At 44.2% G+C, this 70,036-nt stretch overlaps 4 protein-coding genes across 11 annotated transcripts in view; 1 reads left to right on the forward strand and 3 right to left on the reverse strand.

Annotated features, from left to right (window-relative positions):
- Positions 1–2,091: 2,091 nt before the first annotated feature.
- On the reverse strand, positions 2,092–17,465 carry LOC124880565. 4 transcript variants are annotated; one of them, XM_047385809.1, is made up of 9 exons: positions 17,251–17,465; positions 11,047–11,537; positions 8,901–9,117; positions 6,186–6,515; positions 6,005–6,109; positions 5,413–5,745; positions 4,088–4,414; positions 3,038–3,370; positions 2,092–2,349 (listed from the first exon to the last, which is right to left on the reverse strand). In XM_047385809.1, the coding sequence occupies exons 4-9, from the start codon at positions 6,487–6,489 to the stop codon at positions 2,255–2,257; spliced, it is 1,497 nt and encodes a 498-aa protein (XP_047241765.1). In that variant the 5' UTR covers positions 6,490–6,515; positions 8,901–9,117; positions 11,047–11,537; positions 17,251–17,465; the 3' UTR covers positions 2,092–2,254. The 4 variants fall into 4 exon arrangements, with proteins under 4 accessions (XP_047241765.1, XP_047241763.1, XP_047241762.1 ...); XM_047385807.1 differs by lacking the exon at positions 8,901–9,117; XM_047385806.1 differs by lacking the exons at positions 8,901–9,117; positions 11,047–11,537; positions 17,251–17,465 and adding an exon at positions 7,784–8,870.
- Positions 17,466–21,516: 4,051 nt separating this feature from the next.
- Positions 21,517–39,675, forward strand: LOC124880589 (zinc finger protein 239-like). The gene is made up of 2 exons (XM_047385857.1): positions 21,517–21,799; positions 38,648–39,675. Exons 1-2 carry the CDS (start codon positions 21,749–21,751, stop codon positions 39,518–39,520), a joined length of 924 nt encoding a protein of 307 aa, XP_047241813.1. The 5' UTR covers positions 21,517–21,748; the 3' UTR covers positions 39,521–39,675.
- A 2,785-nt stretch (positions 39,676–42,460) lies between these two features.
- LOC124880574 (neural cell adhesion molecule 1-like) lies at positions 42,461–53,272 on the reverse strand. Of its 5 annotated transcripts, XM_047385825.1 has the most exons (11): positions 52,584–53,272; positions 52,462–52,498; positions 52,207–52,387; positions 52,063–52,098; positions 48,714–48,828; positions 48,359–48,504; positions 45,907–46,149; positions 45,396–45,674; positions 43,959–44,204; positions 42,807–42,938; positions 42,461–42,690 (listed from the first exon to the last, which is right to left on the reverse strand). In XM_047385825.1, exons 3-11 carry the CDS (start codon positions 52,283–52,285, stop codon positions 42,578–42,580), a joined length of 1,389 nt encoding a protein of 462 aa, XP_047241781.1. In that variant the 5' UTR covers positions 52,286–52,387; positions 52,462–52,498; positions 52,584–53,272; the 3' UTR covers positions 42,461–42,577. The 5 variants fall into 5 exon arrangements, with proteins under 5 accessions (XP_047241781.1, XP_047241782.1, XP_047241780.1 ...); XM_047385826.1 differs by lacking the exon at positions 52,462–52,498 and having other exon boundaries at positions 52,207–52,290; XM_047385824.1 differs by lacking the exon at positions 52,462–52,498 and having other exon boundaries at positions 52,207–52,401.
- A 7,863-nt stretch (positions 53,273–61,135) lies between these two features.
- LOC124880571 (sodium/hydrogen exchanger 9B2) overlaps positions 61,136–70,036 on the reverse strand; it is a 12,436-nt gene continuing 3,535 nt past the window's right edge. The window contains exons 2-12 of the mRNA XM_047385820.1: positions 67,451–67,621; positions 67,201–67,343; positions 66,991–67,118; positions 66,834–66,915; positions 65,617–65,710; positions 65,436–65,542; positions 65,212–65,361; positions 63,454–63,562; positions 63,158–63,294; positions 62,223–62,397; positions 61,136–62,005 (exon numbers count right to left, since the gene is read on the reverse strand). Coding sequence (XP_047241776.1) covers positions 61,920–62,005; positions 62,223–62,397; positions 63,158–63,294; positions 63,454–63,562; positions 65,212–65,361; positions 65,436–65,542; positions 65,617–65,710; positions 66,834–66,915; positions 66,991–67,118; positions 67,201–67,343; positions 67,451–67,621 — 1,382 coding nt within the window. The 3' untranslated portion in view covers positions 61,136–61,919. The remainder of the gene's footprint in view (positions 62,006–62,222; positions 62,398–63,157; positions 63,295–63,453; positions 63,563–65,211; positions 65,362–65,435; positions 65,543–65,616; positions 65,711–66,833; positions 66,916–66,990; positions 67,119–67,200; positions 67,344–67,450; positions 67,622–70,036) is intronic.

Below are 70,036 nucleotides of genomic sequence, written 5' to 3' on the forward strand. Positions count from 1 at the left end.
CCATCTGTCCTTCCTGTCTGCTCAGAGCGTCCATCTGTCCTTCTGTCTGCTCAGAGCGTCCACCTGTCCTTCTGTCTGCTCAGAGCGTCCATCTGTCCTTCTGTCTGCTCAGAGCGTCCATCTGTCCTTCTGTCTGCTCAGAGCGTCCACCTGTCCTTCTGTCTGCTCAGAGCGTCCACCTGTCCTTCTGTCTGCTCAGAGCGTCCACCTGTCCTTCTGTCTGCTCAGAGCGTCCATCTGTCCTTCTGTCTGCTCAGAGCGTCCACCTGTCCTTCTGTCTGCTCAGAGCGTCCACCTGTCCTTCTGTCTGCTCAGAGCGTCCATCTGTCCTTCTGTCTGCTCAGAGCGTCCATCTGTCCTTCTGTCTGCTCAGAGCGTCCACCTGTCCTTCTGTCTGCTCAGAGCGTCCACCTGTCCTTCTGTCTGCTCAGAGCGTCCACCTGTCCTTCTGTCTGCTCAGAGCGTCCATCTGTCCTTCTGTCTGCTCAGAGCGTCCACCTGTCCTTCTGTCTGCTCAGAGCGTCCACCTGTCCTTCTGTCTGCTCAGAGCGTCCACCTGTCCTTCTGTCTGCTCAGAGCGTCCACCTGTCCTTCTGTCTGCTCAGAGCGTCCACCTGTCCTTCTGTCTGCTCAGAGCGTCCACCTGTCCTTCTGTCTGCTCAGAGCGTCCACCTGTCCTTCTGTCTGCTCAGAGCGTCCACCTGTCCTTCTGTCTGCTCAGAGCGTCCACCTGTCCTTCTGTCTGCTCAGAGCGTCCATCTGTCCTTCTGTCTGCTCAGAGCGTCCATCTGTCCTTCTGTCTGCTCAGAGTGTCCACCTGTCCTTCTGTCTGCTCAGAGCGTCCACCTGTCCTTCTGTCTGCTCAGAGCGTCCACCTGTCCTTCTGTCTGCTCAGAGCGTCCATCTGTCCTTCTGTCTGCTCAGAGCGTCCACCTGTCCTTCTGTCTGCTCAGAGCGTCCACCTGTCCTTCTGTCTGCTCAGAGCGTCCATCTGTCCTTCTGTCTGCTCAGAGCGTCCATCTGTCCTTCTGTCTGCTCAGAGCGTCCACCTGTCCTTCTGTCTGCTCAGAGCGTCCACCTGTCCTTCTGTCTGCTCAGAGCGTCCACCTGTCCTTCTGTCTGCTCAGAGCGTCCATCTGTCCTTCTGTCTGCTCAGAGCGTCCATCTGTCCTTCTGTCTGCTCAAAGCGTCCACCTGTCCTTCTGTCTGCTCAGAGCGTCCATCTGTCCTTCTGTCTGCTCAGAGCGTCCACCTGTCCTTCTGTCTGCTCAGAGCGTCCACCTGTCCTTCTGTCTGCTCAGAGCGTCCATCTGTCCTTCTGTCTGCTCAGAGCGTCCATCTGTCCTTCTGTCTGCTCAGAGCGTCCACCTGTCCTTCTGTCTGCTCAGAGCGTCCACCTGTCCTTCTGTCTGCTCAGAGCGTCCACCTGTCCTTCTGTCTGCTCAGAGCGTCCATCTGTCCTTCTGTCTGCTCAGAGCGTCCACCTGTCCTTCTGTCTGCTCAGAGCGTCCACCTGTCCTTCTGTCTGCTCAGAGCGTCCATCTGTCCTTCTGTCTGCTCAGAGCGTCCATCTGTCCTTCTGTCTGCTCAGAGCGTCCACCTGTCCTTCTGTCTGCTCAGAGCGTCCACCTGTCCTTCTGTCTGCTCAGAGCGTCCACCTGTCCTTCTGTCTGCTCAGAGCGTCCATCTGTCCTTCTGTCTGCTCAGAGCGTCCACCTGTCCTTCTGTCTGCTCAGAGCGTCCACCTGTCCTTCTGTCTGCTCAGAGCGTCCACCTGTCCTTCTGTCTGCTCAGAGCGTCCATCTGTCCTTCTGTCTGCTCAGAGCGTCCATCTGTCCTTCTGTCTGCTCAGAGCGTCCATCTGTCCTTCTGTCTGCTCAGAGCGTCCATCTGTCCTTCTGTCTGCTCAGAGCGTCCATCTGTCCTTCTGTCTGCTCAAAGCGTCCACCTGTCCTTCTGTCTGCTCAGAGCGTCCATCTGTCCTTCTGTCTGCTCAGAGCGTCCATCTGTCCTTCATCATGTGTCTTATTAAAGTCTAAACTACAACAAATTATACATTAACTTCATTATTTTACACATCTTTCCGTCTCATTTCTGGTTTCCCTGCTGGGGGACATGTGTTGCTCACTGCTTCTAAGACTAGCAATGATCGCCATGTGACATCACTCTGACATCACTGATCAGTCATCAGGACTGACCAATACCCAGCCTGCAGACAGGAGCAGGAAGCAGAGCCTGATGAACTCTTCATCCATCATTCATCTGACAGGTCAGCCATGAGTGGAGTCAGATCAATGGAGCAGTTTCTGTCCCTGATGTCTTCCGGTTCATCCTGAAGCTGGACTCTTCCTGCAGAGAAGATGGAGAACCTTCAGACTAACAGCTACGTTCTCTGATTCAGAGAACGCTGACTGGATGGTTGTTTTTATTCATCCTGACGTCATGAAACGTTGCTCTGATCAGTGATAAGCAGAAGGTTCAGTCTGTTAGACTGGAACTGAGTTTTGAAGTTGGAGTTGCCTTCAGGTTCACCTCTGACCCTCAGACCATCGTACAGGAACATAAATAACATCACAGATTGTCTCTAATAAAGATTATTAAAGATTCTTCAGTCTAACATCAACCTAGAAATGTTTTAACCCTCCAAAGACCAAAGCATTTGCTGCTCGCCCTCCTGGACTCATTTTTATTCGGTTAATGTAGAAAGAACAAAACCAGAACAGAAGGTTTTTCTACGACATCTTCAACTTTCAGTCTGACAGTTATTCTGATTTACTGTGTTTATGGCTGAAAACAGTTTAAAAGCAGAAAGAAGCTAAATCCTGTCAAAATGTGACTCATCTGGTTTTCTGATGACAAAATATTCAGAGAATATATATTTCAGGCATAAAAACGCCCAGTTTAACTGACAATAACCAACAGGAGACAATAATACAGACGGCCTGATGAAATTAACAATATGCTAACAGGTTCTGTTGAATAACATCACCAGAACCGGTTCTGGTTGACCATGAACTGAATCAACACTGTAACAAACCTTTGACCTGGAGAAGAACGGTCGTCCACATCAGTAGCTTCCCTTGCCTCCAGACTCCACATCTGTATCTCCTAGGGCCTCCATCAGCGGGTCGGTTCAGAGTCAGACTGAGGTCTCCACTTCTCAGCGGGTCTTCACTCATCTTTGTCTTGGTTCTGTAGAGCTGCTCCAGTTCTTTACGTTGTTCAGAACCAGTTTCATATACATGAACCTTCAACACTGGTCCAGGCTCATAGCGCCACCACACGACCTTGGCGCCCCTAAGAAGTTCCGGTGGTGCTTTGAACGGCAGCAGGACAGACTCCGCCCCCTCCTCCACCTCCACCTGACAGTCTGAAAGAACGACAAAGAGGAAGATGAGCTGTAGAGATTTTCATCACTGGGTCAGTTCATGACCGTCGCTGCTTTCCTTCCACTGGACGTTGATGGTAAGGTTGGGAGTCCGGATGCCTCTGGAGCTCCTCCCTTTGGAAGTCAAATCAATCACTGCTTGTAAAATAGAAACTTTAGGAAATGTATTCATTATTTTATGAATTTTTATCTCTTATTTCTGGTATCCCTCCTGGGTTCTAGTGGGAGGAGCCACTGGGACAGACCCAGACTACGCTGGAGGGACCGTATATCGTTTCTGGCCGGATCTGCCTTGGATCCACCAGAACGAGCTGGAGAGTTCCCATGTCCCAATCTCGGATACGCTGGAAACAAACGATGGATGAGAAGACTTCACATGTTCAGCTGTCAGACTGCAGGTGTCTGAATCCCATCCTCGCTCCCCGAAGTTTTCCTCTTTGACATCAAGCACAAAAACAACTGAGCTGATTTACAGTTTGTCTTTGGGGGCATGTTCGGGATTCCTGCACCTTACCTGAGAATGAGCTGAGCAACATGACTACCTTTAAAAGTTCTCCTAGTTCTTCTTGTTTGTTGGGATATTTAATACAGATATGATGTTTAATATTAAATGATGAAAAACATTTGACTTTGTACTTTTAGTTTTGTTGATCAGAACCAATCATCTGGCTGGAAAGACATCAGATTTAAACCACCAACCTCTGACTTGAAGCTGAACTTGTTTCTTCATTAGGAGGTCTCCCTCCCTGCTGGAGATGCTGCAGGTGTAGATGTTACTGTCTCCATATGTGAGATGTTTCAGAGTCAGACTGAGGTCTCCAGTTTGTAGGAGGTCTTTGTTCATCTCTGTTCTGTTTCTGTAGAACTTGTCCTGATGTTCAAAGTGATCAGAACCCCCCTGAAACATGTGGACCATGCAGTTATCACTGTCCTTCCACTGAACTGTAGAAGACTGAAGCAGCTGAACTGTGGTTTCACAGGGGAGCAGGACAGCATCTGCCCCTGAATCCACCTCCACCTGTTGGACTGAGAGGACAACAGAGACCAAATGAAGCTTTCAGGTGATCCAAAAAACTGCAGGAAAGTTATGGTGAGAATCAGGAGGAGAGATCTTCTATCTCCAGTTTAACTGCTCTTTGGTTACTCCGTCTGAAAGACAGAAATCTACACACATCATTTATCTTCAGCTACTAGAAATCCCCTTTTTCCTTCAAGATTTTAGATCACATATTTTTATAAGAGCAGGTTGGTGTCAGGTTTACTGCTGGGGCTGCAGCAGCAGTCATGTCAGCCATGATGTTGGCTGAGAGCCTGTCAGTGGGCGGGAACCAGTCCAGGGCAATGGGTGGAGGAGGCTGAAGTCCAAGGCAATCCCATTTATTGGAGCAATAATGATCATGTAGCCTAAAGCCCAGATGGTGGCACCCAGTAAACCAGTACAGAAATGGGAAACAATGTCAGACTTGTAAGGGCTGACACGCTTGGCCCAGTGGTCCCAATGAGTCTCAGAATCTTGGAGAGGATGGATGGTAGTATGGGACCAGACCGTCATACTGACCAACGCCTGGACCCAGAATTAAAATGGTTTTGTCTCTGGGACACTGTGTCTACCACAGGCCTCAGCCTGATAACACCTTACAGTGGTGGTGGGCTCAGCATGCAGGCTGGTTCCTGTCACTGCAGCTGCTGCAGATGTTGATCTGTCCTGGGACCAGTGAGTAGGTCCAATGGTCCCACTGATCAGAGTATGTCCACAGGGTGACTGGTTTACGGTGGGTTTTTATGGGTTAGACCAGTCCAACTGGGGACTGGTGTAATTTAATACCATGACAACCTGAGGCATGGAGGTAGAAGAGGGTCTCTACACAGAGAAGAAGAGAGGAGACCATGACAGTACCCCAGCTTCACAGGCAGCTTCTTTAGAGGACAACATGGTCCAGATGAAACTCCAACATTTCACTTTCAGCTTCTAAGGAGCCTCTGAGTTCTATCAATCACAACCAATCAGCTGATTGGAAACTGACCTTTGACCTGGAGTTCAACTTGTTTCTTCATCAGAACATGTCTCCTCCTGCTGAAGACGCTGCAGGTGTAGGTGTCTGTGTCTGCACGCATGGGATGTTTCAGAGTCAGACTGAGGTCTCCAGAATCCAGCAAGTCTTCATTCATCTTGGTTCTGTTTCGGTAGAACCGGCTCTGTTTCTCAGGCTTGTTACAGCGGTTCTGATACACGTGGACCTTGTTGCTACAACTGTCTGTCCACTCCACTTTAGCATCTTTGGGCAGGTGAACTGTGGTCCTACATGGTAGCAGGACAAACTCCACCCCTGAGTCCTCCTCAAGCTTGACTTTATAACCTGAGAGAAGAAGAAAAAGGAGAAGAAGAAGAAGATCGGTCCGACAGGAACCAACAGCAGCTAAACCATAAAAACATCTCCATGACCTCAGCATGACCTGGAACTGATAATCTGTACTGAAACAAAGTCATGGTGGCTGTTTGAAGAAGGTCTTCTGGAAAAACCAGAAGATAAAGTTACCTGAGTCCAAACCAGTCGTCAGCACCACAGACTGCAGTTATACTGTTGGGTTATGGGTGGTTCTGGTTAACAGACTCACCTGTCATGAAATTGTGCCGAAAATGATAGAAGATGCCCCCAGAAATAACCAGAACCAGAAAGACCAGAACGCCCAGGAAGATCTTGGCCCACATTGGAAATAGTTCTGTGGAGAAGCATGAAGAACATCTTGATCCATGATGTGTCACCTGTTACAGCAGCAGGTGTTTAGTGGTACTGACCTTTCACCTGCAGTTTAACACCTCTCAGTGTCAGTCCGTCTCTGCTGCAGGTGTAGGTTCCGGTGTCAGTCAGCTGCAGGTGGGTCAGATTCAAGCTCAGGTCTCCGGTTTCCAGAGCATCAGTCTTCATGGAGGTTCTGCTTCTGTAAAGCTGGTTCTGCTCTGTCAGTTCATCTCCCTCTGGTCCACGCTTGTGGACAGTTGAAGGACTGAGGTCCGAGCGGCTCCACACCACTGTGGCGCTGTTCTGATCCAAAGAGTGAAACTTACAGGGCAGCAGAACGAACTGGTCCCCCTCAAACATCTGTAGAGCGGAGACCTGCAGGGACACTGTGAGGACAGAGATCGGACCTCAGGACAGAGCAGAACCAGCAGAATGTTTCTGAATGACCCATCATGTTTAACGAGTTCATCAACGCCACATGTTCCAGTTAACGACCTCAATGAGTAATAATTATATAACTGATCAGAAAGTTTGGATTTTAGGACTTTCTGCATCTAAAGGAAGGTTCTGTCCGAAGGTTCTGGCTGACTCTGTCCCCCTGGCTGAATGTTGATCATTCTCAGCAATGGTTCCGTCTCTCTGGGTCATCTATAGTTCAAGATGTTCTGTGTTCCTGCAGCGCATAGATGATGTTTAACCTGTTAGCAGGAGGGGAACCGTCTCAGGGTCCAATACATTGTACCGTCACTGTGGTCCAGAACATTCTAAGTATTACTAATAATCATCATATTAAAAATAAAATCTTGTTTTTGAGTTTTCAGGCAGTTATTTGGTTCTGTTGACGGAACCAGAGACTCTATCAGCTGTTTGGTTCTGTCTAGAAATATTAATTATAAGAGGATCTGCCATTAGTGACAAAAATCAACCAATCATATCATCCCTCTGAGTGGGCGGAGTTTGTCATCAGAACATTATGAGGTGGTGAACTTTGACCTGCTGTTGGACCTTCTCTTTGCAGCTGATCTTCTACAGAACCTGCTAGGCTCTCCAGCTGTGATGGAGAAGAACCACATGCGATCCATCTCGTTTTTCATGTTACTGTTTAGACACTCAGTGCATCTGATTGTTACTCTGGAGACATCAGAACCACGTTAGATTCCCTTTCAGATCTCCTGAGGTCCACATCTACAGAACCTCTGACTGGATCCACATCCTGTGTTTTTCAGTTCCCCTTGTCAACTCATGGCAGCATGTTTGGGTTCTTATCTGACTGAAACACCATTCATGGAGTATTGTGGACCAATGAGAACACAGGGAAGAAAAAGAGGCGGGGATAAAGTCATTTTCAAAGAGCCCAGAACATAAAGCTGGTTCTGTTTCGACCCAGTTATTTTAAGCCATAAAATATCTAAAAAGGCTCATTAATGAGGTTTCCAGAGGACCAATCTGATCTGAACACATGAAGCAGAGTCAGAACTTCAGCCCAAACAGAACCACAAACCCACCAGAAGAATCTACTGATGGTAAAACGTGCTTCTAAGGATCTCCAGAACCTCTCCTGGTTGAGTCGAGCAGCTTCCAGAGAGAAAGCAGAAAGAAATGCAGAGAGACTGAAGTGAGGATGATGAGAGCAGAGAGAGGAAGCTGATCTTACTGTGAAGGAGGATCCAGAACACCAGCACCATCTTCATCTTCCTGTCAGAGACCAACATGGAGGTTCTGTAGAACTCCTTTAAAGCCCTGGAGGACATCAGCTCCCAGCAGCTGATCATCTCCAGCCTCTCTGACAACACCTCACTGTCTCTTCCTGTACAGGAACCAGACGCTCTCACAGACACACCCAGCATGGAGGTGTGGTTCTGAACACATCTCTCAGATCACTCCTACCAGCCTCTGCTCACTGGATCTGGTAGCAGAACTTCTTCTAACATGAGGCCCAGAACCTCTGGGCTCATTTCACCTGGGATCAGCTGCTGTGGAATGGAGACTGAGAATGTTTGGTAGCTTCAGATGCTGTTAAACCGGTTCTGTTGGATCTAGAGAGGAGAGCCTACAACAGAACCAGTTTGTGACGTGTCAGCCTTTAAATCCCGCCCCCTTTCTTACAGGTAAGTCAGATTGGCTTTAGTCTGTTCTCTGATTGGATGAATGTTTTTACCGTGTATTTCAGGTCAAAGGTTCTTCCTGCTGGAACGAGAGAAACAAGATCCGTTTCTTTTAAACCAGGAAAACAAACAGAAAGCTGCACTAAACATTTACATAGCTGGAAGATGTTACCCGCCCGGCGCCAACCAGAATACGGACCCCTTCAGCTTTACATCCACTCTCAGTATTTCTTCAAATGATTTTTATTTTCCTTTAAATCACTGTAATAATGTTAAATGCAGCCTGATGAATAATAAGAGGACTGTTGTTAGGTCCAGGTGAAACGGTTCTGTCAGATTAGCTGGAGAACCTCTGGGTGGATCTTTCTGGAGGACATCAGCTGCTTCTATGTCAACGTCAGAGGAGGAAAATGTCCAACAAAGGGTCCTAAATCTTTCAGTAACAGAACCAACAGAACTGTTACCAGAACATCTGATAAAAGTGCTGAGTTACAGAACAAACAGCCTGTAAGAACTGCTGGAGGTCCAGTTTCTGCAGCCTAATGGAAACCTGAATGCTGAAGCAGCTCCAGCTGCTCCAGGTCATCAGAGACCTCGGCAGAGGCTGCAGAAAGAGCCGTGGCGAGTTGATCTATAATAGATATAATTCATATAAATATTAATCACCAGCAGGCGCAGCACTCAGCGTAGACTCATGAACGACCCGAGTCCTGGACAGACCCGGCCCACTTGGCTTCCTCACTGCTGAATATGTGACTGCATCACATCTGGTCTTCACAGTACATCCAGAGCCAGCTGCTGTCAACTACGTCTGCATTTAGATCTACCTGCAGATGGAAGACTTCCTGCTGGATGTAGTGAAGCAGCAGTCATGAATGCAGGCCTGGAAACCCAGAAATATATGAAGAAATAATGCTTGAAGTCTCAAAATGTGATACGGACTAAATTACTGCAATTCTGAATAAAATGGACCTTTTTCTGGACATGTCTAAACACTGACTGCAGCTTCAGCTGTTGCTTTTTACAGATGGATAATTCCTCCGATCAGTGGATCATTTTCGTCTTTTTGGTCCTGCCGCGGCGTTTCAGACAAACCAAAAGGAGCAGAATGTTGCCTACATGTGCCAGGGCGAGTTTGCTCTACAAAACTGATATCTCAAGACAGGATCGTGATTGCGTGATTAACTTTATTAAATCCTGATTCATTCTGGCTTTAAAGCAGACAGGAATCAGTGGATTATTTTTCATCTGTGACCAACAGACGAAGAATCAAGAGGTTCTGAGGCTAAAAACTAAATTTAAACCATCGCATTTTATTAAGTATCCTTCAGATTTCTGCAGGTAAAGATCCACTATTTATGACACATTCCTCATTACAAGAAGCCATCCAGCAGCTCTAATGAAGCTCATCTTCATCACTGATAATGAGCTGCTTCACTTCAGCAAACAAAGACCTTCTGGTTACAGTCAGCTTGGAGATACAGATGTGATGGATGATCTCCTCTCAGCCATGTTAACCTCTACCAAGAAAAGAAACATGTTCATGTAGAACCTCTGAATTCAGCAGGTTCTGCTTCTGGCTGAGCATTAAAAACACAAGTCCTCACATTTCAACGTGTTCCTTCTGCAGAAGACCTTCAGCTGAGGGTATTTTTCTGTTATTTTTGGTCCAAACAAACAAAGAAGAAAGAAAAAGAAATCTTTATAAAGATGATGTAAAACATTTTAAAACTTAAAGATCCAACATGACCTAACTAACCTGAACCTCATGGTGAAGAAGAGGCTTGTTTCTCCTCATCAAGTCCTCCATGGTTCTCTTTGTTTTAAAACAGAGCAGGTCAGCAGCGCTCTCTGGTGGTCACACCTCAGAACTGCACTGATTGCTCCTTTATTTAAATGGATTTACCAGCTGATCCTTTGACTTTAGAATAATGAATGCACATAATTAAGATTGGATAAAATATTTTTATGATTGAGAAATGAATGTGTTTAAAAAATAAATTAACTGAAACTAATTGATTAGCAGAGAAAGATCTTCAGCCGGTCTTTCTGATGGCAACAACTCAGACTGAGAGCAAAGTTTGGGATCGATCAAGTCAAAAACATAAAAATACAGACCAGACATGGGACAAGAGAAGAAGTTCTGAGAGGCCTTCAGGAACCCTGGAGAACCTGGCCACTAAACAATCAGAGCAGTACCAGAACCACAGGAAGAAAAAAAAGAAACCGAATGAAGGAGAACTTATGAGGAACATCTAAACATCTAATCAGGCAAGGACTCGACCAGGAAGGGATGACTCAGCAGAAAACGGTCTGATGCAACAAGAAGTTCTATTTGTAAACAGAAACCGGACTTCAGCGATATCACCAGGATCCGGGTCACATTATTAAAGACATGAAAGTAAAACAAGAACATTAGTGAAGAAAATGAAAAAGATTCATTTTCCAAATTAATTATGTCACTAAAGTCTTCAGATACCATCTGTCTTTAACCGACTGATGGAACAAAGATCTAAAGATGTTCTGTGGACATCACTGGACCCAGCTGAGTGGTTCTGATCAGGGATCACAGTTTGATAACTGGGTCCAGTAGCTGCTGCTGCTGCATCACACTGTGGAGGAAACATGGTTGGTGCCGACATCTTCACCGTGTTCCTAAAATGATCGATGCGCTTCAGGGCATCGATCCACTTGTGGCTGCGTTTGTGATTGGTTCGGATCAGCGCCGTGGGGAACATCTCCCCACATTTATCACACTGGTACCCTGAGTGAACACGCCGGCGCTCTAGTTTAAAGGCTGCACCACACTCACCACATCGGTGTGACTGAGCAGATGGAACTTCAGAGAAGAGCTGGATGTGAAACGTTCTCCACACTGGGAACACCAGAACGGTTTCTCTCCGGTGTGCTGCTTCAGACCGCCTAGAAGGTTGAATCCTTTCCCACACACATCACACCTGTCTCTCTTGTATGCAGCCGTCAAGGAGCCCGACTCGCTGAAATACTTCCCACACTCGTCACACTTGCAGGGTCTTTCTCCTGTGTGGACCTTGTGGTGTTTCTTCAGCGTGCTGGACAGGGAGAAGGAAGCTCCACACAGCCGTAGGGTTTCTCTCCAGCGTGAATTCGCTGATGGAGTTTCAGAGAGGTCAGCACTTCGAAGGAGGCACCACAGTCGCCGCAGGTGTGGGGTCTTTCTTCACTGTGAACGATCTGGTGGACCTTCAGCCTCTGAGCTGATGGGAAGGTTTTACCACAGAGTGGACAGCAATGATGCGTCGGTCTAACTTTCTCTTTACGTTTCTGCAGAAAAAACGTGGAAATTTTTATCAACATTTTCAAAAATATCAGGAACAGCATTGAGGAGAAAATGCTGCATATTTAACACAGAAAAGCACTAAATGCTAAGAGGACCATGAGGATGAAGATCCACTGGTTAGAGTTTCAAGGTTTCAGCTTTAGCAGCAGTGGTTTGTAATATGGCAAAATCACAGCTCACATAATAGTGGAATATGGCCAAACATTTATGTATTTATGATGAACTCTTGGTATTAGGTGTTACATGTTCCTACTCAGTCATTTGATCATGTTCTGTTTAAACTGAATTAAGGGTTCTGGAATCAAAGAGAAGTTCCAACCGGACCAAACCTGCATCACCGAACAGCTGCGACCCAGGAGCCGCAGGAGCTGGAGCGGTTATTGTCCTTTGGGTTTCTGTGAGCCATATTGTTCTGTTCTAAAAAGGGACAGGAACCATACATCTGGTACTTGCCTCTCTGTGCTGGTGTACCGTACCTGTATAGAACCCGTACAGAACCTGTATAGAACCTTATAGAACCCTAAAGAGACTTACAGTGCTTTCATACTAAACCTTTGGAGTGTGCTTTTTACTGTTACAGAGTCCGGTTTCTGGAGCAGATCGTTTCGGTGTGAACCCATCCCAGACCCTGAAACGGACCAGAGTACCGTACCCGGCACAATTACAACTGCCGGTCCTGTGCTTTTCTTCCCTACTGGATCAGCGCAAAACCGGAGCAACCCTGCCCCCGTAACAATCTGCTGCAGGTTCATGGCGTTGGTTGGCCCGCTCTAAAAATCTCTGTTAAAGCAAACTGGGCCAACTGACGGTGTGAATATTCTCTTTCACTCTGGACCGGACCAGCAGTCTGAGTGCGGCCGTAAACCGAAAGCATTACAAGCTGAAGAATAGGACTTTAAGGGTGGAAGGCCTCCTTACCATGACCCCAATCTTTAGCTCCCTTCACAGATGATGAAATTCAGGTCCGGACTTTGGCTGGGCCGTTCCAAAACATTAATATTACTCCCAGTTGGAATAAACATGTTGGTCACATTTAGAGATTACAACTAAATCTGCCCGGGGTATGAATAATTATGGCCTTATAGGGTGGATGATGAAATGAATTGAACTCGTTCGTTCGTTCGTCGTCTTCCGCTTATCCAGGACCGGGTCGCGGGGGCAGCAGACTCAGCAGAGACGCCCAGACGTCCCTCTTTCCAGACACCTCCTCCAGTTCCTCCAGGGGGAGCCCAAGGCGTTCCCAGGCCAGCCGAGAGACATAGTCCCTCCAGCGTGTCCTGGGCCGTCCCCTGGGCCTCCTCCTGGTGGGACGTGCCTGGAACACCTCCCGAGGAAGGCGTCCAGGAGGCATCCGGTATAGATGCCCGAGCCACCTCAACTGGCTCCTCTCGATGTGGAGGAGCAGCAGCTCTACTCCGAGCTCCTCCCGGATGGCCAAGCTCCTCACCCTATCTCTAAGGGAGTGCCCGGCCACCCTACGGAGGAAGCTCATTTCAGCCGCTTTTATCCGGGATCTTGTTCTTTCGGTCATGACCTAAAGTTCATGGCCATAGGTGAGGGTAGGAACGTAGACCGACCAGTAAATTGAGAGCTTTGCTTTTCGGCTCAGCTCTCTCTTCACCACAATGGACCGGCACAGCGCCCCCATTACTGTGGCAGCCGCACCGATCCGTCTGTCGATCTCCCGCTCCATTCTTCCCTCACTCGTGAACAAGACCCCGAGATACTTAAACTCCTCCACTTGAGGCAGGAACTCCCCTCCAACCTGAAGAGGACAAGCCACCCTTTTCCGGTCGAGTACCATGGCCTCGGACTTGGAGGAGCTGATCCTCATCCCAGCCGCTTCACACTCGGCTGCGAACCGCCACAGCGCATGCTGTAGGTCTTGGCTAGAGGGGGCCAGCAGGACCACGTCATCCGCAAAAAGAAGAGACGAAATCCACTGGTCCCCAAACCAGATCCCCTCCGGCCCTTGGCTGCACCTAGAAATCCTGTCCATAAAAGTTATGAACAGGACCGGCGACAAAGGGCAGCCCTGCCGGAGTCCAACATGCACTGGGAACAGGTCCGACTTAGTGCCGGCAATGCGGACCAAACTCCTGCTCCGCTCGTACAGGGACCGGATGGCCCCTAATAAAGGGCCCCCGATTCCATACTCCTGGAGCACACCCCACAGGGCATCACGAGGGACACAGTCGAATGCCTTCTCCAGGTCCACAAAACACATGTGAACCGGTTGGGCAAACTCCCACGAACCCTCGAGCACCCTGTAGAGGGTATAGAGCTGGTCCAGTGTTCCACGGCTGGGACGAAAACCACACTGTTCCTCCTGAAGCCGAGGTTCGACTATCGGTCGGACTCTCCTCTCCAATACCCTGGCGTAGGCCTTACCAGGGAGGCTGAGGAGTGTGATCCCCCTGTAGTTGGAACACACCCTCCGGTCCCCCTTCTTATAAAGGGGGACCACCACCCCAGTCTGCCAGTCCAGAGGCACTGTCCCCGACCGCCACGCAATGTTGAAGAGGCGTGTCAACCATGACAGCCCTACAACATCCAGAGACTTGAGGTACTCAGGGCGGATCTCATCCACCCCCGAAGCCTTGCCACCGCGGAGCTTTTTAACCACCTCGGTGACTTCTGCCTGGGTGATGAAAGAGTCCAACCCCGAGTCCCCAGCCTCTGTTTCCACCACGGAATGCGTGATGGCAGGATTGAGGAGATCCTCGAAGTACTCCTTCCACCGCCCGATAATGTCCTCAGTCGAGGTCAGCAGTCTCCCGCCCCCACTGTAAACAGTGTTGGCAAAGCACTGCTTCCCCCTCCTGAGGCGTCGGACGGTTTGCCAGAATCGCTTCGAGGCCAACCGATAGTCCTTCTCCATGGCCTCACCGAACTCTTCCCAGGCCCGAGTTTTTGCCTCTGCCACAGCCCGGGCCGCAGCAAGCTTGGCCTCACGGTACCCGTCAGCCGCCTCAGGAGTCCCACAAGCCAACCACAGCCGATAGGACTCCTTCTTCAGCTTAACAGCATCCCTTACTGCCGGTGTCCACCACCGGGTTCTGGGATTGCCGCCACGACAGGCACCGCAGACCTTACGGCCGCAGCATCGACAATAGATGCGGAGAACATGGTCCACTCGGACTCTATGTCTCCAACATCCCCCGGGATCTGGTCAAAGCTCTCCCGGAGGTGGGAGTTGAATACATCCCTGGCCGAAGGCTCCGCCAGGCGTTCCCAGCAGACCCTCACTATGCGCTTGGGCCTGCCAAGTCTGACCGGCTTTCTCCTCCTCCAGCGGATCCAACTCACCACCAGGTGATGATCAGTGGACAGCTCAGCCCCTCTCTTCACCCGAGTGTCCAAAACATGCGGCCGAAGGTCTGATGATACGACAACAAAGTCGATCATCGACCTCCTGCCTAGGGTGTCCTGGTGCCAAGTGCATTGATGGACACCCTTATGTTTGAACTTGGTGTTCGTTATGGACAATCCGTGACTAGCACAGAAGTCCAATAACAAAACACCACTCGGATTCAGATCGGGGAGGCCGTTCCTCCCAATCACGCCTCTCCAGGTGTCACTGTCGTTCCCCACGTGGGCGTTGAAGTCCCCCAGCAGAATAATGGAGTCCCCGGGAGGGGCACTATCCAGCACCCCCGACAGGGACGCCAAGAAGGCCGGGTACAATGCACTACCACTCGGAACGTAGGCTGAAATTATAGATACGGGGAGGGATACGACCCTCTCATCCACTGGGGTAAACCCCAACACGAGACGGCTGAGCTGGGGGGCAACAAGCAAACCCACACCAGCCCGCCGCCTCTCCCCGTGGGCCACTCCAGAGTAGAAGAAAGTCCAATCCCTCTCAAGGAGATGGGTTCCAGAGCCCACGCTGTGCGTGGAGGCGAGCCCGACTATTTCTAGTCGATATCTCTCGACCTCCCGCACAAGCTCAGGCTCCTTCCCCCCCAGCGAGGTGACATTCCACGTCCCTAGAGCCAGCCTAAGCATCCGGGGACCGGGCCGCTGAGGTCTCCACCTTCGTCCGCCACCCAATCCTCTTTGCACCGGTCCCTCACGGTTCCCCCTGCAGGTGGTGGTCCCACTGGGGGTGAATTGAACTCATTTTCATTAAAACTCTGGAACATTTCTCCTCCAGAACAGAACAGAACAGAACAGAACAGAACAGAACAGAATAGAATCCAGGAATAGCTTCTAAAGGCAGAGATCCTATCAATAACAGGATGCCTTACAGGACATATTTCTACACAGCGATGATGAAACTGATTTCTGTCTGGAATGAATTCTGATGTTACGCGGCTTTATGACGATATGAATGTGTTGCACATTTAGATTAATATTAGAGTGACCTGAAAAATGTCACATGACTTATTGCACATAAAGAGTCTGATGGGAGAGGATGAAGGACCTCCAGAAACCCTCAGACCTGCACTGTGGGAGCTGCAGCAAAGGAGCTGCTCACAGATCCAACTACCACAAAGTCAGAGAGGAGCAGCCAAAAACTCAGAGGCCATCAACCCCCCTGACACCCAGTGGGGCATGGAGAACTTCACATAAGCACCCCTATACCCCCCACAGCTGTCAGTGGGCTGGGTCCCCACCATGTGGTCCTCGGCTTCTCCCAGCCGTGCATTTGAAGCAGTCCCTAAGAGCCAAACTAGCCTCCTCAGGCAGCTTCTTCTTCTCACACCGCCTATTTGGCGCTTGTTTAATAACCACGGGTATGTGGTCAGGACACGGGTCAGCTGGGTCAGAGAGGCCGAGCATCCTTAATGTTTGCATACAGCAGGTCCAGCATTTTATTGTCCCTGGTGGGAGGTTTCACAAACTGGATGAAGGTGGTAAGAGTGGAGGCCAGAGGAGCATGACTGAAGTTGCTGGAGATGAGGAGGAGCACCCTGGGGGTGCAGTGTGAACCATAATGCTAAATTTACTTTCTTCAGCCCAGTCCTTTTAGTCTTTAGCCCAGGCGAGATGCTTCTGACGCCGTCTCTTGTTCAGGACAGCTTGACACAAGGAATGTGACGGCTGAAACCATGTCTTCCATACGTCTTTACGTGGTGGTTCTGGAAGAACCGACTCCAGCTACAATTCACCCTTTGTGAATCTCCCGGTTTTGTTTCACTATCCTGTCCAGGGTGCGGTTCTCCTTATTGCTTGAACACTTTTTCTACCACATCTTCTCCTTCCCTTCACCTCTGTTAATGTGCTTGGACTCAGAGCTCTGTGAACAGCCAGCCTCTTTAGCAATGACCTTTGGTGTCTTGACCTCCTGGGTCAAGGTGTCAATGGTCGTCTTCTGGACAACTGTTAGGTCAGCCGTCTTCTCCATGATTGTGTAGCTTCAGAACCCGACTGAGACCATTTAAAGGCCTTTGCAGGTGTTCAGAGTTAATTAGCTGATTAGAGTGTGGCACCGGGTGTCTTCAACATTAAACCTTTTCACAATATTCTAATTTTCTGAGATACTGAATTTGAGGTTTTTATTAGTTGTCAGTTATAATCATCAAAATTAAAAAAATTATATATCAGTCTGTGTGTAATAAATGAATTAATAATATACAAGTTTCACTTTTTGAATGAAATTACTGAAATAAATCCATTTTTCATGATATTCTAATTTTATGACCAGCACCTGTTGACTGGATCTTTTGCGGAAGTCTAGAAATCACTGACCTGCAGCTGTGTGGTAACAGAGGAGACTCCTGAGTCCTGATCCAGGTCCTGGTCCCGGTCCTGTTCCTCTATCCTGGCCCTGCTGTAATCCGAATCATGGTTCTGATCATGCAATGCTCCTGATCCTGGTTCTGGTTCTTTTCTCGCTGATTACAGGTTTGCACGCAGGGAGCATGCGCACAAACGTCCCGGACAGGTTGCTTTCACCGTATGTTGGAAAAACAAGCATTCTGAATCATTTCCGGCTTTAGAAACCCAAACAGGAAGTGATGAAGACAACAACATCAGCAATAAAACCGAAAGGTCAGAACAGAATCAGTAAGAAAGATCATTTTTCACTGAAAAAAACAGTTACTGGGTTTGTTGAAATTACAGACTTACAACAGTCATTGAATGCAGCATTTTTTCAAGAAAACTTTATTGAATATATGGGCATACAAAGTGGATTAAAAGCATAAATCAGAGCCACATTGGATTGAAATGACATAATTAAGTTATAAATGTTGATAAATTAGGTTTTTATTCACTTTATAAAGTTAAGTCCTTATAAGGACTTCCTACCAGGTTTTATTAACTTTATAAAGTTAAGTCCTTATAAGGACTTCCTAGCAGGTTTTTATTAACTTTATAAAGTTAAGTCCTTATAAGGAGTTCCTAGCAGGTTTTATTAATCCTTCCATTAAACCAGGTTTAGTTCTGAAACAGCTCGTTTGTCCCTTTAGAAAATCCCCATTAAGGTTAAACTGCTTCAGTGAACAAAGCATCTGAGAAGCTGCTCTGAAGTCCACCTGGAGCAGCTTGGTCCTCCTGATCAGAACCAAGTCAAGATAAACTGATGACGGTCAGTTCAGGTGACTTTCTTCATGCATGCTAATTTGCATGAAACAGAACCAGAGACATTGGATCCGAGGAACCAATTTCTGCAGTCAGCTCCTCCACAGCAGCTGACCGTCCACAACAGGAGGCACCGCGGGTCTCGGTTGCAAGACATGAGCCCAGCCGGGTGCTCAGCAGTATCCCTCATGGTGTGGATGATGTCTACCTGGGCAGCAGCACCAGGTAGACATCATGGACTCATGGAACACATCAGAAGATCCAAAGAACCGACTGAATGGAGTCAAAAGTTAGGGTGTTCAGGAGAGGTTTGGTTCTGGATTTCTGCACACTTTCATGCAACGTTGATTTTATACATCCTGACTTATGTGTGAAACATTGCACCAGAAGGTTTCAGGGTTCTGGTCCAGAACATCCCATGTGAGCAGGAGCGGAGCTAGACGTTTATCACTGGGGGGACAGGAGGGGGGGCAAGGCTACCTCAGGGGTCCACCAACTAAGATAATTAATTTGTTTCTCTGTTACCTCTATCTACAGTATAGACCAAACGTTTGGACACCTTCTCGTTCAAAGAGTTGTCTTAATTTTCATGACTATGAATATTGTAGCTTCACACTGAAGCCATCAAAACTATGAATTAACACATGTGGAATTATATACTGAACAAAAAAGTGTGAAACAACTGAAAATATGTCTTATATTCTAGGTTCTTCAAAGTAGCCACCTTTTGCTTTGATTACTGCTCCACACACTCTTGGTATTCTGTTGATGAGCTTCAAGAGGTAGTCACCTGAAATGGTTTTCACTTCACAGGTGTTCCCTGTCAGGTTTAATAAGTGGAATTTCAAGCCTTATAAATGAGGTTGGGACCATCAGTTGTGTTGTGCAAGAGGTGGATATAGTACACAGCTGATAGTCCTACTGAATAGAGGTCAGTCAGTCCGAACAATTGGGAAAACTTTGAAAGTGTCCCCAAGTGCAGTCGCAAAAACCATCAAGTGCTACAAAGAAACTGGCTCACATGAGGACTGCCCCAGGAAAGAAAGACCAAGAGTCACCTCTGCTGCGGACGATAAGTTCATCCGAGTCACCAACCTCAGAAATCGCAGGTTAACAGCAGCTCAGATTAGAGAACAGGTCAATGCCACACAGAGTTCTAGCAGCAGACACATCTCTAGAACAACTGTTAAGAGGAGACTGTGTGAATCAGGCCTTCATGGTAAAATAGCTGCTAGGAAACCACTGCTGAGGACAAGCAACAAGAAGAGACTTGTTTGGGCTAAAGAACACAAGGAATGGACATTAGACCAGTGGAAATCTGTGCTTTGGTCTGATGAGTCCAAGTTTGAGATCTTTGGTTCCAACCACCGTGTTTTTGTGTGGCGCAGAAGAGGTGAACGGATGGACTCTACATGCCTGGTTCCCATCGTGAAGCATGGAGGAGGAGGTGTGATGGTGTGGGGGTGCTTTGCTGGTGACACTGTTGGGGATTTATTCAAAATTGAAGGCATACTGAACCAGCATGGCTACCACATCATCTTGCAGCGGCATGCTATTTCATCCGGTTTGTGTTTAGATGGACCATCATTTATTTTTCAACAGGACAATGACCCCAAACACACCTTCAGGCTGTGTAAGGAGAGACCAAGAAGGAGAGTGATGGGGTGCTGCGCCAGATGACCTGGCCTCCACAGTCACCGGACATGAACCCAACCGAGATGGTTTGGGGTGAGCTGGACCGCAGAGTGAAGGTAAAAGGGCCAACAAGTGCTAAGCATCTCTGGGAACTCCTTCAAGACCGTTGGAAAACCATTTCAGGTGACTACCTCTTGAAGCTCATCAACAGAATACCAAGAGTGTGTGGAGCAGTAATCAAAGCAAAAGGTGGCTACTTTGAAGAACCTAGAATATAAGACATATTTTCAGTTGTTTCACACTTCTTTGTTCAGTATATAATTCCACATGTGTTAATTTATAGTTTTGATGCCTTCAGTGTGAAGCTACAATATTCATAGTCATGAAAATAAAGAAAACTCTTTGAATGAGAAGGTGTGTCCAAACTTTTGTTCTGTACTGTAAGTACATACTAAGTACACAGGAGAAGAGATTTGAGTACACAATTTACAGTTTATTAACAAGGTCACCCGTTCCTGTACATTTCTGGTGATAACTTAGAAATGGAAAGATCTAAAGATCTCCAACTGGTTCCACCAGAAAGTACTGGTTCTGCTGAACAGAACCATATGTGTCTCATCCTCCTAGGACCTAAACTCCCCCATACACCCCCCTCACCATCCTCAACAACACCGTAGCAGCTGTGGACCACTTCAGGTTCTTAGGAACCACCATCTCTGAGGACCTGAGATGGTCTTCACACATAGACACTGTTCGAAAGAAGGTCCAGCAGAGACTGTAGTTCCTGAGGCAACTCAAGAAGTTCAACCTTCCACAGGAGCTGCTGGTCATCTTCTCCACTGCCATCATTCAATCTGTCCTGTCTTCATCCATCTCAGTGTGGTTTGGATCATCCACAAAACAGGACAGGTCCAGACTGCAACGAATAATCAGGACTGCAGAGAGAATAATCAGAGCTGACCTTCCCTCCATCCAGGACTTATACAGGTCAAGGGTCAGGAAAAGAGCTGCTAAAATCTCTGCAGACCCCACACATCCTGCACATAAACTGTTCAGAGCTTTACCTTCAGGTGGCGCTACAGAGCACTGTTCACTAAAACCAGCCGCCACAGAGACAGTTTCTTCCTCCAGGATGTTTCTCTGTTGAACATTTAATAGAGAACAGAACAACAGCGTACAGATGTTACAAATGCACCTTTTTATTATATATGTCTATATATAAAGACATAAAGATATATGCATAAATATATTTAAAATATATTTAAAAACCCAGAGAGCAAAGTGTACTGGAGTCAAATTCCTTGTTTGATTCTGATTCTGTAGACGTTAGTTTGATGCTGAACTACCAGAAAAGATCTCTGTGAAAACAGGAAACCGCCGTTAAACCAACTTTGTTTAACAGGTTGGACATTCTTCTTCTACGCTGTGATAATCATCTCCTCCTCACAGGTCTAGTCTTCTTCACGTGACCTTTCTTCTTCTTGGGGTTATTGGTGGTTGGCAAAAACCTGTAGGTGCGCATTGGCGCCACCAGCTGGCCCTTCCACTCGTTACACCGTGAACGTGGAGGGAGTTACTTCCTACTGCAGAGGAATGACCTGGTGTCGTGACCTGTGAATCATCTGGGGGTGGGGTGTCCATGGCCCTCCAGCACCCCCTCTAGCTCCGCCTCTATGACCCTGCAGCAGACCGTGTGTAGTTCATGGAACCACAGAAAAAATCGGAGCTCAGAAACAGCCAAACGTGGGCAAAAACCAAGTAGCGCGGGAAATCTGGGACTTCTCATTCTAAGTAGCGACAACAAACACTGAACGACGTTTACGGAACATTTTCATATCTGAATTTGAATGTTTCTGGGTTTTTTTTTTAATTGTTTCATAGATCCCGTTTCGGCGGGAAACAGGAACTTCCGCCCAATAGTTGTTCTCCTGACGTGCCTTGAACGCAGCACGAGGAGGCGGAATTTCTCAGATAAAACCCAGAGATCTTCGAGCTGCTGGCTTTAACCAGAACCAGGACCAGGACCGGGATGGAGGATCAGAACCCAGCAGGCTCTTCCACTGCTCCCACGGAGCTGCAGGTCAGAGTTCTTAGACTTTCAGGTTCTGGACGGTAGGACCAGCAGAGTTTCCTGTTTGGTTTATTTCCTGTTGATTGAAGCAGAACCTCTGCAGCTTGATACCAGAACATCTGAAGCAGCTGCAGAGACACGTGTTCCTGCAGCTGCTCCACACGAAGCTCTCCTGGCTGGTTCCTTCAGACTCGGTTCTGGATCAAGCAGAACAGCACAGAGTTATTGTTTAGTTTTATTTCTGATAAAAACAAGAATGAAACTCGGTTTAGCTGCTTTTTAAAAGTATAAAACTTAAACCAGAACCATCCTTTAATAAACAGAATAGTCTATTTTACTCAGAGGTTCTGAGATGAGGACGGGTTCTGATCAGGTTCCAGCCAACTGACACCTTTTGTCAACTGGACTCAGCCAACTGTTGCTGACCATTTGCTTCTTGAACAGCACCAGAGGGTTCTGACCTCCTCCTCCTTAGTTTGAAGTATGGAAAGAGGTTGAGGAGCAAAGGAGCACTGAAGAAACAACCTAGAATAAGGTCCAGATTTCCTGACTGACTGGTGATGAGGGCTTCACCAGATCATCTGTAACCAGGTGATAAACTGTTCCAGAACCGAGATGAAAGCTTGTGAGATCATGCTAGGTGTGCAGCTCTGAACCCAAAGAGTTCAGCTTTTTTAAATGAGGAGCCTCTGTTTGCCTTGAGCTTGACCTTTGAGTCTTATTTAGGTGACCTCAAACATGAGGTTCACCAAGAAAAGCAGCTCCTGGATAGAATGAAAAGTGGATCAGACACACCATCTACTTTACTCGGTTTTCTTGTGTTTCTTGAACCTTACAAAGACGTTTTCCATGAGATATTCAAACTTTCCAAGATTGTAGTTGTTGCTCCAGTCAGCACTGCTTCCTCTGAGAGAAGCTGATAAAACTCACCTCAGGACAACAATGGCTGATGACAGGTGAAGCCATCTTGGAGCTCAGTGTTGAGTCAAGGAGGCCACAGGCCCTCAACATGGACGACTTTATGAAACGTTTTGCCACTTCTCACCACAACCGACGGATTATGCTTTTCTAATCCAGCATAAGGAAGTTCGTGTCTGTGGTCATGACTGAGGTCTTCACCATGTTTTATTTAGACCACTGATGGTTTGGCAGCCAGACAGAACCTCTGGTCATAGTTAAAAGCTGCACTGTGTTCCTATCAGAATGTTTGCTGTAAAATTTCTGCCTTTTGTTGATTAATTGTGTGACTCTTTGAGTACGGCTTCATTTTTATTCATATCACGATGGTGTCCTTGTTCTAAAGTTGATGCCAAGTTGGGTTTTATATTTGGTTTATTTTTAATGTTACAATCAGAATCAGCTTTATTGCCAAGTTCGTTCAGACAAACAAGGAAGTTGACTCCGGTACACTTTGCTCTCTGGGTTTTTAAATGTATTTTAAATATATTTATTTCTTTGTTTTCATGCGCTGAAAGAGCCTGTTTACATCTTCCTCGTAGATCTTTAGTGCAGGTAGAGGATCTGAAGGTAGGGGGTTGGTAGCTTTATGGGAGGAATTTGTTCCTGAATGGGATGTGGAGGAGATGATTTGAGGTATGAACGGCTTCTTGTCATGTCTGCAGTAGAAGACTTTCAGACCATAAGAACCTTCCTCCTCATCACTTCAGACAAGCTTCATCACTTGTCTGAACTTGTCCCTCTGGTTTCTGCATGCTGCTCTGCTCTCTGCTGCCCCTCTCTGTCAGGTTCGGTATTACAGCTCAGTGGCTCTCAGCACTGACCTCTAGCTGCTGGGAGGAGATGTTTCTTCATTTGTCCCAGAAACGGTCCAGCTCTGCAGATCTGAATCTCCTCAGGGTTTGTTGAGATGTTTGGTGACCTGCAGGTGTCACAGCTGTCCAGGGAGGACCTGGAGGTGTTACAGCGCATCTCAAAGAACCGGCTGGAAAACCTCCTTCACACATGATGAATGAGACCAGACCCAGATGTCACAGGAAGTGAGACCGTGCTGCTTATGTTCTGCATCAGGTCCAAAACAAAGAGCAGAGGTTCAGCTGCTGCTTCATCTTCTATCCACTCATCACATGACTTTCTCAGTCATCTTTGTTTTTCTTCGTCCTTCAGGGTAAAATGATTATAAATGTTCTTTAATCCACAGTCAGATGTTTCCACAAAGGTTTAGTTTTTATAAATAATCATCGGTTGGGATTCTGAAACTTTAAAATCTGAAAGCACAAGAAGTTTTCACCGTGATTTATTTGTTCCCGACCCGACCCGTCTGGGCAGGTCACGATGACTGATGCAGAGAGGGGAGGAGCTTGACTGGTTTCCATGGAGACAGGGCGTGACCTCTGTATGACAGGTTTCAGATCATTTCTTCATCTCTGTCTCAGGTTAACCTTGATCCCTGCTGGTCCCCAGTGGCAGACCCAGCCATTTTGGGGCCCAAGGCAAACCTTTGTGAAGTGGGCCTCCTCCAAGGCTGCCTTAAGGTACCAGTAGGTTCTGAGGGTGAAAGGTTCTGTAGGGCCACAGATTTCATACTGCAGTACTGGGAACCAGACAGAAGTTCAACATTTATTCCTACCTCAATAAGACACAAGTACTCATTAAAATGTTTGTATTATTATGAGTCAACAACAGTAACTCTACAGACTAATCCTGACGGAGTAGAGGTGGAGGAAAACTACAACTGATTAAAGACATCAGATGTCTTCTGATTGGAGGAGTATTCAGCTTCTTCTCCATCTCTGATCCACCACCTCCTGCAGACTGGGAGCACCAGCATCTTCTGATCTGGTTGAAAACAAACCTGTAGAAGTAGAAGGGTCCCTGGTTGAGGTGGAAGATGAAACATCTGAGGTGACATATTGTCCATCATAGTAGATGGTCAGAACGTCCTCCTCCCTCTCTTTGCTCCTGCTCTGCGGCTCCTTTTCAACTCACCAGGGTTTAGTGGTTGTAGTTGAAGTAATATTTGAAATGTAGAGAAATTAATCAGCTGCTCCTGGTTGTGAAAAAACACCCTGTTGCCATGGTGATCCATCATAACAAATGCCCAGAAGAAAAAGGTATCAACAATCCTCCGGCTGCACAACATCCGATACCGGAGAGGATAATAGTCCAAAAGATACATTTGAACCATAACAAGAGTTAGAGTTCAGAACCAGTGACAGAGCTACCAACCTGCTGGGCGGCCCAGTTCTACAGAGGTCCACTAAGACGTCTGTAATGGTTGTTTTCTGGCTTGTTTTACAGGTTTATCACGTATACGATAATGTAATTCATCCTGCTCTCCTCTAGGCGAAGACTAATGTCCTCTGTTCTTTGGCCCGTCCTTCCTCTTCCTCTCCTGTAGTCTTCCTCTGATGCTCTTGTTACTGCTTTTTGCTCTTCTTCAGTCTTCTTCAGATAGATGTTTCTAGTTGATTGGTTTTACTCCCAGAGGTGGAGATAATGTACTCGAGTAAAAGTACAGTTGCTTTGATAACATTTTACTTAAATACCAGGAAAGTTACCCGGGTAAAATGTTACTTCAAGTTAAAGTTAATTAGTTTTGTTCATGTGGCAGAAAGTCCCAGTCCTGCAGAGAACTGCATGCTGGGTAATATACTTGGCTTTATCAGTACTACAGCTTTCACTGAGGCTATTTTTTATGGGACCTCATTTCTTCTGCCAGCTGCTGTCTTCATGGTTCACTGCTGCTGATCATCTCCTCCATCTCAGCATCCTGAGCACCTACTCGTTCCTCTGTCATCCGGTCCGGTTCCCTGTGCAAACAGGCAGTGGGCTGGTGGCCGGCAGTATCTTCGTCACCCGTCGCCTTTAACTTTGGTTTTTATGCTCCCTTTATTGTCTGAATAAAGAAGCATAAAACTCCACTATAACCAAAAAGTAGCGGTGCTGATTCATCTCTGACCCAAAGACATGCTGGGTTGCTAGAAACCCATTGTTCAGGCCAGAACTCTGCCACATCGGTCCTTCAGCGCCTGCAGCGTTTGGATGCATCCCTGCTTCAACACACCTGAATCAAATGAATGGTGGATGACCCGGCCTGGCTGACCCGGCAGACATGCCAGGGAGGTCATGAGCCTTTTGTTTCAGGTGTGTTTCAAGCAGAGCTGCATCTAAACGTTGCAGGACAGTGGCGCCAAAGCCCGACATTGCAGACCCCTGACTTGGACCAACCTGTAACCCCAGTTAAGTTTGTGGAAGGGGGTGAGCAGAACTTTATCATGCATCATTTTTTTAATAGTCTGATTGTAAATTATAAGCAGTATAATAATCAGGGTCTGCAGACCAGGGGGTGCTGATCCCAGAGGCCATTTCAACATGTTCTGAAATCATCTTGAGGACTTGCAGTGCTTGATGTTGGACCATCTGGAGATGTGTGGCTGGGAACAGAAGTGCAGCAAGCATCTCCAAATAAATAAAGATTAAAGTTACATAAGTACACTAAATCAATCCAGATGAATTAAAAAAGCTTGACAAACCGAACAAAAGGTCACCAGTGACCTCTCTTATAGGTCAGAAATGTAGCTCAGATCCCTTTAGACGATTCAACAAAATCAAGAGTAAATCATTTCTTTCGATTATTTTGATGTAACTTTAAATGCAACAAAAAGAAACATCATCAGAAGAAGCTTGACAAAGAGAATAAAAGGTCATCAGCTGTGGTCAGTATTTCTTCTTCCCCTGCCTGGTGTCATTTCTCCAGTTAGATGTTCTGAAGGTGCCACAGGATGTGAACCTCCGTCATAAACAACAAACATGCGGCTCTGAACCGTTTATTTCTTTCCATTCTGCAGTTTTATTCCACAGCCTGTCTCTATATTGGCTAATTTCATCCCCAGTCATAGATCTGCTCTGGTTGGAGACGGACCAGCCCTATGAGAGGGACTTAATCTTCCACATCCAACATCGTTCATCGACACATTTTAGACCAATGTCTTTTAATCATCTTAGTTATTCAATGATTGGTGCAATTAAAAAAATCTCATTGGTTTCTGACAACTGAGGAGTTGCTCTTCATCGTCAACATTTCCTGTCAGTCGTTGCTGGAAGACTCAAATCAGCCTCTTTATATTCTCCCCTTTATCTCCATCTTATTTTTGTTTTTATTTACGTTTATTTTTATGTTATTTGTGGCTGATATTACATTATTACATTACATTATAGTTCCTCCATATATTAAAAGATACAAATTACTCTGATTCAAATTGCACTACTTCAGTTCTCCACTAGGTGGGGGTATCTAATGCATTTATCATTGTTGCCCACCAGGTGGCAGCAACAGGTAGACCGTCTCTTAGACCTAATAAATACTTCCAGTTCATAGAAAACTACACAAACACACAGAGACGTCCAGAATAACAGAAACTTCTTCTCTATTGAATGAAAATCTGTAACAACGTCGTGTTAAAGTCGTACGTAACGTTTTTATTTTTCTCCACGGACTGTTTTATAAGATACATCAACCCCCATGTTAAAATTCAAACAGATTGAAGCTCCACTGGATCGATCACAATAAGTTTTAGATGGGTGGATCCGCAGGAAGGCAGAAGAACCTCAGGGGAGCATCCTAACAATCAGTCCAGCAGCACCTTTACCAGTAAAACCACCATGGATCCATAGATACCACTAAATACAATAACTGTTTTATAATCAGATTTACACAGATGGCTTAATAAATTCAGCCAGGAGGATGAGGAATAGGAAGGATTATGGATCACAGATGTTTGTTAGTATAAAACAGGGGATTATTATTATTATTATTATTATTACTACAGTGGACAGAAGAAATGAGACGGTTAAAACCATCAGCCTCAGGTTCACCACCTGTCAGCAGACCAGACATTTGAATAAAACTACAACAACCAGGAGCCAATCAGAAGCTGGAAGAAATCCAGTTCTAATCTTGTTTTTCAGGACAACAGAATTAATTCATACGATATTATATTTATTAAACCTTTATAAATAAAATGCAGTACAGTGTAACAACCGACAGGGGGCTGCAAATATTTAGAGGCAATATTTCAGAATATCATATTACAAAATGATGGACATGTACTGGCTTAAGCAGGGGGCCACGCCTGGCACTGCAGGAGTCCCTCATGGCGTAGTGGGTTACTGATGGTGGCCTTTGTTGCTTTGGTCCAGCTCTCTGCAGGTCATTCATCGGGTCCCTCCGTGTCGTTCTGGGCTTTCTGCTCACTGTTCTCCTGATCATTTGGACCCCTCGGGATGAGGTCTTGCGTGGGGCCCCAGATGGAGGGAGATTATCAATGGTCTTGAATGTCTTCCATTTTCTTACAGCTGATTTATTCACACCAACCTGCTGGCCTGTTGTAGATTCACTCTTCCCAGCAGGTCTACAGGTTTCCTCCTGGTGTCCTTCCACAGCTCTGTGGTCCTGACCATGTTTGAGTTTGGGGTCTGACTGTTAGAGGCTGTGGACAGGTGTCTTTTATACAGGTCACCAGTTCAAACAGTTCAACAGGTGTCTTTTATACGGGTCACCAGTTCAAACAGTTCAACAGGTGTCTTTTATACAGGTCACAGGTTCAAACAGTTCAACAGGTGTCTTTTATACTGGTCACCAGTTCAAACAGGTGTCTTTCATACAGGTCACCAGTTCAAACAGTTCAACAGGTGTCTTTTATACGGGTCACCAGTTCAAACAGTTCAACAGGTGTCTTTTATACAGGTCACAGGTTCAAACAGTTCAACAGGTGTCTTTTATACTGGTCACAGGTTCAAACAGTTCAACAGGTGTCTTTTATACAGGTCACCAGTTCAAACAGTTCAACAGGTGTCTTTTATACAGGTCACAGGTTCAAACAGTTCAACAGGTGTCTTTTATACTGGTCACCAGTTCAAACAGGTGTCTTTCATACAGGTCACCAGTTCAAACAGTTCAACAGGTGTCTTTTATACGGGTCACCAGTTCAAACAGTTCAACAGGTGTCTTTTATACAGGTCACAGGTTCAAACAGTTCAACAGGTGTCTTTTATACTGGTCACAGGTTCAAACAGTTCAACAGGTGTCTTTTATACAGGTCACCAGTTCAAACAGTTCAACAGGTGTCTTTTATACGGGTCACCAGTTCAAACAGTTCAACAGGTGTCTTTTATACAGGTCACAGGTTCAAACAGTTCAACAGGTGTCTTTTATACTGGTCACCAGTTCAAACAGGTGTCTTTCATACAGGTCACCAGTTCAAACAGTTCAACAGGTGTCTTTTATACGGGTCACCAGTTCAAACAGTTCAACAGGTGTCTTTTATACAGGTCACAGGTTCAAACAGTTCAACAGGTGTCTTTTATACTGGTCACCGGTTCAAACAGGTGTCTTTCATACAGGTCACCAGTTCAAACAGTTCAACAGGTGTCTTTTATACAGGTCACAGGTTCAAACAGTTCAACAGGTGTCTTTTATACTGGTCACCAGTTCAAACAGGTGTCTTTCATACAGGTCACCAGTTCAAACAGTTCAACAGGTGTCTTTTATACAGGTCACAGGTTCAAACAGTTCAACAGGTGTCTTTTATACTGGTCACCAGTTCAAACAGGTGTCTTTCATACAGGTCACCAGTTCAAACAGGTGTCTTTCATACAGGTCACCAGTTCAAACAGTTCAACAGGTTTCTTTTATACAGGTCACCAGTTCAAACAGGTGTCTTTCATACAGGTCACCAGTTCAAACAGGTGTCTTTCATACAGGTCACCAGTTCAAACAGGTGTCTTTCATACAGGTCACCAGTTCAAACAGTTCAACAGGTGTCTTTTATACAGGTCACCAGTTCAAACAGTTTCATCAGAGACCTTTTAGTGAACATGGAGATATGGCAGCACATGGAAGATGGGATGTTCCCTCAGCTTTGCTTGGCATAGTCTTCCTCTCAGTGATGAATCTCTCTTGGTTCAGTTGTTGTTGGGTTTGGCCAATAATCAGGTTAAAATTCAGACTGTTTCTGGTTTCTCTGTCTTTGGTACGGGTTATTTCTTGGTATGTCATAGATTCTTCTACAGGTAGAGTACAGATAGAAGCAATATTTCAGAGCTAGCACGTCTTTATATTCAAGCGAAGTCCAGAGGCAGCAGAGGAAGTGTTGATGAGGTCAGGAGATACAGGAGTCAGAAATAACGTAGCATCAGTTGGCTGATGATAATGTTGCTTGCTATAGAGATGAAACCTGACCACAAGTCTAAGGAGAAACAAGAAGTCCCAGCATGCAGTCTGATTCAACTGTTTCTATTGTCTCCATTGTTTTTATGGCACGGCTGAAATATGAACCAAACTTTTTTTTTTAAGGTCCAGAATATTTATTTATGTTCAGTTGTGTTGAAAGCCTTGAAGAAAAAGGATGAAACTTTGATCAGAGCAGAAATCTGAGTAATTATTAAATCTATTGTTAGAAATACGTCTGTGTCATGAAGCTGGACTGGGTCTCATCAGCAAAGTTCTCCAGAACAGCTTTTATTCTTTTAGCAAATGTAGAGCAAATACTTGTTAATATTTAATAAACAGATTGGAGGCCAGTTGTCAGTGAGGAGTGAATCTATCTGGATTTCTCTAGACTGGTATAAAAGTCTGAACAATATTTAACTATTTTCGAGGGTCGTCTCTAAAGTCTCGATCATTATTTAGTTTTTTTAGCCTGAAAAAAACAAACCCGTTTTCTGCTCCTCTTCCTCCAGGCATCTTCATCTACTTGTATCAAAGTCCTCCTCAGCCTTCAGTCTGGAAATGTCATCCAGTTTATTCATGAAGTGTTGATCTTCTGGTACTTTACGTGTTATTGAGGTTATTTCTGACTTTAAATGTTCTTCTTCAACTTTGTTAGCCTTAGTGGAACGTCCAGATGCTCTGAGGGGTTGATCATTCACATTTTAGAGGTTCCTAATTGTTTTTTCTAATAAAATTTAAGCCAGGAGCGTTTTGTTAACGAATGGCCAGTTTTAGACTCCTCCTCATGTTTTAGAATATAGCTGCTCATTTAAAATATGAAACCACATGCAGAGTCTTAGGATTTAAAGAGAACTGAGCTGAAATTTATTTATGGTCCGTTAAAGGAGCAGTTATTGACATTAATAACGTTGTGAAACTAAAAGGGTTGAAAAATAAGCTACTTTCCTTTGTTACTGAAACTGCTAACTGCTAATGCTAGCACCAGCCAGGTGAGAGTCCCAGACGTTCCTCTCCGCCATGTTAGTCGTCCATAACTCCTAGTAACTCCATAAGTAACTCCTAGTAGTCCGTAAGTAACTCCTAGTAGTCCGTAAGTAACTCCTAGTAGTCCGTAAGTAACTCCTAGTAGTCCGTAAGTAACTCCTAGTAACTCCTAGTCGTCCGTAAGTAACTCCTAGTAACTCCATAAGTAACTCCTAGTAACTCCATAAGTAACTCCTAGTCGTCCGTAAGTAACTCCTAGTAACTCCATAAGTAACTCCCAGTAACGCCATAAGTAACTCCTAGTAACTCCATAAGTAACTCCTAGTCGTCCGTAAGTAACTCCTAGTAACTCCTAGTAACTCCTAGTAACTTCATAAGTAACTCCTAGTAACTCCATAAGTAACTCCTAGTAACTCCATAAGTAACTCCATAAGTAACTCCTAGTAACTCCATAAGTAACTCCTAGTAACTCCATAAGTAACTCCTAGTAACTCCATAAGTAACTCCTAGTAACTCCGTAAGTAACTCCGTAAGTAACTCCTAGTAACTCCGTAAGTAACTCCTAGTAACTCCGTAAGTAACTCCTAGTAACTCCGTAAGTAACTCCTAGTAACTCCGTAAGTAACTCCTAGTAACTCCTAGTAACTCCGTAAGTAACTCCTAGTAACTCCGTAAGTAACTCCTAGTAACTCCTAGTTGTCCGTAAGTAACTCCTAGTAACTCCTAGTAATTCCATAAGTAACTCCATAAGTAACTCCTAGTAATTCCATAAGTAACTCCTAGTAATTCCATAAGTAACTCCATAAGTAACTCCTAGTTGTCCGTAAGTAACTCCTAGTAACTCCATAAGTAACTCCATAAGTAACTCCTAGTAACTCCATAAGTAACTCCTAGTTGTCCGTAAGTAACTCCTAGTTGTCCGTAAGTAACTCCTAGTAACTCCATAAGTAACTCCTAGTAACTCCATAAGTAACTCCTAGTAACTCCATAAGTAACTCCTAGTAACTCCATAAGTAACTCCATAAGTAACTCCTAGTAACTCCATAAGTAACTCCTAGTAACTCCATAAGTAACTCCTAGTTGTCCGTAACTCCTAGTAACTCCATAAGTAACTCCCAGTAACTCCATAAGTAACTCCTAGTAACTCCATAAGTAACTCCTAGTCGTCCGTAAGTAACTCCTAGTAACTCCTAGTAACTCCTAGTAACTTCATAAGTAACTCCTAGTAACTCCATAAGTAACTCCTAGTAACTCCATAAGTAACTCCATAAGTAACTCCTAGTAACTCCATAAGTAACTCCTAGTAACTCCATAAGTAACTCCTAGTAACTCCATAAGTAACTCCTAGTAACTCCGTAAGTAACTCCGTAAGTAACTCCTAGTAACTCCGTAAGTAACTCCTAGTAACTCCGTAAGTAACTCCTAGTAACTCCGTAAGTAACTCCTAGTAACTCCTAGTAACTCCGTAAGTAACTCCTAGTAACTCCGTAAGTAACTCCTAGTAACTCCTAGTTGTCCGTAAGTAACTCCTAGTAACTCCTAGTAATTCCATAAGTAACTCCATAAGTAACTCCTAGTAATTCCATAAGTAACTCCTAGTAATTCCATAAGTAACTCCATAAGTAACTCCTAGTTGTCCGTAAGTAACTCCTAGTAACTCCATAAGTAACTCCATAAGTAACTCCTAGTAACTCCATAAGTAACTCCTAGTTGTCCGTAAGTAACTCCTAGTTGTCCGTAAGTAACTCCTAGTAACTCCATAAGTAACTCCTAGTAACTCCATAAGTAACTCCTAGTAACTCCATAAGTAACTCCATAAGTAACTCCATAAGTAACTCCTAGTAACTCCATAAGTAACTCCTAGTTGTCCGTAACTCCTAGTAACTCCATAAGTAACTCCTAGTAACTCCATAAGTAACTCCTAGTAACTCCATAAGTAACTCCTAGTAACTCCATAAGTAACTCCATAAGTAACTCCATAAGTAACTCCTAGTAACTCCATAAGTAACTCCATAAGTAACTCCTAGTAACTCCATAAGTAACTCCTAGTTGTCCGTAAGTAACTCCTAGTAACTCAATAAGTAACTCCTAGTAACTCCATAAGTAACTCCATAAGTAACTCCTAGTAACTCCGTAAGTAACTCCTAGTTGTCCGTAAGTAACTCCTAGTAACTCCATAAGTAACTCCATAAGTAACTCCTAGTTGTCCGTAAGTAACTCCTAGTAACTCCATAAGTAACTCCATAAGTAACTCCTAGTAACTCCATAAGTAACTCCTAGTAACTCCATAAGTAACTCCTAGTAACTCCATAAGTAACTCCTAGTAACTCCGTAAGTAACTCCTAGTAACTCCATAAGTAACTCCTAGTAATTCCATAAGTAACTCCATAAGTAACTCCATAAGTAACTCCTAGTTGTCCGTAAGTAACTCCTAGTTGTCCGTAAGTAACTCCTAGTAACTCCATAAGTAACTCCTAGTAACTCCATAAGTAACTCCTAGTAACTCCATAAGTAACTCCTAGTAACTCCATAAGTAACTCCATAAGTAACTCCTAGTAACTCCATAAGTAACTCCTAGTAACTCCATAAGTAACTCCTAGTAACTCCATAAGTAACTCCTAGTTGTCCGTAAGTAACTCCTAGTAACTCCATAAGTACCTCCTAGTAACTCCATAAGTAACTCCTAGTAACTCCATAAGTAACTCCTAGTAACTCCTAGTAACTCCTAGTAACTCCATAAGTAACTCCATAAGTAACTCCATAAGTAACTCCATAAGTAACTCCATAAGTAACTCCTAGTAACTCCATAAGTAACTCCTAGTAACTCAATAAGTAACTCCTAGTAACTCAATAAGTAACTCCTAGTAACTCCATAAGTAACTCCATAAGTAACTCCTAGTAACTCCGTAAGTAACTCCTAGTTGTCCGTAAGTAACTCCTAGTAACTCCATAAGTAACTCCTAGTAACTCCATAAGTAACTCCTAGTAACTCCATAAGTAACTCCTAGTTGTCCGTAAGTAACTCCTAGAACTCCATAAGTAACTCCTAGTAACTCCATAAGTAACTCCTAGTAACTCCATAAGTAACTCCTAGTAACTCCATAAGTAACTCCTAGTAACTCCGTAAGTAACTCCTAGTAACTCCATAAGTAACTCCTAGTAACTCCATAAGTAACTCCTAGTCGTCCGTAAGTAACTCCTAGTAACTCCGTAAGTAACTCCTAGTAGTCCGTAAGTAACTCCTAGTAACTCCATAAGTAACTCCTAGTAACTCCATAAGTAACTCCTAGTAACTCCATAAGTAACTCCTAGTAACTCCATAAGTAACTCCTAGTCGTCCGTAAGTAACTCCTAGTAACTCCATAAGTAACTCCCAGTAACGCCATAAGTAACTCCTAGTAACTCCATAAGTAACTCCTAGTCGTCCGTAAGTAACTCCTAGTAACTCCTAGTAACTCCTAGTAACTTCATAAGTAACTCCTAGTAACTCCATAAGTAACTCCTAGTAACTCCATAAGTAACTCCATAAGTAACTCCTAGTAACTCCATAAGTAACTCCTAGTAACTCCATAAGTAACTCCTAGTAACTCCGTAAGTAACTCCTAGTAACTCCGTAAGTAACTCCGTAAGTAACTCCTAGTAACTCCGTAAGTAACTCCTAGTAACTCCGTAAGTAACTCCTAGTAACTCCGTAAGTAACTCCTAGTAACTCCTAGTAACTCCGTAAGTAACTCCTAGTAACTCCGTAAGTAACTCCTAGTAACTCCTAGTTGTCCGTAAGTAACTCCTAGTAACTCCCTAGTAATTCCATAAGTAACTCCATAAGTAACTCCTAGTAATTCCATAAGTAACTCCTAGTAATTCCATAAGTAACTCCATAAGTAACTCCTAGTTGTCCGTAAGTAACTCCTAGTAACTCCATAAGTAACTCCATAAGTAACTCCTAGTAACTCCATAAGTAACTCCTAGTTGTCCGTAAGTAACTCCTAGTTGTCCGTAAGTAACTCCTAGTAACTCCATAAGTAACTCCTAGTAACTCCATAAGTAACTCCTAGTAACTCCATAAGTAACTCCTAGTAACTCCATAAGTAACTCCATAAGTAACTCCTAGTAACTCCATAAGTAACTCCTAGTAACTCCATAAGTAACTCCTAGTTGTCCGTAACTCCTAGTAACTCCATAAGTAACTCCCAGTAACTCCATAAGTAACTCCTAGTAACTCCATAAGTAACTCCTAGTCGTCCGTAAGTAACTCCTAGTAACTCCTAGTAACTCCTAGTAACTTCATAAGTAACTCCTAGTAACTCCATAAGTAACTCCTAGTAACTCCATAAGTAACTCCATAAGTAACTCCTAGTAACTCCATAAGTAACTCCTAGTAACTCCATAAGTAACTCCTAGTAACTCCATAAGTAACTCCTAGTAACTCCATAAGTAACTCCTAGTAACTCCGTAAGTAACTCCGTAAGTAACTCCTAGTAACTCCGTAAGTAACTCCTAGTAACTCCGTAAGTAACTCCTAGTAACTCCTAGTAACTCCGTAAGTAACTCCTAGTAACTCCGTAAGTAACTCCTAGTAACTCCTAGTTGTCCGTAAGTAACTCCTAGTAACTCCTAGTAATTCCATAAGTAACTCCATAAGTAACTCCTAGTAATTCCATAAGTAACTCCTAGTAATTCCATAAGTAACTCCATAAGTAACTCCTAGTTGTCCGTAAGTAACTCCTAGTAACTCCATAAGTAACTCCATAAGTAACTCCTAGTAACTCCATAAGTAACTCCTAGTTGTCCGTAAGTAACTCCTAGTTGTCCGTAAGTAACTCCTAGTAACTCCATAAGTAACTCCTAGTAACTCCATAAGTAACTCCTAGTAACTCCATAAGTAACTCCTAGTAACTCCATAAGTAACTCCATAAGTAACTCCTAGTAACTCCATAAGTAACTCCTAGTTGTCCGTAACTCCTAGTAACTCCATAAGTAACTCCTAGTAACTCCATAAGTAACTCCTAGTAACTCCATAAGTAACTCCTAGTAACTCCATAAGTAACTCCATAAGTAACTCCATAAGTAACTCCTAGTAACTCCATAAGTAACTCCATAAGTAACTCCTAGTAACTCCATAAGTAACTCCTAGTTGTCCGTAAGTAACTCCTAGTAACTCAATAAGTAACTCCTAGTAACTCCATAAGTAACTCCATAAGTAACTCCTAGTAACTCCGTAAGTAACTCCTAGTTGTCCGTAAGTAACTCCTAGTAACTCCATAAGTAACTCCATAAGTAACTCCTAGTTGTCCGTAAGTAACTCCTAGTAACTCCATAAGTAACTCCTAGTAACTCCATAAGTAACTCCTAGTAACTCCATAAGTAACTCCTAGTTGTCCGTAAGTAACTCCTAGTTGTCCGTAAGTAACTCCTAGTAACTCCATAAGTAACTCCTAGTAACTCCATAAGTAACTCCTAGTAACTCCATAAGTAACTCCTAGTAACTCCATAAGTAACTCCATAAGTAACTCCTAGTAACTCCATAAGTAACTCCTAGTAACTCCATAAGTAACTCCTAGTAACTCCATAAGTAACTCCTAGTTGTCCGTAAGTAACTCCTAGTAACTCCATAAGTAACTCCTAGTAACTCCATAAGTAACTCCTAGTAACTCCATAAGTAACTCCTAGTAACTCCTAGTAACTCCATAAGTAACTCCATAAGTAACTCCATAAGTAACTCCATAAGTAACTCCATAAGTAACTCCTAGTAACTCCATAAGTAACTCCTAGTAACTCCATAAGTAACTCCTAGTAACTCAATAAGTAACTCCTAGTAACTCAATAAGTAACTCCTAGTAACTCCATAAGTAACTCCATAAGTAACTCCTAGTAACTCCGTAAGTAACTCCTAGTTGTCCGTAAGTAACTCCTAGTAACTCCATAAGTAACTCCTAGTAACTCCATAAGTAACTCCTAGTAACTCCATAAGTAACTCCTAGTTGTCCGTAAGTAACTCCTAGAACTCCATAAGTAACTCCTAGTAACTCCATAAGTAACTCCTAGTAACTCCATAAGTAACTCCTAGTAACTCCATAAGTAACTCCTAGTAACTCCGTAAGTAACTCCTAGTAACTCCATAAGTAACTCCTAGTAACTCCATAAGTAACTCCTAGTCGTCCGTAAGTAACTCCTAGTAACTCCATAAGTAACTCCTAGTAGTCCGTAAGTAACTCCTAGTAACTCCATAAGTAACTCCTAGTAACTCCATAAGTAACTCCTAGTAACTCCATAAGTAACTCCTAGTAACTCCATAAGTAACTCCTAGTAACTCCATAAGTAACTCCTAGTAACTCCATAAGTAACTCCTAGTAACGCCATAAGTAACTCCTAGTAACGCCATAAGTAACTCCTAGTCGTCCATAATTCCATGTGATCTCTAGTTAAAACATTTAGATCAATTGTCCAAAAATGTTTGGGATTTCTAATTTGGCAAATCATTCTTTGAAATATAATTTTAATAAACTAATATTTTACGGACCTTCTGATGTTGCATTGTGACTGGTTGTTGGAAGACATTAATTAGTTTTAAAACTAGTTTGACCTAATTTCCAAATTCCTGAAGATAAACCCTGGATCTTAAACACGAACATTGAACTGTGATGATTGCAGCATTTTATTTAGTCCTTTATTTTGCCTGATAGTTTTAGTTGAATTGTTGTAGTCTAGTCAAAGACTTTATTAACTGGAATATTTTAACTTGGAGTTGAATTATTTTTCTTCATAAATCTCCTTTCAGCTTTTAGTAGAATTACCTTGTTAAGCTAGAATTTTGGCCCATTGCTCCTGACAGAACCGGCAACTGGGTCAGGTTTGCAGAACCTTCCAGTGGGAGTTCTGGGGCGAGCACATCCAGAGATAGTCCACTGTGGGGCGCTGCATCAAGATAATAAAGAAGAGTCTGGTCTGATTTGGATCAGCTGGTAGAATCTCAGAGAAACTGAGACATCATCTGTGCAGTTCTGCACAAAGTCTGGTTCAATCTGATGTTCTGTGAAGATCTGATCTGGGTCAGAAGGTCAGGTAGAGGAAGAACTTTTTCCAGCAATGTTCTTAAAATAAGATATGACAAATTTAAAGACACTTTATTATCATGAGGAGCAGTTTTAGGTTTCGTTTTTTTATTTTCTAGTGTGGACAAAATCCTCTGAAACTTTAAAATCTGAAAGAAATCTCTAGTTTCATTCATTCATTCATTCATTCATTCAACCTGACTGTGCAGAGTCACTGAAACTGTGGGCGTGGTCTTCGGTTCATCATCATTTCCAGCGCCACCAGGTACGCTGTGATTGGTCAGGATGGGCACAGTTTCATCGGTCAATTTGATTGATTAATGAAGGAAGATGGACTTCTTGTTACTTGAGATGTCCAATAGTAGCCCGGTTCTGCGTAGATGTTCCTCAGATGTTAGGAACTTCAAAGTAATGACATCATCTGGGCTTCATCATCAACCATCCTCTCACCGGTACCTCACAGGATAATTTCCCCAGTTTAAACTTCGGTCTCCTTAAACCTGACAGCTTATTGTGTGTAAAAATCTCAGTAGATCAGTTTGTCAAATCGCAATGATAAATATATATTTATACTGTATATTTATTTAGCTCTGGTTCCTCCTCCATCATGACCTTTTTTCTGTTTAACAGAAGAAGAAAAAGAAAGATGGCCGGAAGAATCATTGCTGTCAGATCTGTGACAAGAGCTTCAAGACATCAGCTAGTTTAAAGGCTCATCAGATGGTCCACAGTGAGGAGAGACCATTCAGCTGTGAGGAATGTGGAGCGACTTTCAAGACGCAGAGTTCCCTAAAACTCCACCATCGGATCCATACTGGAGAGAAACCATACAGCTGTCAGGAGTGTGGGTCGTGCTTCTCAACATCTGGTTCCCTCATTGTCCATCAGAGGATTCATACTGGTGAGAGACCATACAAATGTGATGAATGTGGGAAGGCCAGCATCACCTCAAGTGACCTTAAGGTCCATAAACGGACCCACAACAGAGAGACCAGAGGGAAACCCTACAACTGTGAGATTTGTGGGAAAGGTTTTACCAAAGCTGGTTTGGTGTTTCACCGGCGTTGTCACACTGGAGAGACCCCCTTCTTTTGTGAATTCTGTGGAAAAGGTTTTATATCTCAAGGTTGTCTGCGTCTTCACCAACGTTCTCACACCGGAGAAAGACCGTTCGGATGTGATCAGTGTGCGGAAACCTTCGCTTATAAAAAAAGCCTAGTGGCCCACAAGCGTCTTCATGCTGGGTGTGACAGGTGTGGAGAAGTGTTCAGAAACGTTCTGGAGATGATCAGTCACAAACGCGCCCACAAGTGGATGGATGCCCTGAAGCTCCCCCCACAGCTCAGCCACACCTTAAAGCAGCCATCAAGGGAAATTCCTGTGTCGCAGGTTTCATCGCAGTGGAGTTATGCTGCACCTGCTGAGCTCAGCGGTCCAACGGTAAAAACAGAACCAGCAGCTGCAGCCGCTGTGGGAGGAGCCTTACCTGGAGGCGTGGCCTGAAGGACGGAGAGCAGATCGACCCAACGTCAGTTCCTGGCCACAGAAATTCATGTCAGTTTGACCGTTTGTGTTTAGTTTTTATGAACTTTGTGTTTGATCAAATTTTTTACCGGAAGATCAAAGATTGTGTTGAGAATTAAAATCATTAAGTTTCATACTATGTTCAGTTTTCATGTGTATGCATAAAACTGAAATATATCATGTATTGTGGAGCGCAGGGAGAGAGAGGTCACAGCAGGCTTCAAGCTGGAGGAAAGGTCAACCTCAGGTCAGGATGTTTGCCAGCAGCTGTGAGCAGTAAATGCGGGTTGTTCAGTTTGATATGGGCAGTACTTCCATACAGGGTAACTCATTTACAGCAGCGACACAAGAATGTAGAAAACTCCATTAGTGACCTGTGGCTTCATAAATAATTCCTTAAAAGGAAGTTTCATCAGTCAGCTTTAAAGTAAAGGTATAAGAAGCTTTAACACTGATGGTGAGACAGACACTCGGTGAATCCAGCCTAGCTTAGCTGGTCCGAGTCTCTCTCTAAGGCCTTAGGTAATCTTTCTTCTTCGTATTATTCTCTTGTATTTAATTATGCATTGGAAATCATTGGGCTTTTTACCAAATTAAACTTTTGTTAATCTTAATTTCCTGCTCTTCTCTGTTCTTCCTCACGACATCCAGACTGGGTGAGGTTGAGGCCGTGTGATATTAGAGATATAATTATTATACCTCAACAATTGTAAAATGAGACGATGAGAACATCGCAGGTAAAAGAGAGGGATATGTCGGATCTTTTTTTAAATGATCGTCTGTCTTTGTTGTTCCTGGTTTCAGTCGATGTACTCAGTCATGTGACACTGATGATGTCATTGAGTACTTTTCCTTCCCATAGAAAGTACTCCTGGATCAGTGCTTCTTTGTTCTCTTTGTGTCTCTGCTCTGTTCTCTCAAACCCCCAGTCGGTCGTGGCAGATGGCCGCTCACACTGAGCCTGGTTCTGGTTCTGCTGGAGGTTTCTTCCTGTTAAAAGGGAGTTTTTCCTCTCCACTGTCGCTACATGCATGCTCAGTATGAGGGATTACTGCAAAGTCAACACCAGTGACTGTCCACTGTCTCTACATGCTCATCCAGGAGGAGTGAATGCTGCAAGTCACTGACTGGATGCAATCTGCTGGGTTTCCTTAGATAGAAAAACTTTTTATCCAATTTGAATAAATAACTGAATCTGACTGAACTGTTCAATGGTTACGATTAATAGGAATGTATGAACCTGACTGGAAATCTGGATGATTAAACAGATTTTGTAAAGTGCCTTGAGACGACATGTGAATTTATGCTATATAAATAAAACTGAATTGAATAAATTATCCTATAAAACTTTCTGTCTGATAACTTTCAAAAAGAAATGTTAATGTTACATAAAAGTTCTCTGGTGTCCTTCTTTTCTTCCTGCTACACTGAGTTGTCATCTTGTTTTTGGTCCATGGAGAGAAGATTCACAGTGAGAGCTTCTTGGTCTGTAGACCAGCGCCCTCTGGTGGTTTGCTGCAGAACATTTCACCTGGCTGCTGTCTGTAGTTTGAACACGGTTCCTTCATGTTGTTAAAGTTCAAAAATCTAGTCTGTGATGGTAGTCAGGCAGGCCGGGCCGTTATCTCATTTGGACCAGAGCGCTTTACGGCCGGGCCCACAGCTGCTGGTCCTGCGGGTGTTTTAATAACAACTTGCTTTTTAAAATGGCTTCCATTCTTATTTAATTTATCTTGGAGAACCCATATTCCCAGGCTTTTAATCTGCATTGATTTTGAATCTTTTCTCGTTCTAATAAGCCACAAAAGTTATTTTCTAGATAAAAGAACCAAAACAGACCTATGAGTTTAACAGAGGTAACATTAACCAACTAATTATTTGACTGATAGTTTATGAAAAGCACTACAGATTTCATTTTCTTCTTCTGCTGTTTTTACCTTTGATATCTGCTAGATCAATAGAAGTTCTTCAGCCTGGAGCAGCAGAGCCGTAAAATCTGGTTCACTGGATTTCATGTTAGCGACTGATTAATGTTAAGGAGGTCCCCCTCCTGGTTAGGTAATAGGCTGGTGAACATCATCTCTGGAGCTCCTCCAAAGATGAGGGGGTCCAGATCCAGGACCTTTTTCTGCAGAGCAACAGTCACTGCTCCACCGTGCAGCCCAGGCCAACCACTGAGCTAAAATAAAACCTTTGGAAGACAAAGAGTGACTGCAGCTTCCTCAACTCCTCAGGTCCAACAGGTCCAGGTCAGAACATCCGTTCTTATTGATGATCCATTCAAGAGTTCATCAGAGGGAAAGCCCACAGGATGAGAACCAATCACAGTTTGAGTTCAGCACCTGCCTCCATGATGGAGTCCCTCCAACTCTGTAGAACTTCCTGTATATAAAAGGAACTGGGAAACAGGATCACTAACCTGCACGGACCTAAGTGACGGACACAGATCTCGACCTTTGCCCTCAGCTCATCCCATGCTTGATCACCTACCTGCGTGTTTCTGACCCTCATCTTCCTCCTTCCCACGTCTTCACCCATTGGGCAGGATTTGTTGGACGAGTGGAGCAGAAAAACCATCCTGGAAGTTTCCTGGGAGGACTTTAAGGTTCTGAAGCTGAGCAGCTGATCCATCATCTGAGTTGTCCCTGAACATTCAGTCTGTGGTTCCAAACCGGTTCCAGATGTTTAATTTCGGGTCCTCTGTACCAGACTTGACACTCTTCTCCTTCAGGGAGCATTTTCCTGGATCATATTGACCCAACAGTCTGAAGGTCTGGTTCTAAAGTCAGAAAGTGACCCTACAGAAGATAGATGCTCTTCCTGATCTAACTCAGCCATGGACTTGTTAGGAAGGGATGGAACGTTATCTTCTCACAGACAAACACAGTTTTACATGAGAGGTTTCTCCTTAAACCCAGAAAGCTAAAGAACTCCTTTAGGAACCAAAACGTTTTTTATTTTTCACTTTCTGGTCCAAATCTAGAAGATATAACAACACAGTAATAACATCTAAAGCTGAAGGTGGGAAACATGATCTCAGAATCGATGCTCAGTGGTGACCGGAGCCATGGCATCATCATAGTCAGCTCCACCTTCTTCTGCTTCTTCTCTAGGTGCAGATGTTCTGTCCGGACCCGGTGGGCTCCTTCCTGTAGAGTTGATGAATCAGGATTTTAAACCTGGTTTTACTCCTAGAAGCATTAAACAGCAGAGCTGCAGGAGATGTTCAGAACCTCGGAGGTTCATGATCATCACATTCTGGTACCTGTGGGTCTGTGTCTGCACCGAAAGAAGATGATGTAGGTCGGGTAGATATATGAGGACCATGCAGCAATGTGGGTGATGATCCTCAGCGTGAGCATCGCTGTAGAAGGATGAACATCTGAAGCTGAAGGAGCTGGAAGAACATCATTAACATCTGATTATTTAACTTTATGATCATCTGGAGGACCTGATTATGATGACATGTGACCTGGATCTGTAGTTCATCATGTTATTTATTAAAACAATAAAATCATCTCATGAAGCCATCTGGTACCATGTTATTAATTACCTCAGTCTGGATGTTCTCATATGAAACATATATTCAGACGTAAAACTTGTTCTAGAACTCATTTTATGCTAAATGTGCTTTCCATACTTTTTTATTTTATTATTTTGCACATTTCTTAGTCTGAGTTTAGCTATTTTTCATAACTGCAGTTTTCTTGTTGTAAATCTGACCTTTCTCTACGGTTTCTTATTTTCTCAGCGGCAATAAAGGATATTTTTATTCTATTCTATTTTCTAGATAAAAAGGGGAAGCAGAACTTTAACCCTTTGTAGATCTGATCCTATTTTGCTATTTTTGAATATTTTTCCTCGTTTTTGTCTTAAATCATCACATAAAATGATGCTTCCTGTGTTTGATTTGGGTTTTTTCTAAAATCTCATCTTTTTGATCTGACTTTAACTTCCTTTAATTAACACACTGTACTTTATTTAAAAAAAAACCTTAAACATGCTCAATAAGCAGTTTCAGAAATAAAATGAATGAAAATCATTGGTTACATATATTAATATTTAAAAGGCTAAAAGTTAAATATAGCAAAACTGCAAATAAACATATTCCTTAAAATAATTTTCCAGTCAGTAATTTTCTACCACTGCTTCCATAGTGGGTCGTGGGGAACTGGTTCCTGTCTCCAGCCGTCTATGGGCGGGAGGCGGGAATAATATATTTCATCCTGAAGGTTCAAAGACGTTACTTTAGAGCTGATTCATGGAGAAACGAAGCTCACCTGGAGACCATTAAACTAGTGCTTCTCTGCCCTGCAGGACAGTGGGCCCTCAGGACCAGAGTTCAGAACCTTATACCAGATGAAGGTCCAATAAAACCCGAGGATATACATTTATGTCTGAGATCTGCTAAACTAACCTCTGACAAACAACCAGCTGGATGGAGACTCTCCATGACCACTGATGTTACACCTGTAGACACCTTCATCAGAGCTGGTCACATGGTGGAGGGTCATGTGACCCGTGGGTTCGGTCCTGATGAGGGAGCCATCTTTAATGAAAGCAGCTGGGAGGTTGGAGGAAGTCTTTGTTTGACAGCTCAGAGTGACGTTGTCTCCAGAATGCACCGGGAGGGCAGGGCTCTGCAGGAGAACCGGTGTGTCCGCTGAAAGAGAGGAAAACTGGGCTTTCATTTCTAATGGAGGAAAGAGCAGAAAAACATCATCCAGGATCTCCTCCATTTTACTGGAATATGACGGATATGTAAGAAACCACAGAAATGAAGACTTTTCAATTCACATAAAACGGTTTATTTTTCTATAAGCAGCAATAAATGAAACTAATTAAAATGATATTGTGTTTGATTATAATATGTATTATTAGTTTGTATTATAATGTATTATTAGTTTGTATTATTATGTATTATTAGTTTGTATTATTATGTATTATTAGTTTGTATTATTATGTATTATTAGTTTGTATTATTATGTATTATTAGTTTGTATTATTATGTATTATTAGTTTGTATTATTATGTATTATTAGTTTGTATTATTATGTATTATTAGTTTGTATTATTATGTATTATTAGTTTGTATTATTATGTATTATTAGTTTGTATTATTATGTATTATTAGTTTGTATTATTATGTATTATTAGTTTGTATTATTATGTATTATTAGTTTGTATTATTATGTATTATTAGTTTGTATTATTATGTATTATTAGTTTGTATTATTATGTATTATTAGTTTGTATTATTATGTATTATTAGTTTGTATTATTATGTATTATTAGTTTGTATTATTATGTATTATTAGTTTGTATTATTATGTATTATTAGTTTGGAAAAGCTGGATCAAATGAGGGCAACAAATGGTTAAGAGGCAGATTAATGCACCACCTGCTTTTCTCACCTTAACATGTATTTAAAAATCATGCTGCAAAAAATACTGAAATATTTTGAAACCCTGAAAGTATTTAAACAAATATTTGTGACCAATCACAGCTGACTTAGCTTTGTGGGAGGAGCCTTAAAGAGGCAGTGCACTCAGTGTTGCCAGGTCTGAGGTGAAAACGTCCTGATTACCCCCAGCGCCCCACAAGCAGAACACGGGTGCTAGGTAGTTTGTTCGTTCCCTCCACAGGGTTCTGGTTATCGACCCGCCTGAGTCGACTTGACACACCCAAACACAGAGTCCAGATAAAACCATAAAACTGTTAGGTTCTGTTCATGATCGGCTTCTGTCCTGCAGCGAGGCGGGTTGCCTGTTATGCTTGTTTTTATAGATCTGGCAACACTGAGTGCGGTTCGTGGACCTTAAACATATGAGCTGGTTCCAGTTATCGGACCTACCATAAACTGTGATTTGGACTGTGTTGCTCCGCTGCTTGGAAGGAGACTCACACCAGTAGGTGGCGCTGTCAGACTTCTTAGCTGTACTAATGGTGCAGCCAGAAGAAGTGTTTTTGCCCCAGTTTCCTCCACACCTGGAGATCATTTTTCCGTCGGTTGAGTTCCTCTTGACCGTCCATCCCTGAGAGCCGCTGGTGTTGCAGCTCAGAGAGAAGGACTTGTACTCAAACACCTGAGCCGAGTCTGGACTCACCGTCAGAGATGCTGGTTTGGAGACATCTGGGGACAGAAATGGACCTTCAGACAGTGGAACCACCTGCTCCTACAGCAGAGGCTCCTTCTCATCAACATCATTAAACGGTTTTCAGGTTTCTTCCATTATGAAAGCTCAACCAAAATAAGGAAAGATGAAGAGGAAACCTTGAGATGATTTATAGGAACCGTGTCCTGGATGCTTTCTGAGGATGAAGCACAAAAGATGATCATGTTTATTCCTGGAATGGATCTTTACCTTTGATGAGCAGCCAGCTGGTTGGAGATGTTTTTCCACTGATGTTACATTTATAACCACCTTCACTGGACCTGGAGACATCATGGAGGATCATCTGACCTGTAGGCTCCGTTCTGATATAGATTCCATCTTTGAAGAAATAAGCTTCCAAGTCTGAAGATCTGTCCTTGCATCTACAGCTGAGAGTGACGTCCTGTCCCTCGTCCACAGGGAGGAGAGGACTCTGCAGGATGACTGGATCTTCTCCACACAGGGACAGAGAGAGGGACACTGGTTGGTTGAAGGATGAAACATCTACATTCAGCTGCTTTCTGCTGCGTTTGGGCTTTGATGGACTGGATTTTCTACAGGATTCACAGCAGTATTTATGTTCTCATGTCAGTCAGATGTAGCTGAAAACGCTCGAACGAGCAGAATGAATGAAGCATCATCTGATGAGGAGAAATCTGAGCGTTACAGAAACAAAAATGAGCAATCTTTGTGCTATAAGGAGACAGCTTGTTTCACCATTATGTCCAATTTAATATAAAGACAGATGTTTCATGCAGGCGCAGATTTGCCTACTTTTACCGTAGTTTTCCAATATTGCTGAATAGTAAAAACTTACAGAGATACTTTAGCTTCCCTGAAGTTACTGTTTCTGTCATTATGATGCAGAGGTGGGTGGAATACCTAAAATGTGTATTCCTGAAAGAGTAGAACTACTTTAACATAAAGTATTTGGTTAAAAATGCTAAAAAAAAAAGGCAGAAATTGTAAGAAATATAATTTTGTACAGTATCAGATAAATCTGACCTCCGTCTCCTTCCGAGCACCAAGCTCTGAGTAGCTCTCTGTTCACCTAATGCTTACTTTAACTAGACTTTAGCTGATCCCTTTCTTTGTGTGCCTTTCTGTGCGTCTCTCAAGAAAAGTTTATTGTATGAGAAGTTTCAATAATGCTCTTTAAATGCAACACATGAATAAAACATCACAGTGCCATAGTAAAGACTACAGACTAAAACTGATGATGTTTCAGTTCTAATAGTTTAAATAAAACAGTTAAAGGTACCTTTAAACAAATGGGTTTGTAACCTTGATTTAAAGAGTTTCAGAACTTCTGGGAATTTCAGTTCAGTTTATTCATTTAGTCCCGAATCACAACATGTTGTCTCAAAATCAATTCAATAGAATCAAAACAGACAGATATCAGGTCAGGAACATCCAATCACTTGTATATTCTTCTACATTTGGTTCTGGTTCTGGGGATACAGAGAAGACCAGAACCAGAAGACCCGAGTGGTCTGGGAAGTTGATACTAGCCGGAGTATTTGAACATTTGTTCTCTGAGATGCAGGCTGCCAGTTGAAGGACTTTAACACTGGACTGATGTTCTCTACATTCTCTCTCCAGGTTATTCAACATCAGAATCAGAATTCAACATGGACATTTCTCCTCACTGTAGGACATTTTTAACATGGCTTCTCTCTTCCATGCAGACCTCTGTGCTTTACTGGTAGTTTAACACAAGTCAGTGTGTTCAGACATCCTACAGCATGCTGTAAGCTGCACACCATCCAAACCCAACTGAAAACAGAAATGTAGTTTTCAACCACATCTTCTAAAGAATAAAGGGCTGACCCTAACAACACAGATGTTACTGCCTTGCTTGGTGGCTCAGAGGCAGGTGGATTTCACCAGCCACAGCAGCCACCAGGTTTCTGATGACGTGGACTCACACAAGCAGACCTAGAATCTGAGAAACCATCGACCGACAGGAGAACATTGGCATAGTTTGGCACATCATGCTTCCTGACTTCACACCTGGCGTCCCCTTTCTAATGCCACCCTGTACAACTGCCCAGAAAGCCCGTATAAAAAACCATCAGTGGGTGCAGACACCTGCAGAACGTGATCTGCAAAACGTCTGGTTGTCCTATCACACAAGACTACCGGACCTTCTCAGTCTGTGGTGGAGATGTGGGTTTCTGTTCAGGCTGCTGCATGAGAGCTTCAACCAAACTGGAACCCTGATGGAGAAGGATGGCTCTGTGCCGTGACTAACCTGAGCTGAGACTGAAAGGACAATGAGCCGGGCGACGCAAGGCGCAACCAAAGAACCATTGCATTAAGTCGGTCCTGGTACCAGGACGGACTGTCCCAGAACCGACTCTTTCAGGATGAAGTACATGATCTACTGCAGCTGTTCCTTTAGATGAATACAGCAGGTCTAACTGGGTTCAGGTGAAGATTTAAAGGTTGATGGTTTGGTCCCATTACGCTGCCTGATCCACTGGTTTGGTGGTTCCTTTATTAACCGTGTGGATGTGAACATGCGTGATGTCTTTAACCCTGACCGTGTTCCTGTTCTGCTGCTCTCAGATCAGATTTCAGTCCCTCATGTTCATATGAAGTGCACCATGTGATCACAGGAAGAGGAAGGAGGAAGTGTTCCTCCATGACGCTGTCTTACCCGTGACGGTGATGTTGACGACGTTGCTGCTGTCTCTGTGTTTGGACTCACACCAGTACACTCCGCTGTGTGACTTCTTCAGCGTTCTGATGCTGCAGGTGGAGGAGGTCTGATCACCCCACTCAGCACACTGGGACACACGCAACCTGGAAACACATCAATCAGTTATCTGGCAGCTGGACACAATGAGTGGTTCAGGTCTGGAGACAGACGGTTGCATCAGATCTACATACAGCTGCTGCTCCATCATGCTACTGAGGAGGCAGTCAGTGGACTTTCTGATTCATCCTGACCCGGATTGAGAGAAATAAATGTGCAAAAACTATAAAACAGTCTGAGATGATGTGGTACTGACCCTGTCTCTGTGTACCTCCACACGGTCCATATATCTGGTAAGAACTGCTCACAGCTGATGGAGACCTTCTCATACTCATAAAACTGAGACCTGCTGGGGGTGAGCATCAGGGAGGCTGCAGGAGAGACACATCTGATTTTAACCACAAGATGGCAGTGTTGAGAACTTTAAACACTTTACATGAAGCGTTCACATCCAGCAGACATCACTGAGAGATAAACGTAATATCACTTATTGTTCTGTTACGAGACAGCATCTGAAGGTCCAAACAGTGAGAAATATCTCACACCAAGCTGCCCTCCAGACCAACTGGACCTTTCCAACACTAGAGCCTTAGAAACCGACCGACTGGACCTGTCCAACACTAGAGCCTTAGAAACCGACCGACTGGACCTGTCCAACACTAGAGCCTTAGAAACCGACCGACTGGACCTGTCCAACACTAGAGCCTTAGAAACCGACCGACTGGACCTGTCCAACACTAGAGCCTTAGAAACCGACCGACTGGACCTGTCCAACACTAGAGCCTTAGAAACCGACCGACTGGACCTGTCCAACACTAGAGCCTTAGAAACCGACCAACTGGACCTGTCCAACACTAGAGACTTAGAAACCGACCAACTGGACCTGTCCAACACTAGAGCCTTAGAAACCGACCAACTGGACCTGTCCAACACTAGAGCCTTAGAAACCGACCAACTGGACCTGTCCAACACTAGAGCCTTAGAAACCGACCGACTGGACCTGTCCAACACTAGAGCCTTAGAAACCGACCAACTGGACCTGTCCAACACTAGAGCCTTAGAAACCGACCAACTGGACCTGTCCAACACTAGAGACTTAGAAACCGACCAACTGGACCTGTCCAACACTAGAGCCTTAGAAACCGACCAACTGGACCTGTCCAACACTAGAGCCTTAGAAACCGACCAACTGGACCTGTCCAACACTAGAGACTTAGAAACCGACCAACTGGACCTGTCCAACACTAGAGCCTTAGAAACCGACCAACTGGACCTGTCCAACACTAGAGACTTAGAAACCGACCAACTGGACCTGTCCAACACTAGAGCCTTAGAAACCGACCAACTGGACCTGTCCAACACTAGAGCCTTAGAAACCGACCGACTGGACCTGTCCAACACTAGAGACTTAGAAACCGACCGACTGGACCTGTCCAACACTAGAGCCTTAGAAACCGACCGACTGGACCTGTCCAACACTAGAGCCTTAGAAACCGACCAACTGGACCTGTCCAACACTAGAGCCTTAGAAACCGACCAACTGGACCTGTCCAACACTAGAGCCTTAGAAACCGACCAACTGGACCTGTCCAACACTAGAGCCTTAGAAACCGACCAACTGGACCTGTCCAACACTAGAGCCTTAGAAACCGACCGACTGGACCTGTCCAACACTAGAGCCTTAGAAACCGACCAACTGGACCTGTCCAACACTAGAGCCTTAGAAACCGACCAACTGGACCTGTCCAACACTAGAGACTTAGAAACCGACCAACTGGACCTGTCCAACACTAGAGCCTTAGAAACCGACCAACTGGACCTGTCCAACACTAGAGACTTAGAAACCGACCAACTGGACCTGTCCAACACTAGAGCCTTAGAAACCGACCAACTGGACCTGTCCAACACTAGAGCCTTAGAAACCGACCGACTGGACCTGTCCAACACTAGAGACTTAGAAACCGACCGACTGGACCTGTCCAACACTAGAGCCTTAGAAACCGACCGACTGGACCTGTCCAACACTAGAGCCTTAGAAACCGACCGACTGGACCTGTCCAACACTGGAGCCTTAGAAACCGACCAACTGGACCTGTCCAACACTAGAGCCTTAGAAACCGACCAACTGGACCTGTCCAACACTAGAGCCTTAGAAACCGACCGACTGGACCTGTCCAACACTAGAGCTTTAGAAACCGACCGACTGGACCTGTCCAACACTAGAGCCTTAGAAACCGACCGACTGGACCTGTCCAACACTAGAGCCTTAGAAACCGACCGACTGGACCTGTCCAACACTAGAGACTTAGAAACCGACCAACTGGACCTGTCCAACACTAGAGCCTTAGAAACCGACCAACTGGACCTGTCCAACACTAGAGCCTTAGAAACCGACCAACTGGACCTGTCCAACACTAGAGCTTTAGAAACCGACCAACTGGACCTTTCCAACACTGGAGCCTTAGAAACCGACCAACTGGACCTGTCCAACACTAGAGCCTTAGAAACCGACCAACTGGACCTGTCCAACACTAGAGCCTTAGAAACCGACCGACTGGACCTGTCCAACACTAGAGCCTTAGAAACCGACCAACTGGACCTGTCCAACACTAGAGCCTTAGAAACCGACCGACTGGACCTGTCCAACACTAGAGCCTTAGAAACCGACCAACTGGACCTGTCCAACACTGGAGCCTTAGAAACCGACCAACTGGACCTTTCCAACACTGGAGCCTTAGAAACCGACCAACTAGACCTGTCCAACACTGGAGCCTTAGAAACCGACCAACTGGACCTTTCCAACACTAGAGCCTTAGAAACCGACCGACTGGACCTGTCCAACACTAGAGCCTTAGAAACCGACCAACTGGACCTGTCCAACACTGGAGCCTTAGAAACCGACCAACTAGACCTGTCCAACACTGGAGCCTTAGAAACCGACCAACTGGACCTTTCCAACACTGGAGCCTTAGAAACCGACCAACTGGACCTGTCCAACACTAGAGCCTTAGAAACCGACCAACTGGACCTCACACCAACCTCTGAACTCCAGTAGCCATTCTGGTTGAACCTCCAATCTCAGACTAGACTCCCTCCCTCCATCCATCACATCTTCCTTCAGCCCATCAAACTGGAGCAGTATGTGAACTACTGCAGAAGATGCCCTGATCTCTTGATCTCTCCATCCTTTAATAACTCAGGAACAGCAAGATACTTAAAGTCCTCCACTTGAGGCAGGGACTGAACCCCAACCCAGAGGGTTTCCATGGCAGCTTTAAACCTTCACTGGACTGTTATTTGTGCGATTCTGGTTCAGGTAGAACTGAGCTTCGTCCGTCTACACGACAAGAGTCCAGAACTTTCCTGGTCTATGGAGATACTACTGATGCTGATGTGTTTCTTCAGAGGAGGGTCTGAGTCTGTCTGAACCATGCTGTAGACAGGCAGGAAGTGGTGAGTGGTTGGGCAGTTTAAAAGCCTTTTCAGACATTTCAAAATTTGAGGAGTAGACAACAAACATGCAAACAGATTCTGACAACATTTGCTTTAAAAAGACCAAACACAGACAGAGACAAAGCATTTCTTTATGAATGAGTGGACCTTACCATGCATGGAAGACATCTGGCAGCAGCTGAACCACACTGAAAAAACAGTCAGACCATGAGTAGCCTACTAGTTACTTCGTACTATTTTTAGTCTCTTTTTCACTCTGAAAGGTAGCAGTTATTGCAGAACATTTGTGTACTCACATAGAAGAAGAAGTGCTGTTTTCATATCACCAGGCTGAAGCTGTTCTGTCCGGCTAAAAGCAAATGTTTGTACGAACATCCTGTCTAGGCAAACCACAGCAGGGTGGAGGAGGATGTGAGAACGTCAAGTTGAGTATAGATGGTAATTCTTCAGCCAGTCATCTCGCAGATGTTATTTTAACTGTCCACAAACTGCTGTTTTACAAGGTGATTTTTATCAGATCTGATAAAATAGCATGGGTCAGCAGTACTCACCTCTTTTTTGTGCGCTCAAAACATTCATCTAAACCGGCTAAATTAAAGTAAAATCATACCACAGCTTATCTAAACAGAAGCAAACATTTCTACAGCAAGACATCAGAATGCATTAGATAAACCTTTCTGTGAGTGATCGAAGTCATCCCCGACCCGGTCAAGCTGAGCTCTAGAGTCCCTCAGGGCTGTGTGCTCAGTCCACTGCTGTTAACGCAGCTAAAACATGTCCACATATGACGAAACCCTGGCTAATGTATCTACAAGCGATGTGAATGTGATGCATCTTTATATATGGAGGAAGTAAAACTGCTTGAGGGCTGGTGGCTCGAGGAGAACAAAACAAAGATAAACATCGACTTTGAGACTGAAATAGAGAACTGCTGATAAATGTAAGCGCTGAATAATATTTTATAAGTTTGAGTGTTTTTTTTATAAAGATTGAAGCTCCCAGAGAAACACTGGGTATTGATTAAATGTACAATGAAATGACAATCTATTGATTTGATTTGACAAAACTGTTCTGTGAAGTTACCTGGAGTTACTCTCAACAGTTACGAGTTGTGCTAGGGTTCATAAAATGATGTGTGGCAGTGTTTGTTTAAGGAATACAAGAACAGACCTCCACTTATCTTCTGAGGTTCAAACAGGCTGCCTACAGACCTGATGAGCCACAACATTAAAACCACCCTGTCAAGCTCCCTGAGGTCACCACGCCTGGAGAGAATGGACCTCCTCTCCTCTCTATTGCTTCTTCTAGTGCCTCAGGTTTGAACTCATTAATGCCGGTCTAGGACTGTTAGTTTCCACACCAGAAGATGACCAGCACTGCCAGAACATCCAGCTGGATGCACAGAAGCTGCTATGACGACAGTCAAAAACAAAAACACAGCTACTCTTGCCAGCTCAGCATGCCAAACCTAGAAACTGATTTGGTTGTGTCCTCTGTCTGTTCTTAATTCCTGGAAGAATTAATAAAAGTACCACTTTGATTCTCACTGTTCTCCTTGTTAACTGAATTTATTGAGGTGCATTTAGTTTTTTCCATTAACAGGATTAAAGTGTGAAATAAAGAGCACTTGGATTGATATTGAATTGTCCCACTTTATTAAAACTGTGTTTTAATTTTTGTATTAATAGATTTTTGGGTATTTTGTTGCATCTAACATGGAGCTGTATTTACCTGTGGCTGCTGTAGAACAACATACATGCTCTATAGTACATTCAAGTTTCTCTAGTATGCTTAGATGGGGGTGCAGGGGTCGGCGGGGGGGCACCACGCATAATTTTGCTTAGGGTGCCCAAATGCCTCTGATCTTCAGTGTTTGGCAAGTTACTAACTACTACTTACTTCATACTTCTTGAAAAAAGTAACTGAGTTACAACATTATATAAGTAACTAATTACCAGGGAAAGTATCTATTGCGTTAATCATGTTTAAATGAGTGAAAGTGTTTGGATCCCCTCTTAATGGAATTTTGAAGCCTGTGTTCAAATGTAGAAGTACTATAGAAGTAAATATATATGATTAAATTAAACACTAAACTACATCTAAACCGTTCAACTGTGTGACAATATAAATCCATTAAATTAGTAACTGTAGATGAACTTCTACATCTGGAATGGTAGATCAGTAAAACCCTCCAGATGCTTTACACCTGCTGACATTTATTGCATCAACAGGTTGGAGCTGGATATCAAACACATATAATATTCAATTATGATTGTCAATCAAACTTTAGCTTCATCCATTCAACCATTAAACCAGTGGTTGCATCTGAAAACAAGAAGATTATGAAAGTTCTCATCAGAGAGCCTGGTCCTGTTTGGACTGAACAGGACCTCAACAGCCTCTACTAGGTCCCTTGATGGCGTGGCTGCGTTCGTGGGGGTCCATTCCATGTGATCCTGATTTGAAATAATCTGTGACTTCAAATCCACCCCATCTCCTTTATGCACCGAGCTCATGTTGGTCTCATCTGGGTTTAGGATGCGCCTGCTAGCATCAACACAGTAATTCTTCGGTCAAGGCGAGGGTTCGGGGTCTGCCTGGGGTGATTCGGGTTTGGTCACTGTTGGCTCGGGTGGTCCTCCTGGGTTTCTGGCAAGGCAAGGTAAGGATAAAATCAAACAACAGAGATAATTTAAAAAAGTCAAATAAAATAAAGAGAATAGAATGATGGACAAGAAAATGAAAGGAAAATTAGACTGAAAACGCAACTAATCATGTTTAGATGTCCCAGTCAAAGGCCGCTCTAAACAAATACATTCTTAATCTTGATTTAAAGCAACTTAGGGTTTCGGCGCTTTTCCAGTTTTCTGGGAGTTTATTCCAGGTTAGTGGAGCATAAGAACTAAAAGCTGTTTCTCCATGTCTGGTTCTGGTTCTGCAGAGTAGATTTGAGCCATAAGACCTGAGAGGTCTGGGTGGTTGATACACTGACAACAAGTCTGTAATGTATTTTGGTGCTAAGCCATTCAGTGATTTACAGACTAACAGAAGTATTTTAAAGTCTATTCTCTGAGCTACAGGGAACCAGTTTAGGGACTTTAGAACCGGGCTGATGTGCTCCACTTTCTTAGTTCTAGTGAGGACGCGGGCAGCAGTGTTCTGGATCAACTGCAGCTGTCTGATCCACGTTTTAGGCAGACCTGTGAAGACACCGTTGCAGTAATCAATTCTACTAAAGATGAACGCATGAATTAGTTTTTCAAGGTCCTGCTGAGACATTAGTCCTTTAATCCTGGAGATGTTCTTTAGGTGATAGAAGGCTGACCTTGTTACTGTCTTTATGTTCCTCTGAAGGTTCAGGTCTGAGTCCATCACTACACCCAGGTTTCCAGCCTGACTGGTGGTTTCTAGCTGTATTAACTGAAGCTGTGTGCTAACTTTTAAACGCTCTTCCTTTGGTCCAAAGATTATTACTTCAGTTTTCTTTTGATTCAGCTGAAGAAGATTCTGGCCCATCCATGCATTGATTTCTTCTAAGCATTTACCCAGCGCTTGAATGGTTTCATGGTCACCTGGTGACATCGTAACGTATAGCTGTGTGTCGTCTGCATAGTTATGATAACTTACGTTGTTGTTTATTAAAATCTGAGTTAGGGGGAGCATGTAGATATTGAATAGGAGGGGCCCTAAGATGGACTCTTGGGGAACGCCACATGTGATTTTTGTGTCTCTGATGTAAAGTTACCTACTGACACAGAAAAGTTCCTGTCCTTCAAGTAGGATTTAAACCAGTTGAGTGCTGTACCAGAAAGGCCGACCCAGTTTTCCAGGTGCTCTAATAAAATGGAGTGATCAACAGTGTCGAATGCTGCACTAAGGTCCAATAATACCAGCACTGTGGTTCTTCCACAGTCTGCATTTATACGGATGTCATTGAACACCTTGACAAGAGCAGTCTCTGTACTGTGGTGAGCAGGAAGCCTGACTGGAAGACATTGAAGCAGTTGGTTGTTGTTAGGAAGTTGTTTAACTGCTGAAACACAGCTTTTTCAATAATCTTACTGATGAAGGGGAGGTTTGATATAGGCCTGTAGTTCTGTAGTAGCAGCTTGTCCAAGTTGCTCTTTTTCAATAAAGGTTTGATAATTGCTGTTTTTAGGGCCTGGAGGAAAACACCTGACAAAAGGGACGTGTTTATTATTTGAGTTAAATCAGATGTTATTACAGGCAAAGCTTTCTTAAGGAAAGCTGTGGGTAAAACATCGAGACAGCAGGAAGAAGAGCTTAGTTGCTGTACGATTTCTTCTAAGTTTTTGTAGTTTATTTGGTGAAATTGGGAAATTTTGTCAAATTCAGTTCTAGTTGGAGACAACATTGGTACTGGAGTTGATGTGGATGTGCTGACTGCCTCTCTGATCTTTTGGGTTTTTTCAGTAAAGAATTTAGCAAATTCATTGCAGGTCCTGGTAGAGTGGAGTTCAGATGCTACAGTTACAGGAGGGTTTGTTAACCGGTCGACCGTGGCAAATAATGCACCAGCATTGTTAATGTTTTTACTGATGATCTCAGAAAAGAAAGATTCTCTTACATTTTTCAGTTGTAGGTTATATCTGTATAGTCTCTCTTTATAGATAATATAGTGAACCTGGAGTCCAGTCTTTAGCCACCTGCGTTCAGCTTTTCAACACTCCTTTTTTTCACTTCTGACTGGTGGAGCACTTCTCCATGGAGACATTTTCTTCCCAGAAACGACTTTCACTTTAATTGGACCAATTGAATCAATGATGTCTGAGATTTTAGAATGAAAGTTATCTACCAGCTCATCTACAGTGTTACAGGGCAAAGTGGAGGTAGAAGAGTAAATCTGGTTAAAGGTTTCAGCAGCACCGTCCTTAAAGATGCGTTTTCTTATCATGTCTCTTTGGTAAACTGAGTCATTGCAGATGATGCTTCAAAAATAACAGAAAAGTGATCAGATAGAGCAACATCAGTTACAGACACCTTGGAAATGTTTAGACCCTTAGTGATGATCAAGTCCAAAATATGTCCCTGTTTGTGTGTTTGCTGTTTAACATGTTGAGTCAAACCAACATTTCTAAGAGTGTCACATAGTTCTATGGGACTTCTGTCTTCAGGATTGTCCATGTGAATGTTGAAGTCTCCCACAATAATTAAACAGTCATAATCAACACATATCAGAGATAAAAGCTCATTAAAATCATTGATAAAGTTTGTTTTGGACTTAGGAGGCCTGTAAATATTCAAGAACATGGTTCGGACCGGGCTCTTTACCTGGAGAGCCAAATATTCAAAAGAGTCAAATTTGGCCAGAAATACTTTTTTACACTCTAATAAATCTTTAAACAAAGTGGCCACCCCCTCCACCTTTTCTTTGCTGTCTGCTCTCACAAAGAAAATTGTAGTTCGGAGGCGTCGCCTCTATCAGAATGGGAGCTTCATTAAATTCATGTAACCATATTTCTGTTAAAAACATAACATCAAGATCGTGGTCAGTAATGAAGTCATTGATTAAAAATGATTTTCTTGACAGAGATCTAATGTTCAATAAAGCCAGTTTATATGACTTAGTTGCTGATATGTCAGGGTAGGTTTCCGGGCTTTGTTAACCAGGCTGGAGGCAGATGGGAAAAAACTGTTCTTGTGGCATGAGGTTTTGGTCCGGATGGACCGCAGCCTCCTACCAGAGGGGAGAGTCTCAAAGAGTCTGTGACCAGGGTGGGAGGGATCAGCCAGAATCTTCCCTGCCCGCTTCAGGGTCCTGGAGGTGTACAGTTCCTGGAGCGACAGTAGACTGCAGCCAATCACCTTCTCAGCAGACCGAATGACACGCTGCAGCCTGCCCTTATCCTTGGCTGTAGCAGCGGCGTACCAGATGGTGATGGAGGAGGTGAGGATGGACTCAATGATGGCTGTGTAGAAGTGCACCATCATAGTCTTTGGCAGGTTGAATTTCTTCAGCTGCCGCAGGAAGAACATCCTCTGCTGGGCTTTCTTGATGAGGGAGCTGATGTTTGGCTCCCACTTGAGATCCTGGGAGATGATGGTTCCCAGGAAGCGGAAAGATTCCACAGTGTCAATTGTGGAGTCACAGAGGGTGATGGGGGCAGGTGGGGCTGGGTTCTCCCTGAAGTCCACAACCATCTCCACTATCTTTAGAGCGTTGAGCTCAAGGTTGTTCTGGCTGCACCAGTCCAACAGATGGTCCACCTCCCATCTGTATGTGGACTCGTCACCATCAGAGATGAGTCCGATCAGGGTGGTGTCGTCCGCAAACGTCAGAAGCTTGACAGTCCGCCATTAGGTTGATTCTTTGACTCGTCTGCATGTTCAGTAAAAACCAAAAAACTGCAGAACTGAGAAAAAAACTTTGCATCCTTTGAGTTCAGTATCTCCTTTGTTCAGGTGCAGCTTCTAGCAGCCACAACCTCACCTTAAAGCCCAGTTTCTGATCCAAACTGACTTTGTGGGAGAAGAAAGTTTCCCAATTTAAAAATGATGAAGAGCCAACTGGTTTCCTCTCAAAGGCGATGCAGGAGACCTTTTATTCAGAACACATCTCTGAATACATCTTCATACAAAATCCCAAAGAATTTCAAAATCCCTTTCATGAGTCAAGATATATATACAACAGTCATAACATTGTTGTGTATGTGAGACTTTTTGACCAATGAAATGAACCCTATTACTTATGCACATTTTGGCAGCATGGACACTAAACTCTTGGCAGTGCTTACAGGGATAAACAAGAATAGACTCATATCTGAAAGATATCAAGACTGGTCTACGTGACAGTTGTGCCATAACAATTCCATTAGCTCATCTGGACCGCTGAACTCTACTGTCAAAGCGACCTGGCAGGATTCAAGATATCATAATTCTTTCCAGCTGGACTATTTCCATCCAACCTACAAGTTCACTTCTAAAATAACCAGTTCATTAGTCTTTCCTCAATCCAAGAACTTTTCCTTATCTAACTTGTTTCCAGACAGGCCTTGCATGCTGCTATGAGTGACTGTTTCCTTATGCCCAGAACAATCTACACAGAATTCATCTTTACATATGGTAAAAACAATAGTAACATTTTTAATCTACCAAACAAAGCTTTAAGCTTCTACAACCTCTGTCAAAGACTCATGCTGGTGGTTTTTTTTAGTAAAGATTTTCTGGCTGAGAATAGCAGGTCCACCTGGTAAAAACATGTTCGCTCTGCTGAGCACTGAATCTAAATCTGAGGTCCAAACTGTGTTCAGTTGAGGTCATTTAGCAGCAAATCAGAGGCAGATATCAGAAGAGGTCAGAAACCTCTTTCATAGCAACAGATCAGGGGCCTGAGTTTTGTGCAGCTCTCAGGAGCTCCTATAGATTTCTAAGAAACTCTGTGGTTTCTGTGTGTGGTGACTGGTGTGGAAAACAGACTGAGTTATGGCAGTTACAAAGAAACAGGAAACTGTGTGCGTGTGTGTTCCTGTTTTTGCATCACAGTGAGAACCAATTGTCCGATTTCACCATCAAATTGAGGACAATTTGTACCAAAGTGAGGTCATCTTGCTGGTCCTCACGACCTATTTTGCTAACGGTTAGGTTTAGGACTAAGGTGTGAATTTAGTTTAGATTAAGGTTAGGGTTAGGCATGCACTGGTAATGGTTAGGTTTAGGGTTATTGTCAGGGTTAGGGCATAGAAAGGGTTGAAAATGACTGAAAATCAATGGAAGTCAATGGGAGTCAAAACCATGGTTCTCACTACATATAGCAAAACAAGAGTGTGTGTGTGTTGTACTTGTTGCTGAGTGAGAACCATTTTTCACATTTTAATTGCAAAGTAAGGACATTTTGACAAAATGAGGACATTTTACAGGTCCTCACTTTTCCAAATTCCTTTCTGGGAAAAGGAGTTAGGTTTAGGACTAGGGTATGAATTGAGTTATTGTTAGGGCTAGGGTTAGGTATTAACTGGTTAGGGTTAGGGTTAGTGTTAGGGTCAGGGTTAGGCACTAAAAATCAAGGAAAATGAATGGAAGTCAATGGAAGTAACTGAAAAGTCCTCATAAAGATAGTAAAACACGGATGTGTGTGTGTGTGTGTGCGTGCGTGTGTGTGTGTGTGTGTGTGTGTGTGTGTGTGTGTGTGTGTGTGTGCGCGTGTGTGTGTGTGTGTGCGTGTGTGTGTGTGTGTGTGTGTGTGTGTGTGTGTGTGTGTGTGTGTGTGTGTGTGCGTGTCTAAAGGCTGGGGGTCTGATGCACTTCTCTGTTTGTTCAAAGTTTAAAGATGTTGATGAGCTGCAGGAAGACGATCAGGTTTAAACCAAGAGTCTTTTCAGTCCTCAATGTTGCCGACCCATTTGGTCCAGTAGGTCTCTGTCACATATGTGGTACCAACCCGAGTGACATGTCAGATGTCTTGGTGATGATTCAATGTTTAAAAGGTTGTGGAGCCAGCTGAGAAAAGATACCAGGTTGTCCTCTGCTGTACGGTGGTTCCTACAGTTTTTCTGTCATATCTTGTTCTGAAATGTGAACGTGTCTTCCTTCCTGGGATGGAACAGGACAGCTGAGGTTGGATCTGAGGAGCTGGATCTGCTCTGATGTTCCATCTGCTTTCTGGTCAAGCAACATGTTAAAGAACTTCAGAAACTGGGTTCATGATGCTTTCTGTTTAAATCTGAGACGGTTGAGAACACAGTTGACCTCTAACTCCAGTGAGGAAACATCTTCACCTGCAGAGCTTGGACAGTAAAGTGTGACTCATTCAATGAGATGCAAACCATCAAACTGCCTCAGCAGCTGCCGCTCAGATAATACCCATGGTAGCCATCTTTGATCCTCACTTAGAAGTTGGTATCCAACCTTCAGGACCTGCTACAGACTTCAGAGCAGGCAGAGAAGACAGTACAGGTGTATAAAACATATGATGCAGCTGGAGAACATCCAGTGTTCCAGCTGGTTCTGATCGGTCCATCACCAGACCGATGAACACACTTTGTTTTCATCAAAACTTATTCCAGGAGGACAAAAGCTGCATTTAGGATAAAAATATCTGTCCAATTTGTTTCCATCTAGAGACACACATGACAGAGAGGTCATCAGAAGGTGATGCAGAACCTTGTTTCAGTAGGAAATGAAACATGAATAAAGATATGATCCCAGTTTAGTGAATAATATCAGATTAAAACAGAATGAAGACGTTGAACTGGACAAACAAACGGGTCAGATCAGGTTCGGTTTTTATTGCTGCAGCTTGAGAAGAGCATCACATCAACATGTTTGTGCCAATAAAGTCCAGTTATGGTCACATATGCAGAACTTTGGCTTCTAACAAAGACAGACAGAACCCAAAAAGAGAACCAGGTCCCGGTAGAACACTGCCTGCAGAAAAAGACGGGCCTGCATGTGCTGAAAAAGTCAAAGCAGCGGTTAGGTCTGAGCTGTGCAGGAAACCTCTCATCTTAACATTTAGGTCTCTGGGAGATCCTAACAAACATGGAGAACCTGTGATTGTGGGTGGAGACCGGCTTAGACCCACAGCAGTGAGATAGAAACCATGAGCTGTTGTGGGCCTAGTGGACAGAGTTTCTGAAGCCACTGACCCAGAAACGGTTCCTCTAAATACCTGCAGGTACCATCTGCACCAGAACCCACCTCATTGAGGTTCCCCAGCAATGAAACACCAAACTGATCCTCTTGTCTGAACATGGTTGGTTTTACCCTGAGTTTCTACTAAGGTTTAATTAACTTTAACAATGAGAAACACCCAATAATAAACCCAAGGTGCTCAGTTAGGACGGTCTTACAGATCGTTCTGTGAAACAAATGATTCTCAAACATCTAGAAGAAAAGTTGAAGTAGTTTGGTTCGTCGTCTTTAGCAGAAGCTTTTCTAACATCTCAGCTGAGGAGAAACTTGAACATCTAAAGCATTTAAACAAACAGATGAAAATGTCCTGCAGCTACATGCAGCTTCTGAAAGACGGTCGGTGGATCAGTCAGAAGCATCACATCCTGCTCTCAATGGTCACGTGGTTTTTTTCTTCAGTAGGTCCGTTTGGACTGGTGGACGGGGCTTCCCTCTCTGTCTCATCTGTTGGGATTTACAGAAAATGACATAAAGATCTTGTAGGTGAAGATAGAAGGTACATCAGAGCATAGATCAGGTTGTTGTGACACTTTTCTGTCTCTTTCAGATCAGTAAAACACCTGATGGTCAGTGATGGTAACCAGTTGGTTCTTGACTTACCTTTTAATGACCAGTACCAACTAACAATGGACCAGACCTAACCTCCATACTCTGTACTAACCTTTGACATAACGGGTCAGGAGGCGCGGCCCAGTTAGTCCAATTCCCAGCGCACCAATGGGAGCTGTGGTCAGAATGGCTAACACCGCTAACGTTAGCACATCCAGACCGAACTGGATCGAGGTCTCGTCCCCCTCCTCCCTCGCCATGTCCAACGCCTTGGAGCCAATAGCAGCCTGGTGGGAGGACAGAGAGACATTTTTAAACTCCTGTTGATCAGGGAGGTCCTTGAGGTCAGCATCTGCCTCTAAACATCAGACCTTTTGGATTTTGGAGCAGAGTGGTTGTGATGGACCACTGGTGGGGTCTACCTAAGTCCTTCCAATGTAAATAAGGAACATTTGGTGCTTCTTTATGTGGTCATGATGGGACACTGTGAGAACCTGATGCTTCAGGAGGATTTCTAGGATTAAAGTTGTTTTAATCGTACTTTTTGTGTCGTTGTTCTTCAGGTTCTTTAAGGTGATGAAGATGAAGCACTCAAGGTTACTTCAGGGGATTAAATATTCTGCTCACTATGATTAAAATAAAAATAAATGAAAAGTTCTTTAAATATTGGTTGTGAAAGTGATGTGTGTTGTTAAATGTGTTAATTTATTACTAACACTTTCTCAAAGTCACACCTCCATCAGCTGGGTTTATTGCACTGTAATAAGACAATCATTGACTGGGCCTCAGTGGGTTTTATTATTTCAGGGTTCATTGGTCTCTTTGGTCATATGAGGATATCACAGCTAGACATGAATATCATGAGTGTTAAGAGTTTAAAACATCTTCTGGACCAGTGGTTCCCCACCATGGTCCTCAGGGCCCACTTCATGTTGTGGATGTGTCTCTGCTCCAGCACACCTGATTCAAGTGACTCCAGAACAACTGCTCCAGAGAATTCAGAGGTAATTAATGTACTCCATGAGGTCAGTATAAGTATTAACAGACCTGTACAGTAGCTTTAGGCAGCCAGGCCACTGCGATGAAGACTTTCTCCTTCAGTGTGAAACCTCCAAAATGAACCAGCAGGAAGGTGACGAGAAGACGGATCACCAGACCAATGAGAATGCAGGCCATGCCCAGACCTGACCAGAAACACGAACCATCAGGAGGACTTTAGGGTAAAGGAGCCTCCTCAGAGGCAAGGACATGGAACATTACAGACATTCATAGAAGTGATGCTGGGCAGATTAGAAGCATTAAGTCCATAATCCTGACCGATGTTCTTACTGGGAGGTTCTTACCCACAGTGCTGGGGCTGAGGGATGTTATGGTGATCTCAGCTCCAATCAGACCAAACAGGAGAGGCTGGAACACATCCCAAGACCGACCGACCATAGCTGCCACTGGAGCCTGGAGATACAGTTAGCTTCATCTATCAGCGTCTATCAGTCCTACAAGCAGCTGAAGAACATTTTAATGGTCTGTGACTGAATGTGACTGCAGTCAGGAGCTACAGGTGCTGGTTACAGTGTGCAGGTTTGATCACTATTTGTCAATACTTTTGCTGGACATGAAGGGGAGACACTTTCTTGGTTTCCATTTTTTTGCTACCATTTCCATGGTCCATAAAAGTTATGAACAGGACCGGTGACAAAGGGCAGCCCTGCCAGAGTCCAACATGCACCGGGAACAGGTCCGACTTAGTGCCGGCAATGCGAACCAAACTCCTGCTCCGTTCGTACAGGGACCGGATGGCCCCTAATAAAGGGCCCCCGATTCCATACTCCTGCATCACGAGGGACACAGTCGAATGCCTTCTACAGGTCCACAAAACACATGTGAACCGGTTGGGCAAACTCCCATGAACCCTCGAGCACCCTGTAGAGGGTATAGAGCTGGTCCAGTGTTCCACGGCCGGGACGAAAACCACACTGCTCCTCCTGAAGCCGAGGTTCGACTATCGGCCGGACTCTCTTCTCCAATACCTTGGCGTAGGCCTTACCAGGGAGGCTGAGGATTTCTAGACACAGTCAAGGGCCGGAGGGGGTCTGGTTTGGGGACCAGTGGATTTCGTCTCTTCTTTTTGCAGATGACGTGGTCCTGCTGGCCCCCTCTAGCCAAGACCTACAGCATGCGCTGGGGCGGTTTGCAGCCGAGTGTGAAGCGGCTGGGATGAAGATCAGCTCCTCCAAGTCCGAGGCCATGGTACTCGACCGGAAACGGGTGGCCTGTCCTCTTCAGGTTGGAGGGGAGTTCCTGCCTCAAGTGGAGGAGTTTAAGTATCTCGGGGTCTTGTTCACGAGTGAGGGAAGAATGGAGCGGGAGATCGACAGACGGAGCGGTGCGGCTGCCGCAGTAATGGGGGCACTGTGCCGGTCCGTTGTGGTGAAGAGAGAGCTGAGCCGAAAAGCAAAGCTCTCAATTTACCGGTCGGTCTACGTTCCTACCTTCACCTATGGCCATGAACTTTGGGTCATGACCGGAAGAACGAGATCCTGGATACAAGCGGCTGAAATGAGCTTCCTCCGTAGGGTGGCCGGGCACTCCCTTAGAGATAGGGTGAGGAGCTCGGCCATCCGGGAGGGGCTCGGAGTAGAGGTGCTGCTCCTCCACATCGAGAGGAGCCAGTTGAGGTGGCTCGGGCATCTATACCGGATGCCTCCTGGACGCCTTCCTCGGGAGGTGTTCGAGGCACATCCCACCGGGAGGAGGCCCAGGGAACGGCACAGGACACGCTGGAGGGACTATGTCTCTCGGCTGGCCTGGGAACGCCTTGGGCTCCACCCGGAGGAGCTGGAGGAGGTGTCTGGGGAGAGGGACGTCTGGGTGTCTCTGCTGAGTCTGCTGCCCCCGCGACCCGGTCCCGGATGAAGCGGAAAACGACAAGTACGAGTACCATTTCCATGGTCTCCTCCAGCAGAGCATGAGCAGATAAACTACCTTAACTCCAGGAATGTAGAGACTCCAGTGGTGGGTAGATGGTTCCAAGCAGGTAGCACAAGGATATAATATTTGAGGTGTGAGACAGCAGAAGAAAAATAAACCTGGATGTGAATTACCTTCTCAGTCTTCCACCCCAGAGCAGCCAGGAAGGAAAGTACCAATGTACAGAGACCACCAGCACCAGCAAAACCAATAACATGACTGAAGAAGACCGAAAATATGGACAGACCCAACAACATGAGAGTCCTCCTTAGCACCAGGTCCTCCTGCAGAAAGACAACAGACCTTCAGAGACTACTTCATTTATTATTATTCTAAAAGATTATTCATGATGTCGGACCTGGTCATTGCTCGGGAAGAAGCACAAGAACAGGCCCAGGATCAGTCCAGCTACGATCCCACCAACCACCTCGAGTAGACCTTTGAGGATGTTCATCCAGGTAGAACCTGGAAAAACAAACACAACATGTGTAAAGAAACACGGTAGAACTGAGCAGAATATTAAAGGAGGTATGCCTGACCCGTGGAAAAGGCGATTCCCAAGCAGGTGGAGAATCCTGTTATGGCCAGAATATCATCAAAACTCCCAGCAGCCATCAGCAGCGTTGGGATTCCCTGAAAGGATCACAAGCCTTAAATCTCTGCTCCTCATTGGTTCACTAAAGACCTAAAATGCTACCTTCAGCTTTTACTGGTTTATTTCAACTCATCAGTCAACGGAAACAGTTCTAGCAATCTATGCGGAAGGTCCAACAACCTTCATGTCGTTTCAGTGGTTTATGGTGGCAACATTTAGCTGTTCCTGAGAATCAAGGAGGAACTTGGAGCTGGATCCAATATACAGACAGACAGGCAGAAGCAGCACAGTGAGTTAAAAAGTTTAATAATAAAAGGCGAACGCTTAAGCTGGTCATCAAGCAAATCGGGCCGGCATCGACATGGGAAGACCCGGCGGAGAGCAATGACAACTGAAGCAGAACAAAGGTGTGTCAGGGAGACTGACGCAGGTGGACTGAATAAAGCTGGTTAGTGTGTGAGGAGCAGTAGCATGAAACCAGGAAATGACATGAAACAGAAATAACTGAATGTACAAAGAACCTTAACCTGATGAAAATGCAGAAAACGCCTGATAGAAATTAATGACAGCATGAAAAGCAGAGCCCAGACATAAGAGAATCAGGACACTGAGTCTGTTTTGAAGATCTGTCTTTAGGTTTCAGAGGTTAGTCACATGATTGTTTGATTAATTCAGCTCCTGCAGGTAGACTGCTCAACGTGTCAAAGAGCAGGAACTTTCTGAGGTTGTTGTGGGCATCTTACTGGGTTAGGTAGAAGGCAGCTTCTCAAAGAGCTTTGAAAGCTCTTAGAAGTTCAGCTGTGTTGTGAGAAAGATGCTAGACCAGGAGATTCTGGTCCAGAACGTTTCTGTTCTTTATGACAATAACTGTATGGACTAGATAGTCCTATCTGCTGCTTGATACTTTGTCACATTCTAGAAGAATATGTCTACGAAGTTTAAAATGATGTGATATCTTCTATAAACTAGGTTGTTTTCAGGTCCCCTGACTGGTCATGTGACATGAAGACACACCTTGTCAGTCTGTCTGGGTCATTTTTGCCACAAAGAACCTTGATGCCCCAGCAGGAGATCTTAGATCATGAAGTTTAGTTAGAGGGGTTTTCGGTATGGGTTGGTTCTGGTACTGTTTACATACATACTGCAGAATCATGATGTTACCTTTTCCACTCCATATCCTTCCTTCTGTAGGAGCAGCATTGAAGGAACAACAACAGCTGGAGATACTGCTGCCAGTACAAAGCTACACAAAAACACACAGTTCAGTTCTACAGGTTTTACACAACGCTTCAGGTTTATGAATGTGTGCCTGTTTTACCCCAGAATGAAGCCCCAGACCCATGGCAGGCTGAGCAGGAAGTGAGAAACCACAGCAACGATGCAGGCCTCCACCATGCAGGGGCCGACCGCAACACGCACACACACCGCTTTAAGACGGCGCAGCGCCTGCAGGGACACAAAACTGAAATATGAGAAGATGAACCAGGATGTATGGAGACGGTGCAGTGAGGTTCTTTAATGTTTGTACCGAGGGGTCGAGGCCCAGTCCGGCTCTGGTCAGGATGATGGACAGGGCGATGCTCCTAAGAGCTGCTGACCAATGAGTGTCGATGAAGACGGCGTCGGTAACATAGGGAACGTTACGCAACAGGAGGCCTGCCAGCAGCATTCCTGCAAACACACATGGACACTCCGGTTGGTGCCGCTGCCCCTTTGGGCCCAAGGGGATCAGATGATGGCAGATTAGGACTAGAATCAGTCTGAATGATGGGTTTTACCAAGCAGTGGAGGGAAGGGGGGCAAGGTCGGCAGTTGGATCATTCCCAGCAGCTTCCCTCCCAGAACAGAGCACATAAAGAGGATGACGATCCCAAACAGATTCCCTCCAGGTAAACATTCCCGTCCAGTTATGGACCAGACCGTTCCAAACAGCAGAGCCAACAAACACACTGCAGGCAAAGAAAAATCATGTTCATGTTTACAGTCATTCCCAACATTAGCCATATTTTTATAAGGGCAACATCACTGCAATACAGATTTCATCAGGGTCTGATCTTCTAAGGAAAATGTTAGTGCCTTGCTCAAATCCCTTGGTTTATGACCTGAAACTCTGCAGGACCTGATAAAAGTATTTGAACCCGTTTTGTGTAGTTCTATTATGGACTGGATCTATGGGAAGAGTCAGGACCGATGGTTCTGTTCAGTCTTTGAGAGATGCTCCTCAGCCTCCTCCAGAGCTCTTATATCAGATAACATGAATGCATGAATGAGTTGGTGGAGGTAAATCCAGATGTTTGAGCTGGATTATTTAGATGTAAGTCTTTTCTAGGTTTTGTTATCAGTATTTCACAGTTTAACTGTAGCTTTTAGTATTTTCATGTTTCTAAATGTTTTTACTGTTGTTTTGTAGCACTTTGAGATACTTATATAAATGCTGTTTATTATTATTATTACCTCTAACTCCAAGGTTTGGAACTTCATCTTTATTTTAAGGCCGCTCTGCTCTCCAACACTCCATGGTGACAGCCGGCAGCACATACAATTTACTCATTTAAACAGGGAGATCTCCACCACTTTTACACCTGTTATCCACCTGTTAATCTTTGTAGATGACAAGGGGTCTTACAGTGTGGTTGTTTGTTCAGTCCACACATGGATGATAGCTTTGCTTCCCTCAACTAATCGCCCAGGAAACCTTTTCCTCAGCACGGTTCACATAAGCGGTAGTGTTTGGGCAGAGATTAGTTTAGAGTTAAATAATCTAAATAATGTTTGTTTAATGACGATGGTTTTTGTTTGTGTTGAGAAAACTCAGCTAACAGACTAGCTGCTCATCTGCTGATGTGTTCTATGTTGTGTTTTAAAGTTAAGACAAACTTTATTTAAAGGATGTTTTTTAACAATAATCGGCCATAACGTGCCATCAACACCTATGCATTTTCATTATTTTATTAATGGTATTTTAAAGGTATATGTTTGACTTTAAGAAAGCTATAGGCTTCCCTTTTGTTAGGTCCAACCATTAACAGCTAAAGTAAAACGTGACTTGCCGCCATCTTATGAGTCCTTAGGCTTCTTCGTCAGCAGATGAGGACCAGTCAAGAATCCTTTATCCAGAACATTTGTTGGTTCTTATTCAAAATAATACTTCCTTAAACATTATTGCCCTAAATCAAGGCAGCTAATTAAACACCACTGAGAATTAATCACTCAGTGGGTTGGTTTTATTCAGCAAATAATTAAAAAAAAATCTAATTTTATTAAAATAATGTTTTATCTGATCTTGCATTGTGAATAGTTGTTTGAATGTATACCAATTGTTGTTCTAAGTTAGTTCTAAGGTTCATCTAACCTCATTTCCAGGTTCTTTAAGATAATCCTTGGTTCTCAAACATAAATAACATTGAAAAGTAAATATTTATTTCATTGGTCAGGGCTATTAACCATTTTAATTGATTCCCTTGCTTCATTTCAAAATCAGAATCAGAATCAGAAAAGCTTTATTGCCAAGTATGTTTTTGGACATACAAGGAATTTGTTTTGGCGTAGTCGGTGCAATACAATATAAATTAAACAGTATAAACATATCTACAATATAATATAAATATATGTGCACAGTTTTAAGTGAGTGAGAGTAAATATAGAGCAGTATAAGATGCAAGAGCAATACAACAGTGCAGGTGATCATTGTACAAGTAAAGCAGGAGTCCAAGCTGAACGTTAATGTAACTCATAGAGTTACAGGTTACAGGTGTCCTGTCAGCAAAAAAAGGAGAGTGTCAGGGTGGTTTCTGGGCTTTGTTAACCAGGCTGGTGGCAGATGGGAAAAAACTGTTCTTGTGGCGTGAGGTTTTGGTCCGGATGGACCGCAGCCTCCTGCCAGAGGGGAGAGTCTCAAAGAGTCTGTGACCGGGGTGGGAGGGATCAGCCAGAATCTTCCCTGCTCGCTTCAGGGTCCTGGAGGTGTACAGTTCCTGGAGCGACAGTAGACTGCAGCCAATCACCTTCTCAGCAGACCGAATGACACGCTGCAGCCTGCCCTTATCCTTGGCTGTAGCAGCGGCGTACCAGATGGTGATGGAGGAGGTGAGGATGGACTCAATGATGGCTGTGTAGAAGTGCACCATCATAGTCTTTGGCAGGTTGAATTTCTTCAGCTGCCGCAGGAAGAACATCCTCTGCTGGGCTTTCTTGATGAGGGAGCTGATGTTTGGCTCCCACTTGAGATCCTGGGAGATGATGGTTCCCAGGAAGCGGAAAGATTCCACAGTGTCAATTGTGGAGTCACAGAGGGTGATGGGGGCAGGTGGGGCTGGGTTCTGCCTGAAGTCCACAACCATCTCCACTGTCTTTAGAGCGTTGAG

Source organism: Girardinichthys multiradiatus, chromosome 14, assembly GCF_021462225.1.
Source record: "Girardinichthys multiradiatus isolate DD_20200921_A chromosome 14, DD_fGirMul_XY1, whole genome shotgun sequence".
NCBI classification, from domain to species: domain Eukaryota; kingdom Metazoa; phylum Chordata; class Actinopteri; order Cyprinodontiformes; family Goodeidae; genus Girardinichthys; species Girardinichthys multiradiatus.

What these genes read in the sequence shown, in the direction of transcription:
- LOC124880565 (XM_047385806.1), bottom strand. Translation starts at nt 7,976, where the DNA reads ATGCTGGGTGTGTCTGTGAGAGCGTCTGGTTCCTGTACAGGAAGAGAC. An exon ending in GTTCTGGATCCTCCTTCACA is followed by an intron (nt 6,516 to 7,783) that starts GTAAGATCAGCT and finishes CTGTCCTCACAG; the next exon opens with TGTCCCTGCAGGTCTCCGCT. An exon ending in CGTTCTTCTCCAGGTCAAAG is followed by an intron (nt 2,350 to 3,037) that starts GTTTGTTACAGT and finishes TCTTCTCTGCAG; the next exon opens with GAAGAGTCCAGCTTCAGGAT.
- LOC124880589 (XM_047385857.1), top strand. Translation starts at nt 21,749, where the DNA reads ATGGAGGATCAGAACCCAGCAGGCTCTTCCACTGCTCCCACGGAGCTG. An exon ending in CTGCTCCCACGGAGCTGCAG is followed by an intron (nt 21,800 to 38,647) that starts GTCAGAGTTCTT and finishes TCTGTTTAACAG; the next exon opens with AAGAAGAAAAAGAAAGATGG.
- LOC124880574 (XM_047385826.1), bottom strand. Translation starts at nt 52,285, where the DNA reads ATGTTCGTACAAACATTTGCTTTTAGCCGGACAGAACAGCTTCAGCCT. An exon ending in CGTCAACATCACCGTCACGG is followed by an intron (nt 46,150 to 48,358) that starts GTAAGACAGCGT and finishes CCCTGTGTGGAG; the next exon opens with AAGATCCAGTCATCCTGCAG. An exon ending in CAGCTGGTTGTTTGTCAGAG is followed by an intron (nt 42,939 to 43,958) that starts GTTAGTTTAGCA and finishes ATGTTCTTCCAG; the next exon opens with CTCCTTCAGCTTCAGATGTT.